Source organism: Pyrus communis, chromosome 3 (assembly GCF_041283825.1).
Source record: "Pyrus communis isolate YQ-2024b chromosome 3, ASM4128382v1, whole genome shotgun sequence".
Lineage (NCBI taxonomy): Eukaryota > Viridiplantae > Streptophyta > Magnoliopsida > Rosales > Rosaceae > Pyrus > Pyrus communis.
This window is the reverse complement of record NC_142567.1, coordinates 6,695,838-6,767,451: the sequence shown is the minus strand read 5'-3', so window position 1 is coordinate 6,767,451 and position 71,614 is coordinate 6,695,838. Positions and strand designations below refer to the sequence as shown.

The following is a 71,614-nucleotide window of genomic DNA, read 5'->3' as shown; positions in this document are numbered from 1 at the left end:
CGACAAGGTGAAATCTTGCTCAACTCTCTTTGTTTTGTCTTTAAGTTAATAGATCTGGTGTTATGATGTATTCCCCATTATATATTCAAGTCATTTCCAGTTTTTTGATGAACCAAAGTTCCATTAGTTCTCAGATCTGGTTCACTTAGCAGTTTTACTGTCATAAGAAGACTAAATGTAAATTAAACTGATGACTTGATTAGGTATGGACCTCCACCCTTTAAGCATACAAGATAACCAACTAAAAGTCCTTGATCTCAAGGCATAGAAAAGAACTTAATGTAGACTTAACCCATTTATGACAATCCTTTGATAACAATAAGTCATAATAACTTGAGGTGTAAGTATCAACTTAAACACACTTGTTCTACATCTGCCATATTGAGATGGCAGTGGCACGCCTAAGCACTTAGTTAGTTTTGATTGTGAGTCTCAAGGCCTACACCTAAGGCCCCACAAAGGCACTTTTCAAAACTAATTTTGTCCTCCTTTTGCAGAATCTCAACAAGCGGGAGCCCGACAACCAACCAAAATGCCAACTCCTCGAGGAGCTGTGTGCTCGAGCCAGGGATCCCTCCTAGTGAGATTTCCTACCCGAACATAGTTTTGGCACACCTGGTGGGATCACGAGTCTTGTATGTCAAGAAGACGAAGGAAAGGACAAACCTTTAAGAGGAAAACAGAGCAGAAACCACCCCAATATACACCAAGATCTAGCATGGCAAATCTCCCTAAAGACTTGCAAGGGCCTGTCTTGATGGAAAACCCGACTCCTTCTGAGAAATCAAGAGGGAAGGTCATAAATGAAGACCTGCATGCTACCATGACAGCTGTCTTGAAAAGTATGGAGAAAAACTCTCTAAAAACGAAAGAGGAAATAAGCAGACTCTGTTCCTTAACAGGAAATCTGCAAAGAAGGCTAGATCTCGAATATTTTACCTCTGAAAATGACCGTATTAGAGAAATGATGAGAGAAGCCAGTCCTGTGGAGGAGCCAATTATTCCTTTGTTTCGTTTGCTTGGGGAAAAAAGGAATAAAGGAAAAAACAAGGAAGAATCTGGAGTTGATTAACCAGTGTTGAAGAAAATAAGGGAACTAGAATTGTCCGACCCCTTGTTATTTTTATTAGATGACCAGGGGCAGTGCGAGTTAGAAATAAAGCAGTCACTGAAAGAACCACAAGCTAATACAATGATTGATATTAATCCTTTTCTACAAGCCTCAGTAAACACAATCAACCTAACATGGGTAGAGAAAGGAAAATGAAAGGCCACGTGGGAGGTAAAAGCGGAAATGAGGCCAATCGATAGACCAATTGAGGGAGTTATCAAGCAGCCCGAGAAGCCTAAGGCCTCCATAATCAAAGGAGTAGTGCTATACAGCAAGTGTCAGTGTGAATGCAAACTGAAGGTTCCAGCAGCTGGAGCCGTCATTGATCAAGAATTGATCAAAAGAAAGAAGGAGGAAGAACATGAAAACCGCATGAGCATCATGCGGGCAACCGAGAGGGAAACTTCTAGGAACGTCTTTCAAAGGTTGGGAAAAGACTCTAAGCCTAAAAACTTGTTAGAAGTATTTAGAAACTATGAAGCTTTAGAAGAAGTGGAAGACAAGGAGGCCAAGATACTAAAGTGGGTGGATGTAAGCCCATCCCAGTTAGGTTATGCCGGAGGAGATGTTAGAATGAAATGAAGGATAGTAAATCCGGTCATAAAGAAGAATCTTGCCCGACTTGGGCGAAATTGGTATATAATCGGGAGGGATGAAAGACCTGTTAAAGAGATGGGAGCCTTAATGATCAGGAGGGTCCAAATGCAGCATAAGGCCTACATGAACTTGTTGAAAGTTCCCACTACTTCAGAAACCTCGGAGAATGTAAAGTTCGAAAATGTACCTCAAGGGGGAAAAATCAACCTCATTAGAGGAGTAAGAAGGAGGTGACGAAGGCAAATAGCAAAAACGAAGGGGAAAAAGACTATGCGCCACCGAGCCCTATCTTGGGAAATACAGAAATTTTGAGGAGAGCTCAAGAAGATATGGTGATGATACCTACCCTAAGATGGAGCCCATGACCAATTTGCTTGGGAACTATCTTACCCGAGAGAGGGTTACTCGCACCATTGTTGGTAGATACCATCTGCAAGGTTCCAGAACAGATGCCAAACTTTGTCATAACCTAGGAAGAAAGGTTGCCTAAGTTAATGTTGCCCGAAGAAGCACATGTTTGGTTGGATGAGTTTATGAACCACATTGGGGGCAAAGAGAAAGATTTACCTGGACCCAGCAACTTCCACATAAACATTACATATGTTTTATTAGCCATGTTTTGCGTCGAGCATAATCAGCCTCCCAAGATGGAAGGTGATTACTTGGCAACATAACCTATGATGGCGCATGTTAGTGTTGAATAAATGGGACAAAGAGAACCCAACCAGATAGGCTTGCCAGAGGAATCAGGAAAGAAGCCTGAGAGAATATACTCGGACAAAATGGTCTTCGTTCACCCAAGTTTGGCCCTGGCGAACCATCTCAAACCCATATATGTAACTGCTCACCTGGAAGGAGTACCTTTCGAAAAGGTCTTGATTGATGAAGGGGCAACAGTCAATGGGCTGCCATAATCAGATGAGGATGTGCAGAAGTGAGAAGGATCTTATCCCCACAGATCTTACAGTTTCTAGTTTCTCGGGAGCTATCACCAGGACACAAGAGATACTGCTATTAGAGGTTGATTTGGGTTCGAAACAAATCATGTTGGCCTTTTTTATGGGGCTTTATTGGGCAGAGATTGGATTCATCAGAGTCTCTTTGTTCTATTTACCTTACACCAACAAGTGGCTATCTACCATGAAGAAGAAAAAACAAGACATGGGTTCTGGGAGATGGTAGAGGCCGAATCACAGTCATTCCTCCTTACAGCTAACATCGCAAAAGCCAACTTCTACGACCCCAGTGTTAGGATTCTTCAATGTTCAAGAGTTGATAAAAATGGCCACCTAACTAAGGTGACAACTCAAAAGCTTCTAGAGCAAGGGTTATCTCTTGCAAAGGAAGAATGGGATCGACCCTATATCATCCCAACTCCCTAATACTATTAATGTCAGAACATGAAAAGGAATGACCAAATGGTTGCAGTCAGGTCTTTAATAAAAAGACTGTTGGTATATAAGAGAGAGGAAAAACAAGAAAGGGAGAACTCAGCCAAGGAAGAAGAAAAGTGGAGCACAGAGGCTTCAAGCAGGCAAGTGAATAAAGAAGAATCTTTTAGGGAAGAGTTAGAAACAGTCATCCAAATGGCTGAGTGTATATATGACTTAGATAGACCAGAGGATTTGCCTCAGAATCCAGAACTAGTTGAGTTTTTGTGTGCAGAACCGGACAAACCAGCCCCAGAAGTGCAAGACCCCTTGGAGACCATTGATTTGGGAACTAAGGAGGATTTAAGACCTAAACAGATTAGTGGTTTATTGGAAACCAAGGATCGGGCAAGGGTTATTGATCTTCTGCATGAATTTAAAGATTGTTTTGCTTGGCACTACATTGAGATGCCAGGTTTAGATCCAACCTTGGTATAACATAGAATGCCTATTAAGGAGGGGTTTAAACCTGTCAAGCAAGCGCCATGGAGGATGTCAAAAGAAATTAAAGAAAACATCAAAGAAGAGATCGAAAGGTTGGTGAAAGTCGGATTTATTAGGCCTGCCAAATATGTTGAGGGGTTGGCCAACATTGTACCTGTTTTAAAAGCTATAACTAAAGCAGTTAGATGTTGTGTTGACTATAGAAACATTAATGAAGTCACGCCTAAAGACGAATGCCGCATGCCCATGGCAAACCTATCCATAGATACAGTTGCCTAACACAAAATTTTATCTTTTATGGATATGAATGCTAGATACTATTAGATAAAAATGGCTAAAGAAGATATACATAAAACAACCTTCAGATGTTGAGGTCATGTCGGAGCTTATGAATATTTGGTAATGCCATTTGGGCTAAAAATGCCGGCGCAACTTATCAAAGAGCAATGAATGCCATTTTTCATGACTTAATCAGCCATAGCATGGAAGTATATGTTGATGACATCGTGGTAAAATCCAAAACTGAAGAGCAGCATTTAATAGACCTTAGGCAAGCTTTAACAAGAATGAGGATTTATAAGCTAAAAATGAATCCAAAGAAGTGTGCGTTTGGGGTAAGATCAGGCAACTTCTTGGGGTTCATTGTTTATAAAAGAGGAATGGAGGTTGACAAAAACAAAACTCGGGTAATAAAACTCAGGTAATAATGGAGTCACTTCCCCTACCAATAAGGTACGACTACAAAGACTACTAGGAAAAATCAACTTCTTGAGGAGATTCATTGCTAATTTAGCGGGCAAGATTCAACCGTTAACTCCTCTGCCGATACTAAAAGACAAAGAAGAGTTTGAATGGAGCCCACCACACCAAGAGGCTTTCGATAACATAAAGGCTTGCTTAGCCTCTCCACCAATGCTCATGCCACCTTAGAGAGGGAAGCCGTTGAAGCTTTATATCTATACTCAAAGAGGTCAATTGGAAGTCTGCTAGCCCAAAACAATGATAGTGGGAAGGAACAAGCCATATATTACCTCAGTAGAATCCTTACTGAGGTAGAAACAAGGTATACTCTAGTGGAAAAATTTTGTTTGGCTTTGTACTTTACTGCTTGCAAGCTAAGGCATTACATGTTGCCCTACCACATCCACATCATTGCCAAGATTGACGTCATCAAATATATGTTGTCAAAACCAATGTTGACAGGAAGGATTGGAAAATGGATTCTCGCATTGTCATAATTCAGTTTTCAGTATGTACCACTAAGGGCAATAAAGGGGTAGGCAATAACGGACTTCTTAGTCAAACATCAAGAAACAGGAAATGAGCTTATCAACATCCCTAGAACTCTGAAAGTGCTTAACCTTTGGATCCCACCAAGCAAAGCCCTCTCGGGTAGGGAATAATGGACTCAACATGAAGTAAAGAGGATATCGAGCCTTTGGATTACCCCATAGAGGCTGTATTTTGATGGATCTTGTACCCAAAATGCTGCGGGAACGGGGATTGCCACCATCGATCCTAGAGGAACTCATCATTGTTATTCCTTCCTCCTAGATTATCAAGAAACTACCATCAATCGGGCAGAATATAAGGCATTGATAATTGGCATAGAGATCTTGATAAAGTTAGGGGCAACTGAAGTTGAGGTATTCGGTGATTCAGAGTTGGTGATCAATCAGTTGAATAAAGAGTACAAGTGTAGACATATCACCATGGCCGGTTATTACTTAGCGGCTGCTCAATTGTTAAGTTATTGGGGCACTGAAATATTAGCCAGCTACATCCCTAGAAAATCAAATGCAATTGCCAATGAGATGGCACAATTGGCCTCTAAAGTACTGATCAAGGAAAGGAAGTTTGAAGGGGACATAAAGGTTGAGAGAAGAAATCTCCCTTCTATCTTGGAAATGAGATTTAGCCTAGATGTGATGACCAAAGATGTGGAGATTGAAGATTGGAAGACATCTATTATTCGGTATTTAAAAGATCCATCATTCCCCACAAGTAAGAGGAATAAACAACAAGCAACTAAGTAAGTTTTTTAGGGAGAAAATCTACTAAAGAAGACCCCAGATGGACTAATGTTAAAATTCTTGGGCCAAGAAGAATCAATGAGAGTAATGGTTGAAGTACATGAAGGGATCTATGGAGCACATCATGCGGGAATCAAGTTAAGGTGGCTACTTAGGAGATACGGTTATTTCTGGCCTCAAATGGAGAAAGATTACAAAGCTTATGCCCAAGGGTGTGAAGAATGCCAAAGGCATGGACCTCTCCAACATATGCCCTCAATGCCCTTAAACCTCGTGGTCAAACCTTAGCCCTTCAGAGGATGGGCAATGGACTTCATCGGGCAAATTCATCCATCTTCTAGCAAATGACACACTTTCATAATCGTGGCAACGGACTACTTCACCAAGTGGGTAGAAGCGTCTACAGTAAAGACTATCACTTCAACTGCAGCCAAGAAATTTATTGAAACCAAGATTTTACATAGATTTGGGGTGCCCAAGACAATTGTCACAGATCGTGGGCCATCTTTTATTTCAAAAGAAGTATAAGAGTTTGCCAGTAAGTTCAAGATAAAGACGGTTCAGTCTAGTCCTTATTATCCCCAGTCAAATGGTCAAGCAGAAGCCAGGAACAAGATCTTGGTAAACATTATTAAAAGAATGGTAGTCGGGAATCCAGAGAAATGGCATGAGAAGTTGAGAGATACTTTATAGGCATATATGACTTTTAAAATGGCAGCAACTAGAACTACTCCTTATGCTCTGACTTTTGGGCAAGATGTTGTGATTCTTATGGAAATTAATGTGAGTTCGGTCAGAATTCAAAATGAATTCGGGCTACACAATGAAGAATACCTTCAGGCTATGTGTCAAGGAATTAATGACCTTGATATAGCCTGAATTGAAGCACTAGATAAAATTGAAGAAGGAAAGAGAGCTGTTGCCTGAGCATACAACAAAAAGGTGAAGTTGAAGAACTTTAAAGAAGGAGAATTAATATGGAAGGCAATTCTCCCTTTGGGAGCTCGAATCAGAGGCTTTGGAAAATAAAGCCCAACTTGGGAAAGTCATTTCATTGTTAATCAAGTATTGGACAAGGGTGGATATTACTTAGCAGATATGGAAGGGAGCTTACAAAAGCATCCAACCAATGTTAAATTCTTGAAGAAATATCACCTAACCTTGTGGGATGTTAGGGACTGTCATATAGAAGAAAAAGTATAAGCATCGCTTGAAATCTAAAGGCAATTTTGTGCTTATCATATATGGATCTCAAGAAAATGCAAGACAAAGTGAGTTAAAGAAATCTTGTTCATTTCAGCAAATGTTGGAAGTTACATCAGATTTAGCTTAAAAGTGGGTCTACATTTTGCCTCACTCCTCCTAAAACATTGCTACTATTGGCTAAATATGTTTCAGCATATCCAACTTCCATTTGCTATCTCAACCCCTTCGAATCTTCTGCGCCTTCGCCCATAAGCTCGACCAAGTTGTCTGGCCAATAAAGTCGTGGTAGTTGATCCTGAAGCATACCTTTATGATGATGAAGTGATCAAGAAAACAGAATCTATGGGGAAGTATGGGCTTGTGAATATCAGCACGAGTGGAATCGATCGGTGCGATTAAGGTTGCTCGGTTACTTTTCAATGCCATAGAAGTCCTGAAACGGAAACAGGGAGTAGTGCGCCTTTCTAAAGATATTATAAGAGCTGATTTCTCCTTAGGCATGCTATCTCCAACAATAATTGAGACATGAGTAGTCCATGCAGGTTCCAAGGGATGCACTCATCCCTCTTTGAAGGAGAGCCCAGTATAAAGACCTACCCAAGAACGATAAAGGCCATTGAGAATGCGATGCATGGTGGAAATCCTTTCACTAGTCTCAAAGGAAAATTGGATTCATGCAGCTTTGGGTACCTTTGAGAAGAAGATGGGAAGAAAAGTTAGAATTAGAAGGGTCTAAAAGCATCTAAGGGCTCTAAGAGATTCTGGGAAGAAAATTCAGAAGGACTCGAATTGGTTAAAGTATTTAGCCAAAGAATGGAATTGAATGAAGTTTTATAGCGAAGGATCAAGTGATGGTTAGAATTCATGGGATAGTGTGAAGGTCTCAAAAAGACAACAGCTGCATTAACATCAGAAGTTTCGAGTGAAGGCATGTGACAATGGTTATTGGGAAGCGGTTGTTCAATCATTATTAGCGCCTTAGTTTGCAGGCTTAACAATGATTGAAGGAGGAACCGTTTGCGTTAATATTTGAACTTTGGACTTGAAGGAATGGAAGCCAAAAGAGCTAAAGTGAATAAACCCACTCAAGACCCAATACCAAGCCCAACCATCCATCTCAAGACAATATAGCGGCTCCTTGTTAATGAAAAGGCTAGGTGCTTATAAAAGAAGTGACAACCGATGGAAATACACCTATTCTCGGCCCAAGAGCACTTTCTGAATAGCAGAACATGTAAAAATACTGATGACTCACTACCTTTCAGTTGCTTTCGGGCAAGAGCAGAAACTGTACAGTCGAGTTAATTCGCCTATAAAAGGAGGAAGAAGGCCCAGAGATAAGGACACCTAACCAATCAAACAAACAAACATACAACTTGCCTCTCAGTCAAGCAAATATCCAGAAAGCTGTGATTTGTCTAGATTATGCACCATTTTAGCCTTAGACTCCCCTTAAAAAGACATCTTTTGTCTAGTGTAAAAGCTCTGCTACCTTTTCTAAATGATGTAGTATCGATTCTCTTGTGTAAACTTGTTCACCACTCATCTTGCTTTAGTACTCAACCCCTGTAACTACAAAGAGAAGAGACCACAAGACGTTTAAACCTTGCCCGACTCTTTTTGTTTTGTCTTTAAGTTAATAGATCTGGTGTTATGATGTATTCCCCAATATATATTCAAGTCATTTACAGTCTTTTGATGAACCAAAGTTCCATCAGTTCTCAGATATGGTTCACTTAGTGGTTTTACTAACATAAATGTGAATTAAACTGATGACTTGATTGGATCTGGACCTTTACCTTTTAAGCATACATGATAACTAACTTAAAGTCCTTGATCTCAAGGCATAGAAAAGAACTCAATGTAGACTTAACCCATCTACGACAATCATTTGATAACAAGAAGTCAGAATAACTTGAGGCGTAAGTAATCGACTTAAACACACTTGTTCTACATCTGTCATACTGAGATGGCAGTGGCACGCTTAAACACTTAGTCAGTTTTGATTATGAGCCTCAAGGCCTACACCTAAGGCCCTCAAAGGCACCTTTTAGAACAAGTAAGATGTGAGGATCCCTAGGATCCCCACAATTTGGATCCAGATGGGATTCAAATTCCTAAAATATAGACGATTTTGATTTGAATGCCTCACTTTGTTTCTACAATTTTTTTTATTAAACATTTATGTCTTTTAAATATTTAATTAAGACTCTTTGACTAGTGGCCACCTAAGTATTTTTAAATTTATTTTAATTACTTTGTTTCTAAATGAAAAATATTATATGTTGATTTCCCACTTAATCTTTTTAGTTAATAGAGGTTTTTCGACGTGTCAGAATCTATGCCCATTTTTAAGGGATGTTGGTTAATTAATAGATATTAACTATTAAATCATCAATATTATCTCTTAATTTTTGAATATTTAGCATTTATTTTTCTATAATAAAAAAAAACTTCATTGATCACGGAAAAAGCTTACATCAGCAGAAAAAATGGAGATAGCCAATCCAACATGATGAAAACACCATGGATGCTACATTTATCTTGTTGAGTTCAACTCTGATTGCATGGTTGTGTAGTATGCAACAGAAAACAAATGATTTTAAAATATTGTAGCACAATATAATTTGCATAAAAGTTGTTGACAAAAGGAATTAGTTAGAATGAGATTAATGTCATTTGGCATGAGATATATGAGTATGAATTTTAAATTGAAACCAAATTTAAATATGTCACACCCTGATCCCAATATACGTCCAAGATTGACACGCGACGTCACCAATTACATGTATATCTAACATACCCCGCCTCCAGTATATGTGCAAAGCACAACTCACGATCCAATTGCGTAGTAATTTTTCGTACACTTTATAGCTGCATCTAACCTCATTCTTAGACTACCTACGTACCCTAAATAAGGATCTAGCCATTCGTAGTTCGTCATTCGTCAAACTCTAATCTTTTTGTAAAATACTTCTAGCAAAAATCATAGAGTACCACATTATACATCAACCTTACACCAAACAACAATTATCACCCTATCATGCACGCAGGTATGCCATTCTCACACATATGCTTTCCAATTCATCAATCATATAAATCACTATGTTTCACATAAGACCGCAATTCATAGTATGCAACATCTCAGAGAACAGTCAACGAAGCACGATGTTATTCTCTAGCCACATCAATCAACAAGTCTAATCATAATGACAACAATCACTACCAACATCATTCCAAAATCACATCAATCAATAACGCATATCATAGACCAAAATGCAGAGCTAGAGTGACACAGTTTGACCGAAGCCTACATCTCTGAAATTGAAATCAAATCCAAGGAAGCAACAAGTCAAATGATGCGATTTCATACTACTCAACGAAATCCATCAACATCGGGTTCCGGACCACTCAACGAACTCGCGGAGTAGACGGGATTTCGGACCTCTCAACGGAATCCGAGTGGATACGATTCCGAGCCATCACTCAATGAAATAGTAGAGTAGAAGGAATTGCGAACCTCTCAACGGAATCCGAGTGGGGATTCTGGACCATCACTTAACGGAATCGCGGAGTAGAAGGGATTTTGAACCATTACTCAACGAAATCCAAATGGATACAATTCTGAACCATCACTCAATAGAATCGTGGAGTAGAAGGGATTCCGAACCATCACTCAATGAAATCCAAGTGGATACGATTCTGGACCATCACTCAACGGAATTACGAAGTAGAAGGGATTCCGGACCATCACTCAACGGAATCGCGGAGTAGAAGAGATTTCGGACCCTCACTCAACTTAATCCAAGTGGATACGATTTCATACCATCACTCAATGGAATTGATGAGTAGAAAAGATTCCAGACCATCACTCAATGGAACCCAGTTCCGGACCACTTAACAAAACTGAGCGGAAGTCCAAGAAATATAACAACGGCTCAAAGAAATAAGACATGAATCAAGTACTCAATTTATAATGGCTCAACGAAACGAGGAGTGAAACAATAAAACGATATGTGAAACAATTCTCGAAGTAACAATCCCCATGACAATGGGTTCATGGTTCACTACTAGCCCTCATATTTCATCACATCAAGCCAAACATACAAATCAAATCACATTGCAAATATGCACGTCAAATTACTTTCCATCAAACAATTCAACAAACTTCAAATCACATTTCAATGATATCATCAGTACACGAGTCAAATCATGGTTAATAAACATAGATCAATGAGTAATCACATATCAGTAGATTCACATTATAAAATCAAGTAATATCCACAAATGACTGAATACGAAATTAGGGTAACAATCATATCCCATATCTTAAGTCACTCTTTATCCAATATAGGCCCACTTGACTTCACTGAGTCTCTAGTAGTACTAATTTTAGTATTTCAAATGTTTCGAGACATGTTGACCAAAAGTCAACCTTCAGCCAACGGTAGGGTCCACAACCTTACGTAATTCGATCAAGAAGATTCTTGATCCGCACATTGGATTTTGGATATGTAACTTGCTAAAGTCCTCATTATGCTCATATAATGACATACTAAATTCTCACCGCGATCCGACGGTCGAATATCTGCCAATTGTTAGAATTAGATGGCAGTCAACAATTAGTTTTACAAACTTAGAAATCCAATTTGGGAAGATCCGTACGTTGGATTCCTGATCCGTAAGATCCTAATGTCCTCAAATATTATGTACCATCACGTATTAAAGTTTGGTAAAATTCAATGGTTGGATCGTCAATTTATATATTGACCAAGTGGTGGTCTCTATCAAAACTATAGTCATACGACGAGATTTTGTCAATCGGGCGTCACATATGGAAACAGGTTATCCAAATTAGTCTAGGAAGGGCAAGTGGGGTCTCGGCTCACGCGCCACCCTGGCTCGCTGGAAAAATCCAACCAATTCCAAAAACTACCAAATTTTGCAGGAATGTAGAGCACAATAAATGAAAGAACTTTAATTCATGAGCCAAAGTCCAATTCGACCGGGAAGTGCCTGAATTTTCCCACGAATTGCTGGAACCCTAGGTTTAGATGTGCTTCGATTCAACCTCCATACACGCTCTAACGCCTCCACCATTGCTTGGGCTTTGTTCCTGTCCTCTAGAAGAGTGTCCGTCGCACCCATCGGTGCGGTTCTTCTCAAAACTGGGGTTAATCCAGTTGGGTTTGGATAAAATTGGTAGCAGGGACGGCGCTGAGATATTTGGTGGTGGTGGTTTGTCGATTTTCACTGAAGAAATCGATGAAAATCTCGTCGAAAACCATGCAACCCATCGGGTTGCAATCGTGTCACAAGGAGAAACGAGCGGGGATGGAGAATTCGGTGCTTCTCCCCCTTTCCCTTCCCCTAATTTCCTTCTCTTCCCATTGGGCAACCTTCTTCCTCTCTCCTTTTCCTTCCTTTCCTTCCTTTCCCCCTATTTGTCATTCTTCTTTTTTTTTTCTTCCCTTTTTCCTCCCCATTCTCCGATTGGTCTCTCCCTTCTTTCGTTTTTTTTTATTTTTTATTTTTTAAATTCTTCTTCTTCCTAGCCACTCACGTGGCTTCCTTTTTAGCAAGACAAGGCTCCCACAAATCTGGAGTCTTCTCAATTCATAGCAAAATGACTATTTGCCCCTACTTTCGTTCATTTATAACTCTTTCGTTATAACTCCAAATTCCATTCCGTTTGGGCTTATGCACTCATATCAATGAGTACTATCCAAATATGTAAAGATATCTAGAAAATCCTGAAAGGATCAAATACGTGAATCCTATTTAATACAATAGGGCAATTTCGTTCTTTTACCTATTGAATAAAAATTGTATACGCTGTGAATACAAACGCGTTGAAACTACCAAAATGAATACTACATGTGAGATACGTAATTTTAAATAGTGAAATCCGAGGACGAAATTTCACAAAATATATTAATTTCTAATTTGAATTGTACTCATGCCATGTTGAAATTTACTAATATGACTTGAAACGTATCGATGTCAAATTGAAACGTACCAATGCTGATAGGATATGTACCCATGCCAACATGAAAACATACCAACATATCGTCTAGAAATGTACCCATGCCAAATTGAAACATACTGATGCTGATATGAAATGTACCCATGCCAACTTAAAACGTACCAACATATTGGCTAGAAACGTACCAATACTAAATGGAAACATATCCCATATCATCTACCATTGGAATCTATTTTCCAAATGTACCATGATACAAATACTCAAATCAAGAGGTTTGCATAAAATGAAAATAAAAAGGGAATGAACATGATTCACAAAGGAGGACGGAAGAGTATCAACTCACAAAAAAATAAATGGCATGAAAAATTGTAGAATGGTCGTGAAAGAAGAACATAAATATATATCATGTTAGAAGCATAAATAAATCAAATTTGATATGTTTCTAGATTTTTAAAACATATGTCTACTAGATTCTAAAAGGTACGAATGTTTAATCTAACAAATAGAACAACGAGGCATTTAAATCTAAACGCTCCCATAAATACGGAGTGAATCCTAAAAAGGTGTTGTTCAAACAAGATTTCTCAGTTGAAGCTATCCTTCAAGTTTCTTTTTGTTTTCAAAACAACAATTTTAGCTGAAGAAGTAAATCATGTCAATTGGTTAGAGTAGTGTGTCCACCCAACTACAATTGAGTTCCATCCATTTTCCTATAGATTTTAGTAGTTGAAAATATGTTCTCAACCTCTTTCGAAAACAAATTCAAACCTGAAGGGTGCAGAATCCTACGATGTATTTAGATCAAAAGAAAAATAAGAGGAAATTGTTTTGACCCTCGTTTTTTTCTTCGTAATCTGGTGGGGCCACAAAAGTCAACAAATTTAGTATTCCAAAAGAACGGCTACGATCGCTTCTCTACGAGAACCGTGAAAGATGAAGGCACGGTTTATCTTCTCCACCTTTAGACATGAGTGGATAGGAGGGAGTGATCGAACTGAGAACTCCCACAGTTTCACAGAAACTCAGCAATGGCTTTAATTCCTTGTACTACAGCTGCCACCCACTTATTCTTCAGCAACAACTCCTTCAATTCTCCAACCAAATTCAGTACCCGGTTTCTGGGTACTCGGAATAGGCTCGGGTGGGTCCGACCCGTTGGTATTGGAGCCTCCAACGGGTCCAGAGCCAAGTGCTGGTTCAAATTTGGTAAAAACGGTGTGGGTGCTGAAGATGCTGGCATATATGGAAGCCAATCCCGTGATGATTATGATAAAGATGACGTTGAACAGGTTCTTTTACTTTCTCTCCTCTCTCTCTCTCTCTCTGCAACAATTTTAATTTTCTGTTTAATATTCTGTTGAGCATATATGATGATGTTTCATGACTAGCTAAATATTACACTTATATTTTGGATTTTTAGTGGATGAGGTGAATTCTATATCGATATTAGTACTCTAAGCTAGACTAAGAGGACAGAGGGAGAGTTTGGACGCAGTGTGTGTAAGGGAAAGGCTCTATCCACCAAGATGAACGAGATCGAGAAATTTGTTCATCAAAAGCACATGGTCCTAGTAAGTAAGAATGGTTTTGTTCTGCGAATATTTTAGGAAAAGTATCGAATTCTTTGGTTCGCGTTAGTTCCAAATATTCAAGAGGGAAGGATGAATGTAAGACTCTATTTGTGCACGTTGGCAAATGCTCTTCGAATTTTCTTTCTTCGTAAGTTTTGAGTTCTAGTTGTCTACCAAAAGGGAATTTGCTCAAGTAAATCTTAGGGCAGCAACGATATTTTGCTGACATATAAACGAAACAAAAACTTGCTCGGGACTGTTAAAAGCTTGAATTGATCTATCAACACTATAGCATTGGAGGCAATCTTTGAACTTGGTGCTAGCATCAATTGGATCCGAAATCTCAGACCTGAGTTCCAAATGTATCACATCTGTATGGAAGCCTAAGTTCTTGATGTCGGGAACAAGTTATATAGTATTCCCCTGTATATGTGCATCTATTGCACTACTTAGTAAATGGAAAATTGCAGGACAAGGATTTTCTTGCGGTCATGTTGTCGTTGATGACTCTTTAATTGTGTATAATTCCCAGGAGAATCTTATTTTTTAATCAGCGTCGCGATAGTATCTTGGTTGTGTAATGTACTTATTTGGTTTTTGAAAAACAAGTAAATCTAGACGAGGGGGAGAGGTAAGACCGGGTTACAAAGGGTTCATTTTATTGTTTATATGTTATTTCTGCAACCAGAGACATGAAATTGTTGCATACATGGACATGCTTATGGTTATATGTTACTTCTCAAATACGACCGCAGTGAAAAACTTATGGTTATGTCTTTTGATGACAGTATTTCAACTACATGGGCATGCTTGCTGTGGAAGGTACATATGACAAGATGAATGCTCTTCTAAGCCAAAACATCCACCCAGTAGACATTTTGTTGTTGATGGCTGCCTCCGAAGGTGACCAGCCAAAAATTGAAGAACTTTTAAGAGCCGGTGCTAGTTACTCCGTCAAAGACGCTGATGGGCGAACAGCTCTTGATAGGGCTGCCAGTGACGAAATCAAAAACTTGATTCTAGGTTTTTCAGTTCAGAAAGCATGATTTCGATAATTCCATTAGCTCATGTTTCCTTTTTTGGTTGAGTTTCTCATCGTGTAATATTTTCAATAGATGATTTACTGCATCAATAGCTAGAGGATTTGTCAATATATCCACTTGCTTTGATTTATTAGTTCTTTGTCATTGCGGATGTCGAGGCTCCAGGGTATCTATCTACTTTGAAGAACAAATGAATTGTTTATGAGAGACTATTAATTGAACTAAAATGTTTACCATATGAGTAAAATGGCTTTATAAGTTATAACTACGAATTTAGGGCTCGTCTGTCTGGAAGTGTTTTTTAAATGATTAAAAATGATTTTGGTAAAAATATTTTTGAAATCAATCTTTATTAAAATCGTACTACAGTCTGGTGGTATTCCTCTTCATTTGTAAGTGAAAGGTTTTAGGTTCAAATCTTGTGGATGGCGAATTCGGTACCAAATTAGGTTGCCCATTGTGTGGTTTAATTGAACTGCCCCTCCCCCCCCCCCCTCTTCTTTCTTAATGTAAAATATATCATTGTAATAAAAAAAATTAAAAAAAACACGGAAAAACACTTTAAGTGCTTCCTGCAAAAATCACATATCTGATGCTTCTTCTAAAAATCACTTAAAAGGTCTTTTAGAATCCAAAATCCATTTCACCAGAAGCACTTTCATTTATTTTAAAAGCACTTTGACACGTGAGGAAGACAATCAAAGGACATGGATGAAGTTATTGACTCAAAGGAGCCCAACAATGATTTTATTGTTACAATTTCGTTTCCTTGGTAACCTGATGATTAAGGATTGTTGCTCACTCACCCTTAGATTTGATATCAATGGTTGAGATTAAGACATAATCGTACCATTTAAACTTCACCCTTTGTCCAAGGGTGGGTGACCATGTTTTTCTTAGTCACTTGTGACCAAGAAAACATCCTTGATTAGGATAATCGGGTAAACATATTTGCATCACCTCTCTATTAGAGATATGGCTTACCTGGTCCACAATAATTAGAAAAATAGCATAAATGTGGTCTACCAATAGGGTTGTTTTGTGCTTTGCCTGACTTTTTATTAATGAAAAACTACAATATTTAATGCGATAATGAAATTTTGAAATTTGATTTAGAATAATACCATGTTATCTCTCCGTCTCACCCCCTTCCCTCCGCCTTTGTACATGTGTGTATGTGGCTTTTCCGTCTGTATCATATATACTAATTTCTGATATTTATGCTGGTGTTTGTCCTCCGAACAAAGACTGCTAAAGCAACTACTTTAGACTTCAGGTGGACAAAACGCTGGCGGATTACATATTCCATTTTTTGTATTCCCGCTTCTGCAGCATCTCGAATAGCAGTTGGAAGACTCTGGAGGGTAGGCATGCTAGCTATATTCAAATATTGTTTCTCGGCAGGGTGTTGGAGTTGTGGACTGTGTCTGAGAAAAAAATTTGGGAGGTGCGCCTCGTAGAGGTTTGTTGCATTTTCTTTGAAGGCATTGATATAAGCGTATGATGCTTTGATAAGATGTTGTTGTGGTGAGTTTACACGGGTAACCTTTTACTGTACTCCAATATCTTAATTCACTTTGTTGAAATATGGCAACTTCAGTTAGGTATCATGTTGATGATGCTTTACCACAGTGACAAAAAACAATTATACCTATATCCATAGCATAGAGTCATTGATATATTTTATATCACACGTTTGGCATTGAACTAGAGTGATTGGTATGTTGTGAGGAGGGGTTCAGCATGGCTGCTTCATTTTGTTACTTGGATAGCCTGATAGGCTACAATGAAGTGGACTGCGGTCTCGGGTGTCTATAGTTGTAATTGCGCGTCTCGTATCAAATGAGTGACAATGGTGGCGGCGGTGGTGCAGGGTTGCTGGTGGGTGGGGCATCAACCAGGTGGGCCATTTTTGGTGATGGTGGTTGTGGTTGTGGTCGTTTTGGTGCAGGCTAACTAATGGATTCTATCTCAGTTCTCTAATAACTCAAAAAAAGCGAACAATTTCATCGAATATTTCTTATTTATAGCAGTAATTTCTAAATTTCTGAACTATGATTATTGTCTTAGTAGCCAACTTTAATATCGGTAAACGCTTTGCACAAATGTTGCCACAGCGGCACAAAAGTTGCCGCTGTTTCTAGGTATGTGGGTGTTTCTTTCAGTTCTGGTGGTCTTCCGATTCCTCGCGAAAAGATAAGACTTTGTGGCTGATCACCAATTCATGTATCTTTCATCAAAGATGAAAGGACTGGAACGATATAGTTTATTGGTCCCGTTTTCAATCTGCTCGAAATTAGTAATTGTCCGTCTCTCTCCGTAAATGAATTGTTCGTCCAGTTGATTTAAAAAAATTAATAAAAAGATGGCCCACGTGACTCTCTCTCACGCTTCATCACATGCAATCTCTGTCTCTCTCTCCAATCTCCCCTTCTTTTCCAACTTAAAAAACCTGCACCTCCCAGCAACCCACCACCATACCTCCAGGCTCCAACTCCTCCGCCTACACCCCCTTCTTCTTCTCCACCCCTCCCAACCCCTCTCCTACGATACCCGCTGCCATACAGAGACCCACACTACGGCGGCTCGCCTTCGATATTATCAAACACTATGCACACTGAGTGATCCAAAACTAAACAAACATAGCTAAATTTTGATCATGTTTTCCTCCTTTTTTTACTCCTATTAGTCACTAAACTCCAGAATGCAATTGAAGTTCGTCTGAATTCCACAAAAACCCCAACCAATTACAGAAATTAGGCTTCGAACTAAGTATGCAAACAAGGCGAATCAAACCCAAAAGGGAAAACAGAGGAGGGTGTACCTGAGAGAGTTCTCGGAGAACAGAGTCGGAGTTGTTGAAAACTGAAGCAGAAAGGAACGACGTTACCGAAAAATGTAGAAGCCTTGAATGGTGAATGATTCTTGGAATGAGTCGCGGACTAAGTCGCTCTTTTTAAGACGTTTCGCGGCTCTGCCCAAAGTGTGCAAGCAGTTCATAAACACCACGTTGTTCCTCGGATAAAACAACCCAGACGCTTCTTCTTTTGATAAGATTCTTCCTTGCACACCGGAAGAACCTTTGAACTCACATCTTTTCGAAATGTTGCTTTTTAAATCAATATATGTAAAATTTTTTCTTCTTCTTTTAACCCTCTACTGTCGCATCACTTATATGTTTACATATATATATATATATATATTATATATATAAATAAAGAGACGTTGAGGGGGTAATTGGGGTTGCAAAACCGTAGCAAATCAAAATGGACAAATCATAAAAGCCACAACGGGAAAGAATATATATATATATATATTATATATATATAAATAAAGAGACGTTGAGGGGGTAATTGGGGTTGCAAAACCGTAGCAAATCAAAATGGACAAATCATAAAAGCCACAACGGGAAAGAATCAAAACATAAGTAAATTCAAATTGAAACAGAAAAAAAACGGTTCGATTGCATGTTTCATATTCAGGGGAGATAACTCCTTAGGCCAAAATTAATTGACTTTTAATATTGGTAATAAAACAAAACATAAATATATTTAAATAAAAACATAACTGCTCTAACAATCCCCCACTTGTTTTTATTTAAAATATATATCAAGCAACATATCATAAAGCCAGCACATTACGGCCATGTGCTTGTATCCCAGTATAGTGAACGCTCTAGAAACTTGCCCAAGATTTCATAGGAAGCGGCCTCACTTCCACATTCACATAGGTAAGACTATCAAGGATATTCCTGTAGCTATATATCCCACTCAACATAGAGTATAGACCTTACTAAGAGAAAAAAAATCTTAACCTAAAAAACGTTTCAGGATGTCATGCTTCTTAGGGATGGACATGGAATGAATTTCCAAATTAAAATTAGTAAGACTTCACTCATTACCCTTTGAACCTATTTCTTGGGATCTCCAGTCTATAGGTTGGGTTGCTATCACAAATGACTCAATTTTCTACAGACTTTAGTCCCATCCCTTTCGAGGTTTTCCAAACCTTTTCTCGTGCTAGTCATTTCGTCAAAGGATCAGCCAAGTTTTCTTCAGACTGTATATGATCCACTCTTACAGCTCCATAAGAGATTACGATGTGCTATCACAATGGATCAAAATTGCTGGATCGGTTTCTCCCATAAAGGGGTATCTAAAAGTAGGTTTAGAAATTTTAGAAGAATTAGAACCCCCACTATTTCTAAGATTAAAAGGAAATTTATTTTCATAAGAATCAGCATCAAGTGACTCAATTATGACATGATTTTTCAAATCATAAAATCTGTATGCTTTGCTATTACATGCATAACCAATAAAAACACATTCATATGCTCTACTAGCCAATTTCGATCTTTTTGGATCAGGTTTACGAACATAAGCTAAACAACCCCAAGTTTTGAAATACAACACATTTGGTTTCTCATTTTTCCAAATTTCATAAGGAGAAATATTCATTTTTGAATTAGAAATTCTATTGAACACATAACATACAGTCAACACAATTTCACCCCACCAATAAGAAGCAGCTCCAGAACTAAGCAAAGTAGCAACAGTCAATTCACAAAGAGTTCGATTTTTTCTTTCCGCTTTACCATTCATTTCAGGAGAATAAGGAGCAGTAGTTTCATGAATAATTCCATGAGACTTAAACAAATTAACAAATTCAATGGATTCATATTCTTGTCCTCTATCATTACGAAATCTTTTAATCTTACGATTAAATTGATTTTCAACTTCAGTCAGGAAAGTTTTGAACATGTCAATAGCTTCACTTTTATTTTTCATAAGATAGACGAAATAGTAATTTGAACAATCATCAATAAAGGTAATAAAATAATGTTTTCCATTTCTAGTTAACACTCTATCAAATTTACATATATCGGAATGAATTAAGTCAAGTGGTTTAGATTCTCTATTGACACATTTAAGTGAAGTTCTAGTGATTTTAGCTTGACTACAATATTCACATTTTTCAAAATCATTCAATGATAAGTTAGGTAAAAAGCCTAAGTTACTCATGTTCTTAACCAAGTGTTTGTTAACATGACAAAGTCTAGTATGCCAAGTATTAAAGGAAGACAACATGTAAGCAGAAGTAATCATTTTATCAGTATTCAATTTAAACATTCCATCAGTAGCATATCCCTTTCCCACAAAACCCCATTTTTAGTAAGAGTATACGTATCTGATCCAAACGTTTGAGTGAATCCAGCCTTGTTGAGAAGAAAGCTCGAGACAAGATTCTTCCTTATCACCGGAGCATGCATCACATCCTTCAGTATCATGGTTCTTCCAGAGGTGAACTTCAATTCCACCTCTCCAGTACCAGCAATATCAGTTGAGTGCAAATCACCCAACAAGACCTTCCTTCCCTCAGTCACATAATAGGTCTTGAAAAGGGAACGATTGTAGCAAACATGGCAAGAAGCGCCAGTTTTCACCCACCATCCCTCGGATCCATCAACTACGTTGATTTCTGATATCATTACAATCAGTTGCTCTTCAAAAAGATTTACCTGAGAAGCAGAGTTTTCCTTATAATGCATGGCAGATTGAATACGTCTTAAAATTGTTGAGAACTGAAATAGAAAGGAAAGAAGTTACCCGAAAAATGTAGAAGCCTTGAATGGTGAATGATTCTTGGGATGAGTCGCAGACTAAATCACTCTCTTTAAGACGTTTCGCAGCTCTGTCCAAAATGTGCAAGCAGTTCACAAACACCATGTTGTCCCTAGGATAAAACAGCCCAGAACCTTCTTCTTCTGATAAGATTCTTCCTTACACACTGGAAGAACTGTCGAACTCACACCTTTTCGAAATGTTGCTTTTTAAATCAATATATGTAAAACTTTTTTTTTCTTCTTTTATCCCTCTACTGTCGCATCACTTATATGTTTATATATATATATATATATATATATATATATATATATATATATATATATATATATATATATATAAAGAGACGTTGAGGGGGGTAATTGGGGTTGCAAAACCGTTGCAAATCAAAACGGACAAATCATAAAAGCCACAACGGGAAAGAATCAAAACATTAGTAAATTCAAATTGAAAAAGAAAAAAAACGGTTCGATTGCATGTTTCATATTTAGGGGAGATAACTCCTTAGGCCAATATTAATTGACTTTTAATATTGGTAATAAAACAAAACATAAATATATTTAAATAAAAACATAACTGCTCTAACATTGTCGTAGTTGAGCGTCTGGAGGAGGGAGTGAATCTGGCTCGGGGAGTTGGCATTGTTGAGAGTGCAAAAATTGCCAACGTCATCATGATGTCAGATCCAACTCAGGCACAAGGTCAGGCAAGGATTGCCTGAAAAAGTAAAGTTTTGTGAAGTAGCTGAATGAAAATGTGGTTTTCATATATCCCTCTTCACTTATAATTAAAAGGTCTTAAATTTGAATAATGTGGATGACGAATTCGATGTTAATTTATTTTCTCACTCGTTAACGTATCAAAAATGAAAAATTATTAAACACCCCAATAAGATGAAAGCATTGCTAAACGTTTTGAACTTCATAAACCTTTTTTTTTTTTTTTTTTTTTTAATTCAATGTCTTTCTTCTATGTCCAACCTTTTGCGTTTTGTTCTTTAATTTTTTTTCCCCACAACTATAAATGCATGACAAGCGGTGAGGGATGGTTGCTGGAGTTAGAGCCGAAAAGACACTATTTGGACGGTTCGGGTGTGGGGCCTGTGGGCTGTGTTAGTAGGGCAACAAAATTTGTATACAAGGAGCAACTCTACCCGAGGCTACAGCCCGGTGGACAGGCAATCCAAAAAACCCAATAGCCTCCCTCCCTTGCTCCAGCCCATGCGGATGATTGGGCTTGGGGGAGGCCCAGTGAACAGGCCAGGCGGGAACCCACAGCCTGAGGGCCAACTGATGCAAGGCTGACATTAACCATGTTATAAAATTAATAAAACATGTAAAAAATTAATTAAAAAAATGTAAAAAAATTAATTAAAAAATCAGAAAAAATTAAAAAAAAAAAAAAAGATTTAATTTTTCTATAAATATGTTATCATTATCTTCCAACTTACACCACAATTTTATATTTTCTCAAATACTTTGGATTGTAATTTCTTATTTAATGACACGTGGTACAACGAGACCGATTAAAAATTTTATCCGAAATTACAAATAAAATTATTTTTTATTATTTTATAAAATAAAAATACTAATATTTTATTGCTTATTGTCATGACTATTCAGTTGAGGGCTTTGATATGCTGGAGTTGCTCTAAGACCATGCAAAGTTGTCAAGCCATGCTAAAGTAGAATCTCCGTCTTCGGAATCTCCACCTCAGTTTAGGTTTCTTGCATATCAAGTTTATTATAATTGTGATTGTAAACACAAATTTCCTGTGACAAATGAGACAAGAACATGTGTACAAAATAGATTTGTATTAATGAATTTGTAGGGTTACAATCTTCTTACAACTTGATCCTCTAATTCGATCTCCGAAATGTGTAGATACGTAGTGTTGTTGATCCAAGGGTCGTGATGATTTGATCTTAGATAAACGAATGCCACAAGGTTTTGACTCTTGGCAATAGAGGAATAGGCACGTGTAAGGGTGCTTCATGGTTCTTCACGGGATTTGATGAAAAACACGAAGGGTTTTCCAAGTCTTCTCAAGTGTTTGAGTGTTTAGGTGCTTGAGAGCTTCAAAGTTTCAAAGCTTCAGCGTCTAGGTATGAAATGATTTCTAGACCTCTTTCTTTGTCTTAGAGCTTCATACTTATAGACTTTCCAAGCCTTGACTATGGATGGATTTGGCCTTGATTGTGAGCTTGATTAATTGATGAAAGAACTAAGCCTTGACTCCATCAATTAACATTTGATATAATTAAATTAAAATCAAATAATTCCTTTCCGCCAAGTGTTGACACGTGTCCTTCTTGATGACTCGTCCAATTTTGTTGAGTCACACGCCATGTGTACAATTTGGGTGACACGTGGCGCATGCTATGTATGCCCTGGCCTGTCAAAACTTTAATGCATTGGTGAGCATTTATTTCATCGAAATTTCAATGTCTACTGTGATTAATATAGAATTCCTGCCCATAATAAATAAATAAACCAAATTTTACCCCGTCTTGATATGAGATTTAGAACTTATTAAACTTTTAAACCCTAGAGTGGCTGGCAAGGAGTCCAACAGTACAGCTACACCAGCATTCAACAGAAAGAGACAATGTTTGGAGATCAATCTTCGTTGTTCCCCTTTGGAGCGCCGTTATTGACCCTGGCCTTCAGTAAGCTGTCTTCAACACTAACCTTGGGGATCTGTCTTCAACCCTAATCTTTGGGACCCTGTCGTCGACCCCTGCCTTCGGGCTGCCATCGTCGAACCCAGCCTTCAAGCCGCTGTCTTGGAAAGCAGGCTTCAGGCCGCCATCTTAGAACGCAGGCTTCATGCCGCTGTCATAAAACCCAGCCTTCAGCTCGCTGTCTTGGAACTTAGCATTCGGGACACCATATTGGAACCTGGCCTTTGGAAATTGGAACTCAATCAACTTTCCGGCAGCAACAACACCAGGCGCTATCGTTTCACTTTCAGCAGCCTCAGTCTGCTGACGCCTTTGAATTTCAGAGTCTGTTTTGTATGCCTTTGGGTTAAGGAGTCTCTCCCTATCAAACCTTCTGTCAAAGAGGTTGTGGACACTACTTACAAGGCGGATATAAAGCATGTTAGTTTCCATAACCCTTAACAACTGAGACGTCAAGTGAATTTATAAGCCAAAAAGGTGAGGAAAGGCCTTATCACTGAGGCTCTTCCTCCTAAGTCAGTTAACAAGAAAACCATGGTTATATTTTCAAATGCCTTATACTTCAAAGGCCTTTAGAGCAACAAGTTCGATACATGGAAAACAAAAAGACGACTACTCCCACATTCTCAACAGTATTTCTATTAAAGTGCCGTTCATGAGAAGCTCTGAGAACCAATTTGTAGAAGCCTTTGATGGTTTCAAAGTCTTGAAGCTTTGTTATGCATGAGGTTAAGACAAGAAGCGACATTTTTTGATGTACTTGTTGCTTGCAAATGCAAGATATGGGCTACCAACTTTGGTCGAAAGAGTTTGTTTCGAGCCTGGATTCTTAGATCACCACCATCCGTTAAGGCGAGTGGAAGTTGGTGACTTCAAAATCCTAAGGTTTAAGTTTAGCTTTGCGTTTAAAGCATCCGACATCCTCAAGGATTTAGAACTGGTGTTGCCTTTCAATGCTAAATGTGATTTAATAGAAATGCTGGATTCATCTCCAATTAGTACCAAAATTTATCATAAATCCTTGATTAAAGTTGATGAACAAGGCACAAAGGCTGCTGTAGCTCCAAGGATTAAAGAAAGCCAAAGTTAATAGCCAAGTGGTCATGCGGGCTCGTCTACCTTTGTAAGTAAGGCGTCTGGCTGCTGATTCTATGGCTAACAACTTTGCAAAAGTTCTACACAAAAACCTACAGCTATTTAGGCTATGTGGGTTTGTCTACTTATAGTAAAGTAGCACACCTGCAATTGGTCTAAAAGTCAAAGGTTAGGCGTAAACAAAAGAAGCGAAGATGAAGAAAAACAGAGGAGGCAAGTTTATTAAATTTTCTAGCAAAATTGATAAACAAAAAGCAAAGGCTGATGGAGTTCAAGCAAAGCAAAGGCAATAAGGAAAAGAAAGAAAATCCTAAAGGCTACCTTAAAGACTACTCTTCAGCAGATTGGACATCCCACAACTACTCGACCGCCATACCTTCAACAGTCACCACATTTTTAACAACGGCATCATACAGCGCTTCATTCTCGGTTGCCCCAGCCTAGGCACCAACTTCTCTGACTACTTCACCAATGAAAGCCTTGAAAGTTAAGGCAATCAAGTCTCCAGAGAAATAGAGGTCTTGAAGTCATTCCTAGTAAACTCAAAGTCAGATAGCCTACCAAAGAGATGATCTACATAACCCAGCTTGTAGAAATCAGCCTGACACTGGACAAGTGAAACCTCGAGTCCAACCTTCTCACCCTTCAGCTGCTTGTTCTCCTTGAGAAGACCAACATGGACGCGCTGCAGCTCATCCACTTCCTTCTTCAGAATTTCGTTGGTCTTTAACACACCTTGGAGTTCCAACACTTGACGTTCAAGACTACTAATGATCTTCTAGAAGTGGATCACTTGATTATAAGCAGCAATCAACTCTTATTATTTACATAAGCAGCAAAACGAAGCTTAGAAACGACACGCTCAAGATCTTGAATCTGAGGTATGTAACGCCCAATCTCCTTCTGCACTTTCATACTTAACTTGGATCGTGTGAAGCCTAGCCTTTAAGTCAACGATCTTCTGCCTAAGAGTCTCAAGCAGCAGAGAAGTGGAGGGCAAAGATATTGGACATTTTCAAAGCAACGAGCTCAGACTCCAACTTTTTGATCTTCTCGACAGAAGAATAAGCCTCAGCTGCCATAATCGTTGCCATCTCCTTGGCAGCCTTGGTATCATCTTGGTCAAGGATCATAGATTCAGCTGGGGGCACGATAGAACCTCTACGCTAAGCAATCATATCAGCAATCGTACTAGCTATCTTGGGCATGGCATGTGCAAACTCAGATCTAGCAGCCTCATCTTTCTTCCCTTTAGAAGAAGTCAAGTTAATCACACACTTCTCAACAGCGGGTGGATCTTCACGAGCAACAGAGGAAGTCTTCAGTTTTATTCTCAACCGTTGTCTCTTAAGCAAGCGGGGAAGATCTTTTTTTTTTTTTCCACCTTCATTCACGGAAGGCTCCATGATAGTGATCGGATGAGCCAATGCATCCACCTTGATCTGTTTTATCTCCTATCTAGAAGCAGCCCACCTTTCTTCTGGCCAAAATGACTAAGCAGCCAACGCCATTCATGGTACTCAGTAAGGATACCTAAAACAGTGTGCATTTTCTTCATATCTGGAGAAATCTTGTGAATTGAGCCAAATTTTGAATTTATATAAACAGAGGAAGACAATCAATACATTAGAGAGCAGCTCAGCAAAAGCACAAAGCGGCGTAAAGACCAAGCAGTCTACTTACTAGTGATGAAAATTGTCGGAACATGTAGCTGAGAGGAAGAATAAGGCTGACACTCTCCACTTATCTCCAAAGTCTCATTGGCCCAATCATGATCTCCCTTGCTCGAATGATCAAAGAGCCTATGGAGGGATCCCAGTTGCCCAACTCCATCATTGTGGCCTATGTCAAAGAAGTACCAAAATTCATTGACAGTTAGATCCAAGTCAAAGAATTGGCTCAGATTGAGGAATCCCATCATCACATAAACTGAATTTGGAGAACACTGAGTAGGGGCACACTTCATGGAGTAAATCACTTCTTGGAAGAAACGCAGCATATGAAAAATAAATCTCAATGCGAAGTCGTAGTGGTGAAACTTGATAACTCTTGGAGCCCCACTACATAGCTCACAGCTGCTCCCCTCCTTGACACAATTAACACACACCCCAGATGGGATGACATGGATTTCGCCATTTTTTCCATCGAATCATCACCATCCATCACCTAAAACCTCCTCCACAACTTCCCATCTACCATCTCCACTTAAATTCGAAGGGTTTAAGGTCCATTTCCGTGTAGAACTCCATCTGAGCACATGAGGTGCTCGACGGTGATTCCTCCGATCTGGCGAGTTTCACCACCCACCACCACCCTTAATCAACTCCTCTTGGACCCAAAAACAAGACCCAACTAGTTGTAGGGGCGTCAGAGAACCGAGGAAGGAGAATCGAAGCTCACCCATTCTAGGGTTTCCAACGGGCTTGAGTGAAATTGGAGCATTTCCTCGCCAAATTGGACTTGGCCACAGGTATAAAGTTTGCTCTACTCATTAAGGATCTTCATTCTTGTAAAATTTAAGAATTTTTGGAAATAGTTAAATTTTCCGACAAGCCAGGGTGGCGGGCAACCGTGTGCAATGGTGCGTGGGCCGAGACTCCCTGAACCATCCTAGGCTAATTTTGATACCTCAATTCCATATTTGACATCTGTTTAGTGAAATTCTGATGTTATAATATAGTTTCGTAGTTGATCACCTAGTTGGCCGCCATGGGGTTGTTATATGAATTGACGATCCGACCGTTATATCGGCACCAAACTTCCCGAAATGGATTTTTTAAGTTTGTAAAACTAATTGTTGACCGCCACTTGTATTTGAGATTAGCGAAGATCTGACTGTCAGATCACGATGAACTTTTAGTATGTTATTCTAGAAGCATAATGTGGACCCTAGGAAGTTACGGGTCCGAAATATGATGTGAGGTTCTTCCGAATTAAATTACTAGGGTGTGGACCCCACTGTTGACTGAGAGTTGACTTTTGGTCAATAGTTCTTAAACCTTTTGAATTACTAAAATTAGTATTACTAGAGACTCAGTGAGGTTTGCTGACTTGTCTCAGTGAGTGACTTTAATATATGTGATATGGTTGTTACCCTATTTTTCTTATATTAGTATCCTTTGTGGATATGACTTGGTTTTATAAAAGTGTTTTTTGTAAAAATGTGATTTTATAGTTGTCCATCAATCTATTTTTATTAAATGTGATTTGATTCATGGACAAGAAATATTTGTGAAAAGGTGATTTGAAGTGCCTATTGAAATGTTTGTTAAACTGAGGGCTAGTAGGGGACCGTTACCCTAGTGTCACGGGGTTAGGTAACACCGAGTATGCACCATGTAGCAGTGGTACATGGATGGTCCTGCTTGGTTAATCCGCAATAGGGGATCATATTATTTATGGATCACGCTTGGTTAACCGCGATGGGCGATCACTGCCTAACAGTTTTGTAGGTGTGACTCTACTTGGTTAATCTGCGATGGGGGGTCACTACTTACTTGATTATCTTGACCCTGCTTGGTTAATTCATAATGGAAAACCATATTATTTATGGATCGTGCTTGGTTAATCCGCGATGGGCGATCCTTATGGCCATACATACTTAGGGGTAATCATGCTTGGTTAATCCATGATGAGTGATCACTGCCTAGCAAATTCGTAGAAGTGACTATGCTTGGTTAATCTGCAATGGGGGGTCGCTACCTACATGGTTACTCAGGGGTGGCTTTGCTTAGTTAATCCACTATGAGGGGTCACTTCCTGTTTGGTTACTTATGTAGGCTTCTGTCAAACTGTGTCCCTCTAGCCCTAGATTTTAGTGTATTTATGAACGATCGTTTTTGAGAATCTTTGGGGCTTGAGTTGGAAAAGCCATTGGATGTCTGGATGACTTTTTCGGAGTTTTTAGAGACTTGACTATGTTTTCATAATTACGAACTTATATTTGAGGTTTATAAATTGTGATCGATGGTCTTTCTTTTTATTGATTATCACATACTTGTATTATTGTCACTCACCTGAGCTTCTCAACTTATCCAAGTTCTAGTTTGTCAGTGCACCATTCCCATGATGTAGGCACTGATTTTACATGCGACAGATCTGGGTAGATTACGAGAAACCGCTTGATATTTTGGTTCCATTAAGTGGTTCAAAACCCGATGTGGTCGGATTCAGTTGAGTGGTCTGGAATCCTTACTCTTGCATAGTCTAGAACCCTAGTTTCGAGTGAATGAGAATTATCCACAATAGACCTTGTGAAAATAAATTAGATTTACCATGTTGTTACTCATAATCCAAGTAGGAAATTATATAGAGTTCTTTAATTAAATTCGTGAAATGATATGTTATCACATTGGTTGATTAAAATAGTTAAATGCTAAGATCATGCATCTTTGATTCATGAATAGATTAATTGACGGGATTGTGGAATAATGTTGGATGTGATTGTTATTATTATGATTATATTAGTTGATCAATGTGGCTTGAGAATAATACTGTGCTTCGTTGGTTATTTGATATGATACATGCTGTGGTTGGAGATATCACGTTGAAAACATAGTGATTTATATGATGGATGGATGGAAACCTTGAATATCATGTGGGTTTGTTATGTAGCCCTAAACCTAGTAATTTCATGCTTGTTAAGTTCTAATAATTGATTGAGGAATGCTTTGCTTTTCGTTTTGAACGTACTATGATAAACGTTGAAGTGTAATGAATGGTGACTACGAATGGCTTGATCCCTATTGAGGGTACGCAGGTAGTCTAATGAGGAGATTAGATGCAGCCATAAAGTGTACGAAAAATTACTACGTAGTTGGATCGTGAGTTGTGCTTTACTCATATCTCGGAGTCGGGGTATGTTAGATATATATGTAATTGATGACATTACGTGTCAATCCTAGACGTATGTCAGGATCGGGCGTGACAACCTAAGACCGCAAAAAACCAGACGCCATTCTAGGCCTCACAGCCTGGTTCTTTTCTTCTTAGCCCAACAAGCCTCTGGGCCCAGTTCAAATGGAAGAGGGACACACGCCCCCGCGCCTTCCTTAATCTCTCTCTTGCACAGGCCAACCTAGTGGCCCTTAGGCCCAAGGCCTCTCATGCCTTTTTCTCCCCCAGCATCTTGGATCAAGCCTAGCTTATTGAGGCCATCACCCATGTGCCAAGTCACAGCCTATGCCATCAACACCTCAACCCGAGCCGAACCGCACCTGGCCCAACCAACCGTTGCCACACTAAGCTAACAGAAGAAACCCCATGGAAATAGCCATGCCGTGGCTTTCTAGCCACCTCCTTGACCTCAGTTGAGCCAAATTTCAAGCCCCGATACTCCAAAAATTAAGAAGACAAGGAAAATTAATTTTTTTCTTACCTTGGTACGGCGTTATGATGAAGAAAGCAATGAAAGATGGTCATTTGCACAGGCAAGTGAAGAAGATTGCTAGGGGCGGAGGAACAAATATCCTCTAGCTTTCCCTCTCTTGTAAGGTTGAATAAATTGCTCTCTGAAGTTAATTTAATCATCTACTTAAGGTAGACTTAAATAAACTTTGGAAGTGATTTATTTCCATTTCCTAGAAGGATCTAATTTTCAAATAAAGTACGAATCTACATCAAAATAGGAAACAATCTTTTGTTTCCAAAAGCAAGGGAAGATTTTTACACCTGTTTCCCTTTCCTACGAGTAACCCAACAAGTGTGGGGGCATTTGTGGAGCCAAATATAATCAAGAAAATTATGGAGGTGACACGTGAACTTTTGGGTTAAAAGAACAAAACTACCCTTTAGGCACACTGGGATTCCCACACGCATACAACGGACAATAACGGCTCAATCAAGAAAGAGTCAAAGGTGATCAAAATGGTATTTATTCAAATCTCTCTTATCATTCCTCATCAAATCCTTATTCAAAAGGTAGCTCCAAAATTTTTCCTATTTGATTTAGGATTAATTGTCATGTTAATTGCAATTATTCACCCAATTACACCATATATGGCTGGCCACTATTCTCCAAATAGGGTCAGCCACTCCACTATAAATAGCCCTATTATCCTACTAAAAAGCTAAGCCATTTGCAACCCACAAACCCCTCAACACATTTTTTTATGAATTTGAACTTTGGCATCGGAGATTCTTATGCCAAAGACCCCACCCCCCCCCCCCCCCCCCAAAAAAAAAAATCATCGTGGGTGTGATGCAGTGTATTAAGGAGGTTGATTAAGTAGGAATCTTGATATTCGGGATGGTCCTTTAAGTTTTCAAATCTAGTTAATATCCCTAGTAATCAAATATTTAGAATATTGTGTTTTTTAGTTATGTGGTTTGGTTGGAACTTGGTGATTATTATTTCTTATGTTGTAGTGGACTAGGAATTTGTGCTAGTGTTTCATTAGGTTGTTGCTAGGCCTATTAAAAGGCTAGAATTGTTAAGGAAGGGGGAATTATGTATTTTGAATGATTTTATGTAAACAGAGATTAGTTCTCTATATGTTCCTTAGGTCTAGTTGTGCTTGAAATTTCAACAATCCTCTCTTTGTTTTCCTCCCTACATCAGGGTGTGTGAGGCTTTTGGCCTTCATCTTAGGTGTTATTATTTTGCAGGACCATTTTCGTCAAAAGAGAAGGTCGCGGAAATTTGCATCCACACAAAATGAACACACTTTTACAAAGTGTAGCATATGCATAACAACTTGAATAAAAAAGGTCAATATGAGTCGATCCAGAGTCTTTCATAAGCCTACTTCAACGTCGTTTTTAAAGAATTTTGGGCAATACGCAATGGCGAAGTTTTCATCTTTCTCAACTTAGACTCGAAAAAAATAAAGAAGACACGTATGATTGTTACCAAGGAGATCGCGATCATACGATTAGCCATATAGCGGACAATAGTTCCGTACAAGCTTGAAATGGGACGAGCAAAACAAGTTTCTAGAAAAATAAGCATTACACATCAATATGCTGTGTAGCTGCAACAACCAATCGTAATGCACAGGTAAAGGCCAAACAAATGTAAAACTGATCTCTATTATTTACGATGTTTCACGAAGTTTTTTAAATTGGTGGGGTAGTTGCTTTATTAGTATTGTTTATTCCCGAATCATTTAGAAAATGCTTTACAACTCAAAGTAACAAAGTGAAGTCGTAACAAGGCATTAAAGCAAATACATCAAAATTTTATTCTAACTCATGAAACATCCCACAAATTTGTTAGACCTAGAGAAGTTCAATTCTTTATTTGAGATAGTGAAGAAGGAGGTGGCATGGAATATGTAATTATACAATGATTAAATACTCGGTCAGCCCTGGCTTGAATGACAGTTCTATTCCCAAAGTGTTCATAAGTAAAGGTGTTGTTCACGAAAACATTATGGCACGGTCTTCCCAACGCCACAAGGGCCCGGCAACTAAAGTCATCAATTTTCTTCCCCTTGAAAATATAGTTGTACACGTCGAATGCATACTTTATGCTGAAATGTTTTCTGCACTCAACCACGGCTGGCGAGTCATCCAAATGCGCCAGCATGCGCCAGCGTTGAAAGTGTGCAACTCACCAAAAGCAAAATGACCACAATTGGAAACATGTTTTGTCTGCCCATATTGGTGGAAAGAATTAGGAACTTTTGATTTTCTAAGAAAATGATCCCTTAGATGCAGTTGAACTTTACGCACGGAGTTCTACAGTTATAAGGGATGAGGCAAAGGTGCGAGTCATTCGTAAAATAAAAAACGTATTTTCCTTTAAAACTACTTTAGCAACGTATTTACTGATGTGAGGTATCAAATACGAGGGTTTCTAATTTGGTATTTATTTTGGTACGATAAACGCAACTTAAAAGTTCCCATAAATTGTTTAATTAGTCTCAACAATCACATAGCTATTTATTATTTCACACAAAAATTACTTGTTTTTAAATTAATACACTGACTAGTTTATTACAATAGAGTTGCGAAAACCGTGAACTGAACTTGCATGTCGTGTTAGTGACCATCGTTACGTGAAAAAGAGACGACAAGCAGGAAAAAGAACGCAACAAGCCTTAATTGTTCTACAGTAAATGGACAGATATATTTCTCGGCATTATTATTCCCACTATATCAATAGTTCCAATGGGACAAGCACCATAAGTTTCTAGAAAAATAAGCATAACACATCAATATGTTGTGTAGCTGCAATAACCAAACGTAATGCACGAGTAAAGGCCGAACAAATGTAAAATTGATCTCTATTACTTACGATGTTTCACGAAGTTTTTTAAATTGGCGGAGTAGTTGTTTTATCAGTATTGTTTATTCCCGAATCATTTTGAAAATGCTTTACAACTCAAAGCAACAAAGTGAAGTCTTAACAAGGCATTAAAGCAAATACATCGAAATTTTATTCTAACTCATGAAACATCCCACAAATTTGTTAGCCTTAGAGAAGTTCAATTCTCTATTTAAGATAGTGAAGAAGGAGGTGGCACAGAATTTGCAATTATACAATGATTAAATACTCGGTCAGCCCTGGCTTGAATGACAGTTTTGTTCCCAGTGTGTTCATAAGTAAAGGTGTTGTTCACAAAAACATTATGGCATGGTCTTCCCAACATCACAAGGGCCCGGCAACTAAAGTCATCAATTTTCTTCCCTTTGAAAATATAGTTGTACACGTCAAATGCATACTTTATGCTGAAATGTTTTTTGCACTCAACCACAGCTGGTGAGTCATCTAAATGTGCCAACGTTGGAAGTGCGCAACTCGCCAAAAGTAAAATGACCACAATTGGAAACATGTTTAGTCCACCCAAATTGGTGGAAAGAATTAGTAACTTATGATTTTCTTAGAAAATGATCCCTTAGATGCAGTTGAACTTTGACGTACGGAGTTGTATACTTATAAGGGATGAGGCAAACGTGCTAGTCATTCGTATAATGAAAAACGCATTTTCCTTTAATACTACTTTAGCAACGTATTTACCAATGTGAGTTATCAAATACGAGAGTTTCTAATTTGGTTTTTATTTTGGTACCATAAATGCAACTTACAAGTTCCCATAAATTGTTTAATTAATCTCAAGAATCACATAGCTATTTATTATTTCGCATAACTATAACTTTTTTGCACATTAATACACTGAATAGTTTATTACAATAGAGTTGCGAAAACCATGAACTAAACTTGCATATCATGTTAGTGATTGTCATTGCGTGAAAAAGAGTCAACAAGCAGGAAAAAGAACATGACTAGCCTCAATTGTTCTGCAGTAAATGGACAAACGAATTTCTCAAGCATTATTATTCATACTATATCAAAATGAAAATGTGACATAAGAGATTAAATTTATGAAGAAGTGAAGAATTGTTGAAGTACAATAGATTAAGTAAAAGAGCACCCATTTCTTGATAAACTCATCTTAGCACAAATTTTATATCACACCCTACTGCGTATGGTACAATACTCATGCCTGACACACCCAAATATAACGTTAACAAGCTACGGTTGCATCAATGATAAGTTTCAAATCATTCAACAAATATTTTAGTTTTTGTTATTCAAACCTACGACAAAAAGATTTAAAAAATATATATATATGGAGGTGTGCAAAATGAACACACTTTTACAAAGTGTAGCATGTGCATACCAACTTGAACCAAAAGGCCAACAGGAGTCGATCAAGAGTCTTTCATAAGCTTATTTGAACGTCATTTTGTAAGAATTTTGGGAGATATGCCATGGTGAAGTTTTCATCTTTCTTAACTTTGACCCGAAAACAATGAAGAAGACACGTATGACTGTTACAAGGATTTATTGTGGATATTAAGTGGATATTATTTATTTATGTTTGCCAAGTTCATTTGGTCCCTATGTTTAATATGCCAGCTACGATGACACGTGGTACTTGAGTGGGGTGATAGGTTGAGGTGGCAGAATATAGGGGTAAGGTGGCATAAATATTACATGCATATAGGAGCTGTGGTTGATTCAGTGGTTAGACAAAGGCTTGAGGATTTGATTTGTGGGGGACAAATATCTAAAACTTAGAGATAAGGCTACCAGGTGGAACTAGCAGCGCTAATCATCCAATCAGAGGCATTTAGTTACCGTCCTTTTTAACTATAAATATGAGCCTCGCTCCATTGTTTTTGGAAAGGAGGCAGTATGCAGCATGTGAGCTCTCGTTGGAGAGAGAGATGGAGATAGCATGCAATGCATGCATTACGTAGAGATTGGTGTGTGTGTGTGTCTATATATATATATATATATATATATATATATATATATATAGTGCGTGTATATATGAAAGATATGGTGTATAGAGCAATTAAGAAGCATCCTTAAATATGTGGAACTTAGCTATTTTGATAGTGACATGGATAAGTACGTGAAACTTAGCTATTCCAGTAGTGACGTGGATCTTCATTTTAGTTTAGGAATCCAAGTAGGGGAAATAAGGCAGACCTTTATGGAAATTGATCTTATTAAATTTTGTGAAGTATTATAATATTCTTCATCTTTTTTGGTTGATTAATGTGGTTGGATATTAATTGGCTAATTACTTCAGTTAAGTGTTTACTTACTTGTTATTAGTTATGGACTTATTGCTGGAACGCAATTCATTGAGAAGATATTGTGATATATGCAAAAGATGAAATGACATTATTTGTGCATCACTCATGTTGTGGGTGATGTGGTTGGAACTTCAGTGTTGAGATTTGAATTCGGGAAATGAAGGTAGTTGGAAAGGATCTTTTGTGTAGTTGAATCTATTTATTGTGAAACCAGTTCCAGGTAAGCCCGGTGTGCACATTAGAATAGGATATCAACGGGAATTGTCAGTGTGGGTGATTTGGGCTGGAGATCAATGAATTAGATAAAATGACTAGCAAAAGTGGTTTATGAACTTGGGATATCGTGTGGGGGTTAGTTTTGATGCGAAAATAGTTAAGCACACAAATTAACCCTCTTGTTGTCAAATTGTAGTAAGGATGCAAGTAGGGATCGTTCAGGACCGGGGATTAGAAGGGCTTGCTAAAACCTCTAAACTGACTTAAAAACATAAAAACAAAGTTAAAAACATTCACGAAGATTCAAAGGACTCAAAACAAGTTCAAAAGACTCAAAACTGCCTAAAAACACTAACTAGGCAGTTTCTGACCTTAAACACAATTTTGGACGAATTTAAGGTTATGGTTTGACTCAAAACACTTTAAAACACAAACTAAACAGATTCTAAACACTCTAGAACAAGAAAGTAAAGGGGGGTTTTGATTTGACGAAAATTGAAATAACAAAACAAGTTATAAAACTAAGCAGATTGTAAAACGAATTTTGAAAACAAGATGATGGATGGATTAGTTAGAGGTCCATTCTCCACACATGACATATTTGTATATGAATCGACTTTCCAATTGCTTTTCATTAACTATGACGCTCAACACCCCAAGTTAACCGTGATGCACTAATTAACCCTCAGATTTCCTTATGTCATTGAATTGGATGATGCATGCGACAATTCAAATTATTCTCCAACGGTCCTCAACATGAATGCATAGAAGAGATACAGTGAGAGATCATTATGCTCTATGACAATCATAAGTGTTGACGAGGCAATTGTAACTATGAATGCATGATACTCTTGCCAAGAATTCAATTAACGCGGTTGTGACTAGCAACCTTCACTACTCATGTTTATAAACTTGTGACGATTAGGTGAAACTCGTTTATAAACTAGCATCGAGTTCATGCATGAAAACTAAGTATGCATCCTTAATCAACATACAAGAACAAGTTTTTAATAAACAGATAATTGAATTGCAATCACAACTTAACAAATCACAATTGGAAGAAATCAATTCATAACTCAAACATGTTCATGGCTTCAAACTTTCCCCTAACTAATTAGGGGTTTAGCCACTCATGATTACAGCAACCTCAGAGAGTAATAACAAAGTAAACATTGAGAACAAGAACGAAGTACACCTAAGAACACTCCAATCTGCGAGCATGAAACGTTCAAGGCCTCCTTCCTCTCCTAATTGATGTGGCACAAGGGTTTTTTGTGAGTTTTGGGGGTTATAGATGATGTAGAACGATGGAATTAGGTTTGGGATGGATGTAGGGGACGGCAAGGGAAGTTTTTGGGCAGAAAATATGGAGAATGGTGAAGTATGGATGTGTTAGAGGGAAGGGATGAATTTCTGGCGTGAATGGTGAATGAATGAATGTTTTGTGGCTGCAACAAGGAGGTTTATTAATAGGATTTCAGGAATTAAAACCCTAGGTTATTTAGGTAATCAGAAATTAAGTCAAAAGCTTTTAAAAATAGGAAATCAAATCAGAAAAGTGAAGGAAACTACCTAAAAGTTGCAGCAAAGGAATTAAACACAAGAGGAATGTGTTTAAATGCAATGAAATAAGAAAGAATCATCTCCCTTGCACGGCAAGGAAGAGGAAAGGTTAATGGAGGTGAACGGCAAGGCTTTTAAGAAATAGGTAAGTGTTTAATTCCCTAAATCAATTCTAAGAATCAGGAATTAAGTTAAATCCCTTTGGAATAGGTAATTGAAATCAGGAATTAGGGGAAAAAGGCTAAGTCTTGCGGCACAAGGGAGGAGAAGAAAGGGGAAGTCAATTAAACTTGCAGATTTTGGGAGAAAAGGAATGTATCTCACAGCAAGAAAAGAGAAAGGATTTAAAGTCAGAAATTTGGAGAGAAAAGGAAGGTAAGGTGCGGCACAATTTAGGACATGTCTAGGGCTTCTAGAACATGTGATTTAGGCAACCAACATTATTTGGAAACTTGCACAATTGGAAACCTTTCAAGAATAGAAACTCCCCATAATGGAAACTGGTTTCCAAATCTTGATCCCTCCTTCTTCCTTCGATTCTAGGCTCACTTGGTCTTCAATTTCGTCCAACACTTTGGCTCCAAGCACAAGCTATCCATCCTTAGCCCAAAAATGCTCCAAAAGGCTCCAAAATGCACTTCTTTGCTCCTTTAGCCCTTAAAACGGCACAATCTAGGACATGTCTAGGGCTTCTAGAACATGTGATTTAGGCAACCAACATTATTTGGAAACTTGCACAATTGGAAACCTTTCAAGAATAGAAACTGGTTTCCAAATCTTGATTCCTCCTTCTTCCTTCGATTCTAGGCTCACTTGGTCTTCAATTTCGTCCAACACTTTGGCTCCAAGCACAAGCTATCCATCCTTAGCCCAAAAATGCTCCAAAAGGCTCCAAAATGCACTTCTTTGCTCCTTTAGCCCTTAGAACCTGAAAACATACGAAAATGGCTTAAAAGACTTAAATAACTAAGAAATAACAACGTAAATGCACAAGAACAAGCCAACTAAGTCGCCTAAATATGCTCCTATCAACTTTCTATAATAGAACATCTGAACCACCACTGCAATGGTAAAATGCATGGTATGGAACGTGCAGGTCCGCGTGTTTTATTATATAAATCAACGGGTGTAGCTGAAGAGTTTGGATTGCATACATGCATTATTATCTATAATGATTTGATATTTGGCTATATGATTTCATGACACTTAATTTAATATTGTCAATTTACTGTAATAAGGTTATGCCCCTACTGAGCTGTTGAAGCTCATCCCTCTATTATTATGCAGGTTTACAAACTAGACATTTAAGATGGTAGGCAGGATGAGATTAGATTAGATCGGAGTAGAGAAAGTTTATTTATCTATTTACTGTAGGTTGTAAAGAATTCTTGATTTATTTAAGAATCATGAATTATTTTTATAAAAAGAATTTATTTTCCAACTCGTGCCAATTTCCTTTTATTTATTGAGCTTTTAACTCAAATTTCAGATTCAAGTTTGAGCTTTTATTACCGACCCCGAGTCCAGGCGTGACACTCTATTACTTACGATGCATCACAAAGTTTTTTAAATTGGCATGGTAGTTGTTTTATTACTATTGTTCATTCCTCAATCATTTAGAAAATGCTTTACAACTCAAAGCAACAAAGTGAAGTCGTAACAACACATCAAAGCAAATACATCGAAATTTTATTCTAACTCATGAAACATCCCACAAATTTGTTCGCCCTAGAGAAGTTCAATTCTCTATTTAAGATAGTGAAGAAGGAGGTGGGACGGAAGTTGCAATTATACAATGATTAAATACTCGGTCAGCCCTAGCTTGAATGGTAGTTCTATTCCCAGTGTGTTCATAAGTAAAGGTGTTGTTCACGAAAACATTATGGCACGGTCTTCCCAACGCCACAAGGGCCCGGCAACTAAAGTCACCAATTTTCTTCCCTTTGAAAATATAGTTGTACACGTCAAATGCATACTTTATGCTGAAATGTTTTTTGCACTCAACCACGGCCGACGAGTCATCCAAATGCGCCAATGTTGGAAGTGTGCAATTCGCCAAAAGAAAAATGACCACAATTGGAAACATTTTTAGTCCATGCATAATGGTGGAAAGAATGAGTAACTTTTGATTTTCTTAGAAATCTGATCCCTTAGATGCAGTTGAACTTCGACGCAAGGAGTTCTACACTTATAAGGGATGAGGCAAAGGTACGAGTCATTCGTAAAATGAAAAACGCATTTTCCTTTAAAACTACTTCAGCAACGTATTTATTGATGTGAGGTATTAAATACGAGAGTTTCTAATTTGGTATTATTTTGGTACCATAAACACAACTTACAAGTTCCCATAAATTGTTTAATTAATCTCAACAATCACATATCTATGTATTATTTCGCACAAATGTTATTTGTTTGCAAATTAATTCACTGACTAGTTTATTACAATAGAATTGCGAAAAACGTGAACTGAACTTGCATGTCGTGTTAGTGACTATCATTGCGTGAAAAAGATATGACAAGCAGGAAAAAGAACGCGACTAGCTTTAATTGTTCTGCAGTACATGGACAAACGTATTTCTCGAGCATTATTATTCCTACTATATCAAAATGAAAATGTGACGTAAGAGATTAAATTTGTTAAGAAGTGAAGAATTTTTGGAGTACAATAGAATAAGTAAATGAGCACCCCTTTCTTGGTAAACTCATTTTAGCACAAATATTATATCACACCCTCTTAGTAAACTCATTTTAGTAAATACGTTAATGGCGAAGTTTTCAGCTTTCTCAACTTTAGCAACGTATTTACTAATATGAGGTATTAAATATGAGAGTTTCTAAATTTGGTGTTTATTGGGTATGATAAAAGCAACTTACAAATTGCCATAAATTGTTTAAACCTCAACAAGCACCTAACTTTTTATTATTTCGCACAAATATTACTTCTTTGCAAATTATTTGATTGACTAGTTTATTACAATAGAGCTGCAAAAACCGTGAACTAAACTTGTATGTCGTGCTTGTGACTCTCATAAATGTCCAAATATCATTGTGTGAAAAAAAAGGCGACAAGCGGAAAAAAATCACGACTAGCCTTAATCGTTCTGTAGTAAATAGACAAACATATTTATCGAGCATTATTATTCTTATTATAACAAAATGAAAAATGAAAATATCGTATTGTCTAATAATCAGAGTATAAAGTTTTGAGGTGTTTGAGAGAGAGTAGATTTGTTGGTCAATCTAAAAGAACGTCACTGTTTGAATAATTTCTACTGTACAAGGTACATCAACCATGTACTGAGATTATAAGATATTTGGATCAACATCTATCTGACTATATGCTGCTAATTTCTTCAACCCCATCTGTCTCATTTTATCACGAACCTTATTAGCCTCATCCCACCGTTCGTGAGTAGCGTATGTATTCGATACAAGAGCATAAGTTCCGATGCTTACTCCCCTACTCTTGAGGAGACCATTTCTGATCCTCTCAAACATCTTCTCATTCCCATGAATTTTGCATGCGTTAAGCAACGCTCCCCAAACAGTGCCGTCTGCTTCTGTTGGCATGTCCTTCATGAAACTCTCTGCTTCCTCCAAGAACCCCGCTTGACCATACATATCAACTAGGCAGGCGTAAAGCTGTGTTTGAGGGGCAATCCGATAAACATTTTTCATAGCATTGAAAAACATTAACCCTTGATCGACTAGACCTGCGTGACTGCATGCTGATAACAAGCCAAGGAAGGTTACTTCATCAGGAAGAATCCCATGTATACCATAACCATTCATGGCCATGCCGCTTATGATGGTACTCCATGAAATGTTATCCTTGCAAACCAGGGTTTTAAAAACTGAAACTGCCATACCTACTCCACCACACTTTACATACATGTTTATTAATGCATTTCCCACAATGCCATTCAACAAGAGATCTGGCCGCGCACTTCTGTATGAATTCACCCGCTGGCCTAAACTCAATGCCCCAATCGAAGAACACGCTGACAAGACATTTACAATGGTAGCCTCATTAGGCTCAACTTCCTCTCCCTGAACCATCTCCTGAAAAAGCCTCACTGCCTCATTACAAAATCCTCTTTGTGCATAACCACCCACCATGCTAGTCCAAGAATACACATCACTCTTGGGCATATTTACAAACAGGTACCGTGCACTCACCAAAGACCCACATCTCATGTAAAAATCCAACACTGCATTCTCCAAAATAACATTCCTTACAGATAACTTCCTCATACAATATCCATGAACAGACTTACCAAACTTTAAAGCTCCTAAACTCGAACAAGCGGACATAACAATGACAAGAGTAGTAGAATTAGGCTGCACATCCATGGACATAAACTTAACAATTGCTCCCTCTACAAATCCACACTCGTTAAGACCCGAAATCGTCGAAGTCCACGAAACAACATCAGGGTTTGGTATGGAATCGAAAACCCGGGTAGCAGATACAATGTCAGCTAGAGTTACGTAGAAGTGGCAACGAGTTTTGGATGAAGGTATCGGAAAAGTGCCCGGTTTTTACGACGCGGGCGTGGGCTTCCCCGGCCCTTGTTGTCATCATGGAGGAAGCAACATGCCTTGAGAGCGTAAGTGAAGGTGTAGTGGTTGTGGGAGGATGGGTAGTGGAGCATTTGGTTGTAGAGGAAAAGGGCAGTTTGTGGGGCGGGGGAGTTTGTGAGATGTCCCAGTAGAGGGTTTAAGAGTTGGGGTTTAGGGTTTTTGAAGTAGTTTTGTGTAATTTTCCTAATAATCACTCTCTTTGCAGCATAATCACGACCAACCGGTAAGGCAAAGGCTTTTGGACCATCACACAAGACAAGAATTGGACTTGTTAACCCACTGAGTACCAGACTAGCAGTAGCACCATTGTCATGGATACACAAAGGCTCATCATACAATGAAGACCATGGCGGTGGAATTCGAACAATTAAGATTTAACAGCCAACACTTAATCAAGAAATATTCATCTGAATGAAATAATTAAATTCACAACACTGGAAATTTCATACATGGAAATAATGAGGAGCCAATAGACTCCCAAGTAGAAGCAGCATGGCTTGGCAAACGAAGATATCAAATTTAGTTGATAGGAATGTCAGCTTACAAACACAGTATACAGAGAATAAAATTGTGATTCAAAGTACCTATGAATCAATATCCAAGGTCGTTGGGATCACCAGTAAACTCGGCAATCTGCTCAAGACCCACATTTAGCAAGGCATGGGTATCAGAATCCTTGACAACACCGGTCTCTCTGTCAGAATCCTTCTCCACAAGACTACCATAGACCCCCTTATGCTTCCCAGATAACACAAGAACCGGTCCGCCGCGCCTTGGCAGGGCTGTCTCAAGAAAATCCTGAGAAACCCCCTGCACAAGCTCCCTACTTCCATCCATAGATATATCGCAAGTGTAGGGTCCAACAACATCCATCACCTCCCCTTTTCTCGAATACAATTTCCCACCTTTCAAGTCCTTGCTAATAACCCTGACCCGAATGTTCCTCGCAAGCCACGTCGAATGAGCCCTTCGCTCTTCTCGTCTCCGCCTGCTATCACTACCTACTTTCCTTTGTGTCTCATTCAATCTCCTCAAGCACTTGTCCTCTTCTTTTGAACCCAATTCCGCAACTTCATCCGCATTCACTTTTACTACCTCTTCATCTTGCTGTTTGCTCTTACTCAACAGCTTCAAAACCAGTTTCCCATTGCCCAATTTCTCCACAATCCTACCTCTCAAACCCACATAGTCTTGACCCGAAACGATCCTCACTTCCTTCCCCACATCCCCATCTTTCCTCTTCTCTTTCTCTTTTTCTTTTGAATTCTTTCTATCCTTCTCTTTCGAATTCGCAAGAAACCCTAATCCGTGCCTATCAGTACTCCTAGTATACTCCACAATCTTCACATCTTCCTTCGCATTCTTCCCAATTCCTCTACCCGGGTACCACCCGTACCCGGTTAGCAACGCCTCGCCGTAACCCTCCACCGGCATCTCTTCAAACTCCTCCAACCCCCTATGATCCGACAAGCGCTCCAAATCGTCTTTAAACTTCTGCAGCAGAGTATCCTCAACGCCTCTCAATCTCGGCCGCTCACCATTCCCCAACCCCTCCCGATTCTCCAATTCCGATTTCTCCCGGAGATTGAGACCGTACGAAATCTTGGCGTCGGGGTCGTCGGTGACGGAGAGCGTCTCGACCTCGAACTGGAGCTCGTGGCCGCCGGACTCGGTGATGGGGAGCTCGATGTTCTTCATCTTCTTGTGGGGCCGCCATTCGTTGGGGATCGGAGCGATCACGCGGGCTTTGGGATCGGCGGAGAGAGGCTTCGAGGCGTCGAATTCGCTAACGAAGTGTTTGGAAACGGCGTCGTTAGGGTGGTTTCCGGTGCCGTCGTTGAAGGTGGCGGTGGCGGAGGAGGGGTTGCGTTTAGGGTTTGATTTGGAGGAGGATTTGGGAGGGAGGGAGAAGGAGAGTTTCATGGTTTGGTTTTGGATTTTGCAGAGGGGAAGAATTTTCGGAAGGCTGCTGCCACTAGCCACGTTTAAGTTTGCGTGGGTTTTTAGTGTGGGCTTTATTTTGACCCGAGGGCCTTAATTTCACCCATTCCAATTGGGATTGGGCAAAATTCCCACCCCTAATGCCCATTCCGAGGTGTCCCCCCTTCCTATGGCTTACATGCGGATGCGTTGCGCATCAACGTATTTGATCAAATGTCGGCCGTTCATTTTCATTTAAAAAAAAATAGTGTGTTGAGATTTAATTAAATATGCGGATGGGTTGCGCATCAACATATTTGATCAAGAGAGGGGATCTTCGGCGGATCTTTCAATTACATTCGTTCATCGTATATCGTACGGTCAGTTTTCATCAGGTAATTTTTATATTTAATTTTAAATAAAAAAATTTACAATGATTTCTAACCTGATAATTTCTTGCACGATCCGTTAACCTAAACGAAAGTAACAGTTTTCGGATCAATGGAATATACCCTACACTAAAGGTGGGGAATAAATTATTTTCGAATTCGACATTTACAATATTCGAATCTTAGACATCTCGCTTACAAGTAAAGAAGAATTTCTCTAGACCGCAGTACTAAGTGACTAAAAACATTAGACCAGTATTAGAATTCCCCATACTGTTTCCAATATGCACGATGACAGGTATATAGGAGGCATTAAGATCACAAAGAAGAATCATGAAAGGCATAAACGAATAATCATAGTCATAGTTCATGTAGATTTACATCAAAGTAACAAAACGTGCACATCAACTTAAATCTCTCTTTTGACAGATTAGTAAGAACATAACCAACAAGAAGAGCAAAAACTAACCAGCTCAGGACTATTTAAAATAGAGCTGAACAAGCTTCTTCAGAGTGTCGAATACGCTCGTAAAGGGGTCAAATTGAACAGATTTCTTCAGTTCGAGATCAGGAAATTCATTTGTTAAGGCCTGTTGCATACCGGGCATTGACATCATTGCAGATAACCGCGTGTCCGTCATTTGCTCACAGTCTTGTGGTGTGTCCGTGATTTTGCTTGGGTTGTATCCGAAGTTGGCCAAGTAAGATTTGTACTTCTCTATGAACTCAGGACCGGGATTAGGCGTTCTCGAGTAAATCTGTAATATTAATGCCACAGATCGATTCCCACGTAATATTATCCGTCCTCAAATTGTAGGGATGCGAGTAAAAACTCGCGCAACGCCAAACAAGAGTATAAAATGTTCAAAGTAGTAAACACGAATACTTCTATCTAACATTCCTATGAATTAAAGGGCAGTTTATGAGTGAGTACCTGTATAAAACCAGTGTCCTTCGCTCCCGAAACTAGAGCGTAATTGTCATAATCAGTTGCAATCACATCATATGGCAGCTTAGGGATGAATGGCAATGATGGAAAACGGAGGAAACACTTCTCTTTGATCATCTCCTGCTTTTCTAGATCTGTTTCTTTTTTCTCCAAATCTTGGTCCGAAAGGCATTGAACATTTCCCCGTATTCCAGTGATATATCCATCAGGGCTCCCGTGAACACAGAAGGTATCAACCTGGATGGCCCGTTTCGCCAAGTCAAATGTATACACACCCTGCAATTTAATAAGGTGATATATGGTTTTGCAGTCAGAAAATAGGTGGTGAACATGTGACAGAAAGAGCCTGTTATCCATAAGCAATGAGAAGCAAATCATCACAAGAAAGCTGATCTTCCTTTCAGGATGATTTCGACCACCTGCTACTTGGAAGGGCTATTGATAAACAACTAGGTAGCTCAACAACGATTGATGAGTAGGTTCAACAGTTCAGATCTGCACTCTTGTCAAATACAACAGAAAGGGGAGAATATATTTTCCTCTCAAATCTACACTATTTCCCGAACCAAGAGTCAAACTAAACGTCGCAGTTTTTTACAACTACACGTACCCTTTGTGTTTACCTGGGTGCAGTGGCAGTCTTCCTGACCTTGCCCAGCAAATCCACGTTTAAGCGAAGCAACTTCAAACCACCTTCCAGAATATCTAACAGGGTCAAAGTTATTTGCTGTCATGCCTCTCATCATCATTAGCCTCTCATCTCCTTCATCGGATCCCTTATCAAGCGGAAGAGTAACTGTCTCCTCCGTAGCATCTGCAGACTCATATATATTTCTTTGATGGGAAACATCTGATGCAACCGCCTGCCCAAAAGCAGTAAAAGGCATCATGTATCCTCCACCTCCTGCAATAACATAAGAATACCTAAATCTTTTTTTGCTATTACAACCTCAAGGCAACCTAGTTTCGGACTAAATTCCCTATTAAACTTTCAAACACATAAAAGTCCGGCTAAGTCTATTCGAAATCCTAATCTTATTTAAACCGGTTATATAGAGTGAAGCACTAAAGGAAGTGAAACTGAAAACTCAGTGTTTAACGAGGTCTCAAATACAACATCAAGAACACCAAGCTCAAACATCTCAGCCAGAAATGCTCTGACAATCCCGATATATGAAAGAACTCGAACAAATATTGATCTAAAGGGTTTAACTTCTGTCCATTAGCTTAGACAACGTCGAGCAAGGAAATGATTGGTCCAAAATCTATGTTCTTTTATGTAATCTGATGAGTCAGTTTAGCAACTAGCAATATAAATCTTCTGCTAGTATTCAATTCCAGCATCCTATAACAATACAAAAGACTAAATCTGCTAACCTGGTTTATTTGAGAGATAAACACTAATGTTGCGGCAAACCCAGATAAAACATGACGGGATAGTTGCTTGCTGCCGCTGATCGATTGCTCCAAACAGAAATTCATCATGATTTTACCAGGCATTCCCCTGTAAATCAGGAGAACAAAAATGTCACTCTTTGCAGTCAGCAAAGACCAGAAAAACAACAACACTAGCTTGGAAAATGTGGTTGAAATTGAAAATAAAAAACCGTATATAATTGGTATAGTTTCTTATGAAATCCAAGAACATAGAGGCATATAAGCATTTGCAATTACTCAATTTTACATTACTTTCCACCGCATTTTGAGCACAACAATTAGAAACACAAAAAATCCAAGAAAACCAAACCGTCTTTTTTTTTTTTTTTTTTTTTTTTTTTTACAAGCGATATTTCTACTCTAACAGGAGGAGGGAGAGGGTTTGAACCGGGATGCAGTGGAAGGCCCTAACCTCAGGGCAATCCACCACATGCAAAAACAAACCATTTATGAGTAATTACAGCAAGATTATGAGCAAAAATACAAAACAAATGGGAAAATGTAAGCAAATAAAGCAAAAAAAGGCCCCATAATAATAAGATGATAGACTGGGAAGTGGAAGTGAGTGAGATTTTTGTACCTGCAGGGAGAGACATTTCGAGGAGGAGGAGGAGGAGGAAGAAGAAGAGAGCATTGGAGCACAAGTACCATTTCTATGCTTTTCCTCTCAAAAGCTTCAAGAGTACTCCACTAGTAAAATCTCTCCTCCCTCCTATAATCCCATCTAAACGTAGGGGTGGTTCGGTATGGGATACCATACCGAAACTAGTACCCGAATCCCAAACCAAAATTTTTTGGGACGGGAATTTGAAGACCAATCCCAAACCAAATTTTCGGGAATCCCAAATTTCGGGAATCCCGAAATATTTTTGGGATTTTGGGACAAATCGGGAATCCCAAATTGAAATATGAAATTATGAATTGTTCTTCAAATATATAATTCAAGAACACATGCATGAACTAGGAATTTCATTTCATTCACACTACCATTTAATTGAACACTGGCATGTCTGACTGTTTTTATCATAGTCAAAATTCAAATTAATTAAACCATTTTTGCAATTTGTTGAGAGACAAAAGAATCAAGTCTTCTGAAATCATCAGCCATGGCAGCAGCAATAATAAAATCCACATGAATATCAAACAGAACATGAAAAATATGCAAGGTGTAGGGCATTCCAGGTTGCAGAGCATGAATTAGAAACTACTAGCATCAATTATAAAAGAATAATATATATATATATGTATAAATATATATATAATAATTAACATTATATATTTTCGGTTCGGTATGGGATTCCCGAAATATTGAGAAACCAATCCCGAATCCCATACCGAAATTTTGGGATCGGTTCGGGATAGCATCCCGAAAATTTCGGGAATTTCGGTTTGGGAAATTTTTGGTTTGGGATTGGGATTTTTTCGGTTCGGTTCGGGATTTTTGGGAATTTTTTCCACCCCTATCTAAACGTCACCGTCTTGATGTCTTGAGTGAAACCGTTAGGCCCCCCAAATAATCCAAAACAAACCTCAACCAAGACCTTGTCATGCAAGTCTCGTCCTTTTATGGAAACTGAACACAATATGTACTGCATTTGTTTATAAAAATAAAAATCAAAAAGAGAAAGAAGAAAAAGAAATTTAGAAAGTTAAATAAAAATTGGCTGTTATAATGATTCTACAATATCCGAGTGCTGGACTAACTAATCTAAAAAAAAGTTATAAACTTATAAGAGTGATATAATAAGTCTATAAGAGCGTCTGATCAATTTAAATATTAAAATTTCTAATCATTTTACTTATGATGAGACGCTCTTATATATGTTGAGCAGGTCGTTTGATTTAACGGGTAAGATCAAAGTCACCATGTACTTGGGAGTTGGGAGTAAAATATAGAGTACTGACAGTTGGATTCAAAGTTGCTCGCATTATTGTCCTCGCTTCGACCAAAAATTAGCTAACGTGGATATGATTGGATTTTATTTGTTGAATGAAGTGGAGCCATTGAAGTGAAGAAAGAAAAATATCGACTTTGGGCACAATGTGTGGATGAGAAAGCCCTGCAACTATTCAAGACTTCCACATGACCAAAGTCCTTTGCATTTTTGTTCAATTTTGTCGGCTATATAAAACAAAAATCGGCTTTCAGTGAATCATATTTAACACATTTTTCAATTTTTCAACTTTTTACTCCGACTTAAAAAAGAGTTAAGACATCACAATTGTCAGCAAGTACCTTGTATTCAGTTAGTTAAGAACATTTATTTTTGCACTTGATATCCCGTTTTTGACACCCCCTCTCCGTAGATTAATGTAGATACTCTATCCTTTGTTAAATAAATAAAAAACACCACAGTTGTCTTATGTACTCATAGACACAAAGGAAAATGTCAAGAGAGAAACCCTTGTTAATACGTACGACAATATTATTGGAGCAAAGAGGAGATAAACTGACCGTCTTGCATTGTAAACCTAATAGAATAGGTTCTTAATAATTCTGTTTAATTAGGGTAATCATGATTTCACTCATGATCTATGAGACTACTCTCCACATTTCCACTAGAAAGCAAACTGAATGATGTATCTTCCTTGGTATTGCTATTGATTTCAGTTTATTTAAAAGGGATTTCAGTTGTATTCGACTGTGAAGGTGTTTTGACTTGTATAAATGCCACTTTAACCGGTCCAGACTTCAGTTTTGATGCATCGGAACTTGAAGACGAGCTCGTGCCTGTTAGCAAGCAACCTCCTTCGGAAAACTTCATGCTCGGAGTCTCTCCAACGGTTGAACCATCTTCGCAATGCTCAACCAGCTGCCTGTTATCACCGTCATTGGACAGACCTGACGTCAAATTGATCTTATCCTCCTTGACCTCGACTGGACCTTTTTCAGCGCTGTGGTTTGCATCCGCCGTTTCGCAAATAGTTTCATCATCTGGCACAAACCAAAGTTTAAGAAGACTCAACAAGTAAATTGTATTTCCATAATCACATTAAACTACAGGAAACCAAGGTTTAAACGAAGAACAAACTTTTCGACGAGGAGAAAACAAAACTTAGACAAAGCTACTATGAACGACTTTAATCCTTGGATATAAACCAAGTAGATAATTGTAAAACTCAGTTCAACAAAGTTCGCTAGGACTTCATGTAGACTTTTCAAACACTTAAACGGTTGAACCTGAATGAACCTTAGGAGAAAATTAGTTACTCGTACAGCTAGAATTACATCATACTGGAAGATGTGTTCGGAAACATGTGATGTATTTCAAAAGAACAGTAGTGTGATGGAATTGTATATGTTGTTTATTCACAGAACTAGGGTTACAACTTTATACACATACTGCAAATCCACGATCCTATTCTACTGCCTACAATCAAGGCTAACTGGGAGCCAAATAAGAAAGTAAATAACTAATATTATTTTACAATATTTTGACCGAATCAATCCTTATCAATCAGAGATCTCTTTCTTAACACTCCCCCTCAAGTTGGAGTGTATGTTGATGACACCCAACTTGCCAAGTAAGGTCTCAAACTGTGTTGAACCCAGTGGTTTGGTGAACAAATCTGCTGGTTGATTTGTTGTTCGTATATATGCTGTTCGCACCATCCCTTCTTGAATTTTCTCGCGTACTAGATGGCAGTCTATTTCTATATGCTTCGTTCGTTCATGAAATACTGGATTTGAAGCAATGTGCATGGCGGCTTGATTGTCACAAAACAATGTAACAGGTTGTGTATGATTCACTCGCAAGTCCTTCAAAATATTCTTGAGCCATGTGACTTCGCAACAGGTAGTGGCCATGGATCGATATTCTGCCTCTGCACTAGAACGAGATACAGTGCTTTGTTTCTTTGTCTTCCAAGAGATAGGTGCTTTTCCAAGAAAGATACAATAACCAGTTACCGACCTTCTTGTGTCTTTACAACGAGCCCAATCAGCATCACAAAAAGCTTGCAATTGCAATGAACCTGTAGTGGGTAAGAAAATTCCCTGTCCAGGAGCCTGTTTAATGTATCTGAGGACTTTATGTGCTGCTTCAAGGTGTGGTTGTCGTGGCTTACCCATGAATTGACTCAATACATGAACCACATAGGTTAGGTCCGGCCTTGTAATTGTTAAATAAATTAACCTGCCCACGAGCCGTCTATATGAAGATGGATTACTCAACAGTGTCCCATTTGTTTGCGTGAGAGACAAATTTTGTTCCATAGGAAACCGTGAGGGTTTTGATCCAAGGAAACCAGCATCGTCTAAGATTTCTAACGCATACTTGCGTTGACATAAAGTAATTCCCTTGCTGGATCTTGCAACTTCTATTCCCAGAAAATATTTGAGCTGTCCCAAATCCTTCAGTTTAAATTGTTGGGAAAGAAAGTGTTTAGTCTCTTCAATCTCTTGTAGGTTATTTCCTGCAAGTATTACATCATCAACGTAGACTAGTAATGCCATAAAACTACCTTGACGACTTCGGACGAACAACGAGTAATCAGACCACGATTGATGAAAACCAGCGGCTTTGAGGGCATTAGATAACTTAATAAACCATTGTCTCGAGGCCTGTTTTAAACCATAAAGTGATTTGTTGAGTTTGCATACACGAGTCTCCCCCTTTCGTCCGAACCCAGGAGGCAAAGTCATGTAGACATCTTCGTACAAATCACCATTCAGAAATGCATTGTTCACGTCTAGTTGGTGGAGATGCCAACCACGGAGTGCAGCAACGCTCAGAAGGACACGGACAGTGGTGAGCTTGGCAACGGGCGCAAATGTTTCCCGATAGTCAACCCCCTCTATCTGACTATAACCTTTCGCAACAAGGCGAGCTTTGTAGCGTTCGACACTCCCATCAGGTGTGAGCTTCACTTTGTACACCCATTTACAGCCAATGGGACGCTTGTGAGATGGCAAGGGTACAAGAGTCCAGGTATGATTTGCCTGGAGTGCTGCGATCTCAAGTTGCATGGCATCACGCCATTTGGAGTCCTGAACGGCCTGTGAAAAACTAGTGGGTTCCTTGATAAGGGTGAGATTAGTGGTAAAGGTTTTGTGTTTAGGAGAGAGATGGTCATAAGATAAATAATGGGAGAGGGAATAGGAAGTACCTGACGATTGAACCATGCTCGTGGAAGAGTTGGGAACAACGCGGGAGGGGAGGGTTGCTTCCACGTGAAAATCCTGCAAAAAAATGGAAGGTTTGGTGGGACGCATGCTGCGTCGAGGTGGAGTGGGGACACGGGAAGGAGAGGACGGTAAGGTGGATGTGATGGATGAAGGAGGTGAGGGGAGGGCTGGTATTGGGAGTGGGGAAGTGGGTGATGGGAAGTCTAGTATTGGGGTTGGTGAAATAGGAGTCAAAGTGGGAGAATCGGGTGCACGTGAGGAGGATGAGTGAATATCATTAATGGGAGGAGTAAAATCTGGAGATAGAGGGGTAAAATCAGGAGGGTTGTCCCCTGATGTGTCTTGGAAAGGTGGGGTAGGTGCAGAAAAAGAAGCCAGGTGTGATGGTAGCATGGAAGTGGGAGTAGGTGACAAGGTGAGGTGTTGGTCAGCGGAAGTTTCAAGATTTTGATAGGGAAATTGATCTTCAAAGAACAGGACATCCCGTGAAACAAAGACTTTCCTCAGAGTGAGATCAAACAGTCGATAACCTTTTTGTCCATAAGGATATCCAAGAAAGATACAACGTGTGGCACGGGGGTCAAATTTAGAAGGTCGTTGTGCGTGTGTGGAAGCAAAACACAAGCTGCCAAAAACTCTTAAATGAGAATAGTTAGGTTCCTTATGAAATAATTTTTCATAAGGTGTTTTACCTTGGAGAAGTGGAGTGGGGGTACGATTGATGAGGTAAGCTGAAGCAAGTATTGCATCCCCCCAAAAATATTTTGGCAGACAAGCTTGAAAAAGTAAGGCCCTAGCTACATTGAGCAAGTGTCGATGCTTGCGTTCAGCGACACCATTTTGTTGTGGTGTGTTGACACAACTAGACTGATGAATAATCCCTTTGAGAGCATAAAATCTCTCAAGTTTAAATTCAGGACCATTGTCACTTCTAATTATTTTGACTTTAGTATTGAATTGAGTTTCCACCATGTGGATAAATTTGACTAAAAGATCTTTGGTGTCAGATTTATGCTTCATCAAATAGACCCATGTGGTCCGAGTATGATCATCGACAATAGTAAGGAAATATTTGGCACCTGAAATAGAAGCAACCTGATAACCACCCCAAATATCAATATGAAGTAATTCGAAACATGATTGACTAGAAATGGAACTTAATGGAAATGGTAATCTTGTTTGTTTAGCCAAAGGACAAATTGAACAATTGTTGGTAACACAAGACTTATTAGTGAAAAAGGGAAATAACGAAGACACTTTATGAGATGGATGTCCAAGACGTTGGTGCCAAAGGTTTGGAGAAACGGTGTGGACAGTGTTGCATATTCTTTTCTTTGGTGGATCAAGGTAGTAGAGTCCCTCCCGTTCAATTCCCGTCCCAATCATCTTCCCCGAGCGTAGGTCCTGTATGACACAAAAATGTTTTAGAAAAATTGTGACATATAGGGAATCATAGGCTAGTTTACTGATAGATATCAAATTCAACCTAAAAGGTGGCACACACAAGACATTGTCAAGGAATAGATTGGGAGAGAACATTATTCGGCCAATATGAGTGACTTTGGCAAATGACCCGTTTGGTAGCTCAACAGTGTGGTTTTCAACAAGCTTTGAATTTGTAAGAAGATTGGGATTACAAACAATGTGATCCGTAGCACCACTGTCCAAGATCCAGATATTTTTCGTGCCATTATGTGTGAATGAGAAGGCTTTACCTGAAAGTTCTTCATGAGTAGAAGAATTACCAACGTGATTGACAAGAGATGACTTGTTCTTGTTGAGCATTTGAAGGATTTGCTTGCAATCCTCTTGGGAAAATGGGAAACTGGGCGTGTCCATCCTTGCATTTGTTGTGACTTGGTTTCCTTTTGAAAGGAAGGAACGGTTTGACTCGACCTCAGCAGCAGCCTTTCTTTTTCTACAAAACTCGAAGGTATGACCTTTCCACCCACAAAAGGTGCACTTGAAATGCGCACGGCAGTTCTTGGTGGTGTGATTATTTCTGTTACATTTTCCACATCGAGTCCCATTATCTTCTGATTCAGGTTCTCGACTCGAGTTCTTCACCGCAAAAACAGCAGCTTCTGGTTGGGTGTTCTTCCCACTGGAGACTTCTGCCTGCCGTTCATGTCGAAGGACTAAGGCATAGGCCTTATTCACCGTGGGCAGTGGGTCAAGGAGAAGGGTGTTGCTTCGAACAGTAGTATATGAATCATTCAGTCCCATAAGGAACTTCATTGTTTTCTGAGTTTCAACATATGATGTGATTTCTTTCTTTGTTTCACAATGGCATGCTGGGATTGAACACAAGACATCACGTTCATCCCACAAGCTTTTAAGTTTTGTGAAATAAGAACTTACACTCATGTTTCCTTGTATGCAATCATGGATTTCATTCTCTATATGAAATAGTTGAACGATATTTACGTGTGAAAATCTCTCCTGTAAGTCAAGCCACATCCGTCGAGCATCCTTGCAGTTGATGACACTTGCTGAAATTTCTTTCGACATGGACCCTAGTAACCATGTCTTGACCAAGTTGTTGCAGCGGTTCCATTGTTGTAATTCTTCAGGATTGTTTGCACTCGGTTCCTTGATTGTTCCATCAACAAGTCCAAGTTTGTTCTTGACTGTTAAAGCCATGCTCATGGACTGAACCCATGTGCTATAATTATCTTCCATCAATGGCTGTGGTACAAGAATTGCACCAGGTTGGTCCGAGTGATGGAGGAAAAGTGGATGGTTGGGATTTTCCCATTGTGAATGAGAAGTCATGCCTGTATTGGTTGACTTTGATTCTGGCTTGTCACCCATGCCGTGTCTGCTAGGGTTAAGTTTGCGTTGTGTGTTTTCCCAGATCAGTGCTCTGGTACCATCAAAAGAACAGTAGTGTGATGGAATTGTATATGTTGTTTATTCACAGAACTAGGGTTACAACTTTATACACATACTGCAAATCCACGATCCTATTCTACTGCCTACAATCAAGGCTAACTGGGAGCCAAATAAGAAAGTAAATAACTAATATTATTTTACAATATTTTGACCGAATCAATCCTTATCAATCAGAGATCTCTTTCTTAACAGTATTCGTATCGCTCAACGACAGATGCATAAGCACAACTGATGAAATGTTGACTCTGCTCTACCTCCCCCCAAAAAAATGATACATAGGATGCAAATTGAAATTTCATGTTTTACCTTTGTAATAGATGCAACTTTTGCTTAGGTTTGTTCCCAGTAATACTTTGAAAACAGCAACCAAAAAGTTCCTCCAGTTTAGTTGATTGTAAAAGCCTCAAGTCCCTCCTTACCTGACATAAACAAAAGTGAGGCAAACTACGTAAACCATTCTTTCTAGAATGGCAGCCTCTGCTTGGAGCTGACCAAGCAAAGATACCAACTTCTCCTCCAGAGCTTCTGCGTCCGAATCCATTGAGTCACCGCAGATTATCATTGTTGGAGAAATTAGGATTGAAAATATATATCATACTTATAAGCATTTAAGCAAATAGTTTGTATGCAATGGGAACTGAATTTTTGTAGAGTGATTCTGTAAGGATTTGGACCTCAATCTCTGAACACCAATTTCTCTGAATACCTTTAAAGGGGAGCTCAGGCCGCGGGCCACGGTGAAGGAGGTAGGTTGAAGGATTGCAGCGGCAACTTCCTCTTCTTCTTCTTTATTATTATTATTCAATTTTTATTTAAATTTCTCTTAAATTGGAGTGGGTTTAAATGTATCTGGGATGGGATATTGGGTCTGGTTCTTTGGGCCAAACATCAAACATGGGTTCGAAGACGAGCTTCTTCATTCTCTGCCCTGTTGCATAATAAGCTCCACAAAATTTGGGAAGGAATTTTTCCTCAAAAGTCAAAACATTTTGTGGTTCATTTACGAAACGTTATCTTTATAATTAAAATCATTTATATTATAGGGTAAATATCAGTTTACTACTCTCATATTTCGTGGTTTTCAACATTTAATACATCAAGTTTTTTTCGTCCTTGAGTCATAACTAAAGTGTTAATTTTGGGACAGTCTCGTACATCCGTTAATCCAACTGTTAAGTCTGCTGTTAACTGATGACGTGGTACCTATGTGGACAATGATTGGACGCCACGTGTCATTAAAAATATTAAAATAATTAATTATACAAATTAAAAATTTTAAAAATTAAAAAACAAGAAAAAAAACCTAGAACCCCATTCGTCTTCCCCACCCGACATCCCTCCACCCCTCCACCCCTTACCCACCGACACCCTTCCTCGTCCCTCATACCCACCCCTACCACCAAGCCTTTTCTCCTTCCCCAAAAACCCAGTCACTTCCCTTCCCCCAAAATTCCCTCCCTCCCTTCTCTTATCTGCAAATCAAAACAACAAAACAGCCATTGGCGTGGAAATTGAGGATCGGCATAATGCAGCCGGTCAGATCTCGACAGAAAGCATCGGCGGACGGCGGATACGAGGTCGAGAATGGAGAGGGAGTGGCCGGTGGTGACGGCGACTTGCTTGAACCCAAAACCTCCATCTTCGTCTTTTACCAGAAAACCCTAACAGCTACATCCTCCATTTCGCAAAAAACCCAAACAACACCTCTAATTTCCCTGATTTCTTCAAAACCAACGGAACCCCTCAATCTTGGATCTCACAAGTCACAACCATCTTTGAGTCTCTACCTTTTTGATAAAATCAGAGATGTATGAGCGTCCATTCCTTAAATTCCCAGTCCACATGTCCAACGGAGCCTTGGATCTGCAATCAAGGCGAGCCACCGTCATCTGACCCAAATCGAGGTTGCTGCCATGCACGATTGACGGGGTTCCCTTCGTCTACTCGAAACGCCGCTACCACCAGTGGAATCAGGGGACCTAAACTGGCATCCCCACTCAACCGGAGAGACGTTGGCGCTGAAAACTGGCTGGAGGCATTTCTCTAAAACTACCGCATATCATCCATTGCCTAGAAAAAACCCACGAAGAAGATAAGACCTTTATATTTTTCTCAAATTGAGGATGGTGGAGTAAGGGGTTCACAGTGGTGGTTATGAGGGTTTCACAAGGATGGAGGGGTGGAGGGCATGGAGGGATGTCGGGTGGGGAAGACGAAGGGGGAGTAAGGGAGACGGGGGTTGTGGTGGTTTGAGTTCAACATCGTCTTTCAGTTTGAATTTTACTGAAACTTTGAAACTAATTGAAGTGGGGTTTTCCTTTTGATCTGAAAGAAGTGAACTTTAGGGTTTGAGAATGGGGGATTGAATTGAAAGATTGGGTTTTGGGGATGATTTGATCGGAATATTTTGTTGTTTTGATTTGCAGAGAAAGGGGTTCTGGGTTTTTTTTCTTGTTCTTTTATATATATATATATATATATATATATATATATATATATAGTTTTTTAATTAATTATTTTAATATTTTAATACTTTTAATGAGACATGGCGTCTAGTCATTGTCTACATAGGCGCCACGTCATCAGTTAAGGTAGACTTAACAGTTTGACTAACGGATGTATGAGACTGTCCCAAAATTAACACTTTAGGTATGACTCTGGGACAAAAAAAACTTGATATATTAAATGTTGAAAACCACGAAACATGAGGGTAGTAAACTGATATTTTCCCTATATTATAATTACTATATAATGGGAGAGGGCAATTTTGGGGTTATGAATGTTTCATATATAGATTATGCATTATGTAAACTTTAGATTTAGTGTAGGATGTACACTTCGGTCTTACTTTGAGGCTTTCTATCTTTTGATATATATTTATATGTACACTTTCTATTTTTCAGTAACAATCTTGTAGATCTAGTAGCGGGAGCTAGATTTGCTTGAATTTGTAGTTGAAATATGCGTTTGGTATTAGAAGTAGAAGATTCGAAAAAAATATATATAATTTTGGATAGAACCGTAAACCAGCATGAATCGAATCGGAACTGACGTGAACTAAATTGTACAATTTTCGTAATAATAAATTTTTGCGAAATTGCATTGAAACGAACTGTTAATATTTTCAGGTTCCGAAATCGATTTTGGGTTCGTGGAATCGGGCCGAACCGGACCGTGCCTACCTCTAATTTTGATCATAAGCATGAAATTATGTGAATCAACAAAAAAGTATTTTGGGGGAGAATTGCTTTATAGTTTGTGGAGCCAAGCATTGTTCTCTTTTGATGCACTACTACAATATTAGCTTTAGGTGTTGGATGATGGTTGCGGTTTAATAAGCCATTATGTCAGATAAAATATATCCGACACATCATTCAGTTAGTGTCAGATAACAATGAAATCCTGTCGGTTATATCCGACGTAAATTCTTGGCGGATATTTAGTGTCGGATGCAACCGCCATAAAATTATTATAACCGCAAGTATTTTTGAATTCTTTTTTTTAAAAAATATTTTTAACATATTCCGGCAGTTTTTAAGTTAATGGTGGCGGTTTTAACAGACAGAAATTATGTATTTTATTATTTTAGTTTATGGCGGTTATTATTTTAGTACTCTGGCGGTTATAACCGACACGAACAAAGCAAAACCTTAGCAGCTACACCCATTCTCATTTTAGCTTTTGATGACCTCGAGCCTACAACCCACACGGCTCTCTCCTTCTGTGAATGTTCACAGTGTCCTCGGTAAGCCCAGAAGCTTAGGATGCGCACACGTGTCGTGCATCAGGAAAAGGATCTCCCTAGGATTCCAAATGAAAAGCCATAGGTTTCTCTCACTGCTTTCATTTCTTAGTGTAATTAGAAACCTTAGGTCATTCTCTCTCTAGAAACCGAAAGAGGTCTTCTCATTTCTCTCAGCCCTTTCTCAAATCAACACAAACCCTAGGTAGAAGCCATACCCACTCCTCTATCAACCATGAGAAATGTCTTCATAACTCTCGACCTACACAAAATCTAGTCTTTATTGTTGTTCAACATAAACCCTTCGCCTCCATTTCTCTCGATCTGAGACTGTAATCCATGCCTCCATGACTCTTGGTCCGGTTCATGGAAGCCATCATCTGCACTAGATCTCGGTAGTGAAACCCCTAAGTCAAAGGTAAAAATCTCATTTTGCTGCCATGGAGTTCCATTGAGTTTATTGTCATGGAAAAATCAAAGAATTAACACATCCATGTAACATTTTGTTTTCTTTTTTGTGAGAGTACATGGATCTACAACAAGGGAGGTGCACCAACGCCCAAAAGTTCCAGATCCATGGTGGATCGTCCAAGACTCCCCCATCTTTAGGTAAAAACGCAATCACCCCCAAACTTCTCTTTTGATGTTATTTTAAAAGTTTTTTTGTGCTATGATTTTTACACCCATCTATGTTCTGATGTATGCACAAGAGCGGACTCCAAAGCTTGGATACGGCATTACACAAGAGAGACAAAACACGGATCAACATCCAAATTAAAGATTCATGCCCTCAGTTAACTGTGTTGGTTTTGCATGTCGAAGATCTGTTGATTTGCAAGAATGATAAAGTTTGGGGGTAGTTTGCGTAGGGTTCTCACGGATCCGTTCACTAGTTGTTTTGTTGCAGGAATAATGGAGATTTGTTCGCTGGAAAATGCAATGAATGCAAGGGAAGCCAACTTGAAAGGGAAAGAAATGATTCAAAAGGTGGTTTATATTTTTTTTATTATTAATATATTTTCTATCGATTTTATCCGATAGATAATACTTTTATTTATTCATTATTAATAAAATCTTTGTCGGTTATATCCGACACAATTTCTATCGGTTTTAGAGTATTTTCTGTCGGATTTTCTTAAAATTCGAAAGTAATATATTTTTCTTGTCGGTTATCATAGCGATACTAATAAATAGTTTCGTAGTAGTGAAGTCCTTTCTCTTTTTTTGCGAGCTGATTCTTCTTCTTTGTTGCAAGGTAATTTCCTCTTTCTACAATCACAAGTGAATGGTATTGTTATTTTTTTTTATCATTCCCTACATTCACAAACACCCTTACTTTCCACTAATCACAAGTGAAGGAGACGTTACAGTAAGAATTTTCAAATGATTTTTCTTTTCTAGAACACGTGTTGATCTGTAGTAGTAGAAACCACTGTTATTTGGGTCCCATAAACCCAACAGGATCATCTCCAGAATTTTTTGGTGAGGATCATGAGGATCTGTAAATTATGTCTGTTCATCGTATATAGTGCGATCAGTTTTGTTAGGTACCGTTTGTATTTAATTTTAAATAAAAATATTTAAAATAATTTCTGACCATACGATGTACGATAAACATATATAATTCACGAATTTTTGGAATCCTCACAAAGAGGATCTGGATTCCCCATAAACTAATGACTCAATTTAAAAAATTATTTTGAAAATTCAATTTAAAGAATAAGCACCATCATTCAGCTCATCTTTTTCATTCTCTTGTAATGTGCCACCACGTGTGTTGATCGAGCATGGCACGGAAATTCGAGTGTACCTAATCATTACTTCTTTTCTAGTTTTGCTTTTTCCTCTTTATATTTTCCTGTGTTTGGTTTGGTGGTGTTAGATCTTATCATATCCAGTTTGTTGAATACGATGTTGAATTGTAAACAACATTTGCACAATGATTTTATTCCAGAAAGCTGATATCCTTTGTTGTCAGTAATCGTTTTAGTCCAACAGATCATCATGATTGATATAACAACTGAAATATCATGATTTATATTCCGAAAGTTTTATCGACCTACCACAATTTGTTAAGCATACCTCCAACGCCTCTCTCAAATTTTTTGCTCTGACATGGAGATGGTGTTCTGAAGTTTAGAAGTTCAAATGATAATTTGATGAATAATGCAAGTGATAATTTGCGTTGTTAGTTTAGGACTTTTTTTCTTTAATTTACTGTGTTTCTAGTTCAAATCCTTATCATTCCCTCAGTGTACAGTATTACTTGTAATCAAGGATAATTTTATGAATATTATATGAAAAACGGTACAACATGACACGTTAACATTATTTAGCATGTGAATTACAATAGAGGAAAATATTACATTATAATCATCAAAGTTTACAATTCAATAATAGTGGTAATTAAGGTTATATTTAATAATTAACCTTAATAACACATAATGACACCCACCATGAGGTGGCTATGTGGTTGGGAACAAATTTCAGGCCCGTATTCCACATGACTTGAGTTTGATTCTTGACGCTGGAGAATTGCACAATGGTGGTCAAGTGAAGGCTGAAATGCCTCTGTGAGCCTTCCTGGCCCTTGAAATGGTAGAATATCGTGGCGAAGCCACCAGCTGATCTTTTTTTTTTTTTTTTTTATAAAGAAAAATAACACATAATGACATTGTTATTACTAGAACAAAATTGGTGTTTACATTGTAAACGTACCATTATACTATCAATATAGAATGCTATGTGCGAACCTAATTGCGTTACAAAATTATCGTTCAAACTAAATAGTACCAATAACTTTTTTTCATTAAAAGATAGCGTAGGCTATCCCATAAAAATATAAATTATACATTCGCCGAAAGAGTAAAGAATATTTCATTTAAAAGAAAAATGAAGAAAGAGTAAAGAAGAAGGACCACTACCATTATACCAACCACTGAAATGAGAAAAAAAAAACACTTATTTTTATTTACTTTCACCACTGAAATGGAAAAAGCATTTATTTATTTATTTTAATTCTGAAATTAAGAGAAATGCTAAGAAGACTTTTAAAGTGAAACTTTTTATGGACTATCCGACACCTTTTAGCGCAATATTTTATATTATTAGCACGAGAATTGTACAAAAAAAGCATTATATGACGGAAAATCTATAAAAAGTTCTATTTTTAAGAAAATTTCCTTAGCATTTCTCTTAAAATTAATGGTGAAAAAAAAAAGAATGAGCAAAGAGTTGGGGGCTGAAGTGGGGTTTTGTTTGTGTGCATCGCGGTGGGGTTCAAAGTTTTCTCCTTTATTCGGAAAAGTCTGAAATTCCCTTTGATCGATCTATAGATCCACAAACCCAAACAACACAGATGCCTAGTTCTCTTTGTTTATGTCAGGAAGGAATCATGCCATCTAAGTTACGATCTATCATTTAATTAATTAATTAGCTTTAAGGAGGAAAATGTTACAGTACAACACCGTTACTCTTAACTAATTAAGCTATAAATTCTTTGCATAAAAATAAAAAATAAAAAATAAAAAAGTTGCAAGAACGCTTCTGATTTGAAGTCAGGTTTAAGATACTTCTCAAAAGAGGGTCAGGTTTTGACTTGTATGCAAATGTTTTTAACAATTATATGGAGACAGATTATTAGTCATTGATGTATGTAAATGTATTTTACTAATTTACTAAAAACATCAATAATTAACAAGGGTGGTGTTATCCACCCACCTTTTTTTTACCTTTTACACACTCTCTTTTAATTTTTGAACGTCGGATCGAATGAATTTCAAATGATAAAAATTAACAAGAAATGTGTAAAAAGTAAAATGAGTGTGTAAATAACACCGCCGCTTAACAATTCGTAGTAACATGCTTGACCAATTGTTTGAAAACACACACATGCTCCAAAGAGTAGTTTCAAAGAATATATTGAAACGGCTTACCATATGTTTGCACTCCATTTTCGATTTCTCATTTTGGTTTTTTATTTTTTGGGAGAACGGAAAATTTTGGACTTTCCAATAAGCATGTTAAATTGTATCACATCAATCAAACAAATTAATCGTTTGTCACGAAGATATTATTTATAGCCATAATATCCGATTTGTTTGAACATATATGAATGACTAAATAGTTGCCAAATTGAACGAGTTTTTGTTTAGAAGATAATAAAAAAAATGATCGAATGAGTTTTCTTAGAAATAATCTTTAATCAAGAATAAAAAATAACGATTTTGATAATAACGTTTATACAATAAAATAATATCATGTCGTAAGCAAAGTATTGTCCTTTTTGTGGAGTACTAACTTCAAACCCAAGACTAGTTAAACAAAAAACATTATTTAATATTAAAAGGTAGCGTTCTTCATTTGAGAAGTACGAAATAGACTCTCTCAAAAGTGGAACTCTCATATTTTTTGCACAAAAATATTAACATAAGAATTGACGTTAAACTGTAATACGACAAAAAATTCAAAATCTCACTTTAAAAGAGTTCATTTTCTTATCCAGACTACATTACAATAAGCTTGCTTGTGCTGTGTGCATGTCCACGAAGTTTTATTCCTATTATAAAAACGTTTAATTTAATTTATCTTCCCCACCCAAAACACTTTGTCCTTTCCCACGGATATGACTATAACACCCATCGCAACCGCACACAATATTTTATACCGTAGACCCAAATTTACCAAAACACAAACAAAAACCCGTCAAGAAGCCGGCAATTTGGACCGTTTTGAGAATCCACGATAAAATACCCGTCAACTGTCCATCATCGCCCTCCGTAGGCTGCTACTCAGTCGCCTTCCGACCTTCCTACCATTTGTATTTGTTTGTCAAAAAGATCATAACGTACGTTTTATACTTTCTACCAAATTACCAAACACAAAAAATCATGACAAATTCCAAATTCCATGGTCACAGTTATTCGTGAAGATTACCACAAAAGATGACACAGCTTTGTCGAAAAATTGTTCACGTTAATTTTAGGTGGTGCATAGTCGACCGGGTTCCGGTTATCCGGGAGTTTTTCAGATTCATCTGGGACAGGTTTCTTGTTTGTTCCATAGGGAAACCGGCGGTCAGGTACCGGAGATTGCCCCTCAGAGCTTTCTCGCCGCCACCGGAAGTTTTGGAGGGTGTTTTGGCGGTGGACAACCCCACAAGTAGTAGTCTTAACGTGTATGAGACAGATGCGGATTTGGTGAGCTTGAAGATCAGTTTGCTGGGTGATTGCCAGATTGGAAAGACAAGTTTTATGGTAAAGTATATAAGTAATTTATGGTTTAATGACTTGTTAATTTGGTTGTTGGGTAGATTGTTATGCTACTAATGATGAATTATATTAATTTTTTCTCCTTTTTCTTTTTGTTCTTGAAGAGCAAATATGTTGGGCATGAGCAAGAACATAGCTATCTGCAGATGGCTGGAGTAAATTTAATGGATAAAACATTGATTGTTCAAGGCGCTCGGATTTCGTTTAGCATGTGGGATGTGGGAGGTATGCACATAAACACGCGAAAAATGTTCTATTACCAGACAGTTCGACGGTATGATGTATTCAATTTGTTGTTATACGTTCTTTGTAGGCAACCAGAGTTCGATAGATCATGTTCCAATCGCCTGTAAAGATGCAGTAGCAATTTTGTTCATGTTTGATCTTACTAGTCGGCGCACGCTAAACAGGTCAGCTCATAATCTTCTGATATGTAACATTTTAACCCAAATTGTTTACCAATTAGCACTATGGTTAATAATACTAATAGAAACTGGTGCTTTTTGTGTTCTTGTAGTGTTATTGGATGGTACAGTCTAGCAAGAAAATGGAACCAGGTACTATTTACAGTTTATCTTTTACATATTATAATTGAGTAATTAAAATTAGAGACATCCATAGTTAATTAGCCAATAATTATATTTATTTATGTAATTAATTAATCAAATTCCTACTGTGTGTTTTTTAACGTGCAGACAGCAATTCCCATACTAATTGGGACTAAATTTGATGATTTTGTGAGACTTCCCCCAGATCTGCAATGGACAATTGTAACCCAGGTATACAAATTTCCTGCAAATTTTGACTAAAACTAATACTACCTAGAGGGAAAGACAAAACTGATATAGTGAATGGGTTAGTCTTAATAATTAGAGAGTTTTAACGAAAAGTCCACGGTACTGTTCACTTTAACGAAAAATCATATTTTTACACTAAAAAGTCAATCATGGTACTATTCACTTTATCCTTTATTTTGTCATTATCATTAAAACTCAAAGTTTTCAAACATTTTTCATTAATTTTCTTTAATAATTACTAATCTGCGGTTAGAGGCGGAGCCATCTTTGGATTAGGATGAACTGTGATACGATGTAAATATTTAGGATTTTCATCACATCAAGTAGAAATGAGCCGATCTCACCCAATTACGTCTCGGTGTCGGGGCCCACTTCTTTTAAAATTTCTGGTTCTGCTTACAGAGTTTACTTATCATCTTGACTAGATTTTTTTTTTTTTTTTTTTTTTTGAACTGTGTATGAGTGTATCTCTTTCTAACGTTTGAAAAGGTCCAAGTTCGAATCCTTCATTTCAGTCCAATTATATAAAACATCATCTCACCGAAAATGAAAACATCACAATTGGCCGTATCCCAAAGAAAGGAACCCAAGTCCTAGATATTGCCTTGACGATTACGGTAGCTGAAAATTTAGTTTTCAAAGTGTGTCATGTGAAGCAGAAGAATGCTTTGGATAATAAATAGTAACGAAGACTTGGGGGGTCTTCTCCTGTAACTTCCGAGACTCGACATCTGTCGAAGTCATGCTTTTCTTTCCGCGTCGAGATCGAATTCTGTTTGCTCACTTTATTGAGTATCCGTTTTCCTTCTAACAAGAAATCCTATATTTTACAAATCCATACAGGGAAGGATTTTTCGATATTAAGATAAAAGGGTAGGTATATTTTTTTTGCAGGCCAGGGCTTATGCAAAGGCTATAAAGGCGACCCTTTTCTTCTCAAGTGCAACCCACAACATCAATGTGAACAAGGTCTTCAAATTTATCTTGGCCAAGCTTTTTAACTTGCCTTGGAAAATACAGAGAAATTTGAATATTGGCGAGCCAATCATCGATTATTAAATTTTCGAAATGTATTCTTTTACTTCACTCATTTTGTGTACATATTTTTTGGGGAAAAAGAAAAAAATGGGGAATGATAACTAATCATTTTTCTCTTTTTACACAACTTGGTTTGATTTTGTTTGTTGTTTTCGATTTGATTAATTCACTATGGTGGATCAAAATAAAAAGAGGTGTATTTGGTGATTAGTCACATAATGATATTTGGTTTACCTTCCGCACTCATTGTTTACCACGTGGATTTTGTCTTCACGTAAAAATGAGTGTTAAATGTGTTTAAAATTATACTCTGTTTGTGGATAATCAAGCCTAGTGTGGCTGAGTTGATTGTAATTTTGGGAATAATTGACGTTTGTATTCTTTTGTGTAGAACATTCTTTTTTCTTTAGATCGAGTTGAAATCCCCGGTAAGGATTTTATCGAGACCTATTATGCATATCGTATCTTTTCCTCAAAAATTTTACAGTTTCCTTTCCACTTGTACACCTAATTAATCGAATCTAGCCCGTTATTTACTCTTTCTCATTTATTTATTTTTTTTGTCAAAGGTTACTTTATTAACAAGTTACAACATAATTACAAAATAGAGGTGTAGACATCGAAATTTCAGTAAAACAAATGTTCACCAACGCATTAAAGTTTTGACATGTCAGGGCATACATGGCATACGCCACGTGTCGTACAAATTGTACACATGGCATGTGACTCAACAAAATAGGAAGAAATACCCTTGGATGATTAAACAAGTTTTTTCTTCTCAATTTGGGCAATGACAAGGTAAGCACATTTCAATCCATTGAGGATCAAAACAAGTTTTTCTTCTCATGTTGGGCAATGACAAGGCAAGCACACTTCAATCCATTACGGATCAAAGCAAGTTTTTCTCATTTGGGCAATGACAAAGCATACACATTTCAAGTTTAAATGGTGTTAAGTGGGAAATTAGGCCATAAGTTAGACCACTTCAAGTTTAAAATGGTATTAAGTGGGAAATTAGGCCATAAGTTACACCACTTCAATTTCAATATTGCATTAAGTGGGAAAATTAGGCAATGGTGCTTGGAAAGGAAAAAAATATTTTGTGGTGGTGATTCATTCTCAAAGCCTATAAATAGGCTTCTCCATCAAGGTATCAAGCATCAAGGAATTCACAAATACATTTCTTTACTCCAAAATTAGAAGAGAATTCCCCAAATCCTTGAAGCTTTGAAACTCCAAAGCTTCCAACCATCCAAATTCCCAAGAATTCCGAAGGATCAAGAAAGCTCTCTTCGTTCTTCGTTAAATCCTCTTTCAAGATCAAGCCCCGACGGCCCTTGAAGAAAGTGTTCATCCGTTCATCCTAAGCATAAGCCCCCAACGGCCCTTTGGATCAACAACCTCAACAAATCCACACATCCAATCGTTCTTCAAGATTAAGCCCAAAAGCCCTTGAAGATCCGCTCATTCATCAACCTTCAAGATCAAGCCCAAAAGCCCTTGAAGAAATCCACACAACCATTATTCAAGATCAAGCCCCGACGGCCCTTGAAGAAAGTGTTCATCCGTTCATCCTAAGCATAAGCCCCCAACGGCCCTTTGGATCAACAACCTCAACAAATCCACACATCCAATCGTTCTTCAAGATTAAGCCCAAAAGCCCTTGAAGATCCGCTCATCCATCAACCTTCAAGATCAAGCCCAAAAGCCCTTGAAGAAATCCACACAACCATTATTCAAGATCAAACCCCGACGGCCCTTGAAGAAAGTGTTCATCGTTCATCCTAAGATCAAGCCCCAACGGCCCCTTGGATCAACAGCACAAACAAATCCACACATCCAATCGTTCTTCAAGACTAAGCCCAAAAGCCCTTGAAGATCTGCTCATCCATCAACCTTCAAGATCAAGCCCAAAAGCCCCTTGAAGAAATCCATACACCCATTCTTCAAGATCAAGCCCAACGCCCCTTGAAGATCCGTTCATCAACTGTTCATCCTTAGATCAAGCCCCGACGGCCCTTTGGATCAACAACTCATCCACAAACCTACACCCTACGAAGATAGAATCAGAGGACCAAATTTGAGAGAGATCGTAACCCCAAAATCATAAACACAAAAATATTATTTTGTACACGTTATTCTGGTTTCTTGTTTCAAAGAAACTTTCGTGTTCACAAATTTGGCACGCCCGGTGGGATATCTCTACCTCTCATCTCTATCCTCAAATCATCGAAAAAACGCAAATGGCATCAAGAAAGGATCAAGCTGTTCCTGCAATCAAAGCAAAGAATAAGAACATCATCGCCGCAAGTGGTGATATTTCGGGCACCATAACCCGAAGTAAGGCAAGAGCTCTTTTTGCCGCGGTTTCCGCCCCTGCATTAACTTTGTCAAAGGAACAAGAGCACCTGAGGCACGAGCCTGTGATCACCCTAGCCTCGCTAAGGGCATCAAGAGGGGAAAGCTTGAGGAAATACTCAGAGTCCTTACTCTCCGACGCTGATTCGAGCGGCAGTACAACCATGCAAGTCATGACCACTAGAGTAACTTCAATCGAGGAGCAGCTAGCTCAGATGAATGAAGCAATCGCAAAGCTCACACGGACTGCAGAGGAGAAAAACTTGCAAACCGCCGGACTCATTAACCGTCTGGAGGCACAACATGGCCTCAAAATGAAACCAAGCTCTCTTCCAACTAAGAAGACCGAAGAAGGCTTTAACCTAAATGCCTACGAACTCATGTCAAAGGCTAGGCATGACTTTGCTTCCTCTTCAAATCTTGGAAAGAAGGTTTCAAACACCGTCAATGACAAAGATCGTGACCTCACCGAGACTCAAAAGAAGTTGAAGGAGCATGATTACGGAGTTGACAACAACAAAGCTGGACTTGGCTTCACACCAAATACACCCGTGAAGATTTCAAGCAAAGTGAAGAAAGCTAGCGCTCAACACATCAGCGTGAGCATTGAACAAGACCAAAAAGAGCCTAAACCCGCCCCTCGGACGTCGGTCTTCGATAGGATGAGCCATTCAAGCTCCAGAATTTCAGTGCTTAATCGCATTGGTAGTCAAGGCCGAACCTCTGTCTTCAAGAGGCTTAACGCGCCAACATCCCAAAGCTTTGTTTTTGAAAGGTTGTTAAAGCCTAAGAAACAAAGCAACACAGCTATCTCTCCTCTGCGACGATCAGCTTCGGAAAGATTTGAAGATAATGAGAAGCCTTTTGGAAAGAGGAAGACAACACCAAAGGAAGAAAAGTTCGATGGGTTAGCAGAAAAAGGCGACGTTCGAAGCTTGATTCCTTCAAGGATGAAGTGCCAAGCAATCCTAGAGGTCGACACAAAAGGACCACTGAAAGTAAGGAGGCGCATCATCGTCCACACTGGCAAATCTTCATGCCAACAAACCCAAGAGGACGGCACTGAAGATGAAATCCCTAAGAAAGATGTCACTTCTGGCTCTTTCGACTCAAAGTCTTCACCTCGACTGTTGGGGGCATGCTCCAAGTCAAGTGAAATTGAAGGATGGACTCATGTCACTCCGAAGAAACTGCACGAGAAACATATGTCTTCTCCACAAGTGCACCAATCAGAAAGGAGGGAAAGCAGCTTTCACCAACCTCCAAAGCAATGTGAAAGTGTTGAAGATAAGAAAATTTCAACACAAAGATCGTTCATGCGCGATCTCTTCTTCATCGAAGACTTATTCAATTTCTCGATCAAGGCTCCTTGCTATGAAGATTGTGAGGAATGCCTTTCGAAGATCGCTTCGAAGAAATTGGACAAGCAGCAACCATCTTGTCCACAAGCTCCTTGTCTGCACGAGTTGAAACTGCAAACGACACCACAAGCTCCTCGTTCGCACGAGCCTAAAAGGTGACACCAAACGCTCATTGCCTGCACGAGCTGAAACTGCAAACGGCACCAAAACGCTCCTTGCCTGCACGAGCTGAAACTGCAAATGGCACCAGATGCTCATTGCCTGCACAAGCTGAAACTGCAAACGGCACCAAAACGCTCCTTGCCTGCACGAGCTGAAACTGCAAACGGCACCAAACGCTCATTGCCTGCACGAGCTGAAACTGCAAACAGCACCAAACACTACTTGCCTGACGATGAGGTGTTCTACATCGACATCTTCCCAACATGGACGATGTTTTTCGACGGATCCGCACGAGCAGACGGAGCGGGGGCAGGAGTAGTATTCATGTCGCCACAAAGGCAAATACTACCTTACTCCTTCCAACTGAATGAGCTATGCTCCAACAATGTTGCTGAGTACCAAGCATTGATCATCGGGCTCCAAATGGCGATCAACATGGAAATCACAGCTCTTGAGGTATATGGCGATTCCAAGCTCATAATCAATCAACTCTTAACTGAATATGAGGTGAGGAAAGATGATCTCGTCCCATACTTCCGACTAGCGACCCAACTGCTACAAAAGTTCGAAGCTGTGACACTAGAACATATGCCAAGAAAGGAAAATCAAATGGCAGACGCTCTCGCCAATCTAGCCTCGAGTATGACACTAGGAAAAGATGAAGTTGCAGACGTGCCAGTTTGCCAAAGATGGGTGATTCCGCTCGTTAATGAAATGTCAATAGATGATACAAATGTCATCTCAGTACTTCCAGTCGATGCTGAAGAGTGGAGACAGCCGTTGATCGACTACTTAGAGCACGGAAAGCTTCCAAATGATCTCAAACACCGTTCCGAAATACATCGACGAGCACCTCGCTTCGTTACTACAAAGGAACACTCTATCGACGCTCTCTTGAAGGAGTGCTCCTGAGATGCCTAGGTGAGGAAAAAGTTAATCTAGCCATGGAAGAAGCACATTCAGGTGTGTGTGGGGCACATCAGTCTGGACCAAAGCTACATTTCCGGCTTAAAAGAATGGGTTACTACTGGCCGAGCATGGTGAAGGACTGCCTGGAACACGCCAAAAGGTGCCAAGCCTGCCAATTCCACGCCAACTTCATACATCAACCGCCTGAACCATTACACCCTACAGTTGCTTCATGGCCGTTCGACGCATGGGGATTGGACGTTGTAGGACCAATTACGCCAAAGTCATCTGCAGGGGAAGCTTACATCCTAGCTGCAACAGATTACTTCTCCAAGTGGGCTGAAGCCATCCCTTTAAGGGAAGTAAAAAAGGAAACTGTTGTTCGTTTCATCAAGGAGCATATCATCCACCGATATGGGGTGCCTCGCTACATTATCACTGACAACGGAAAGCAGTTCTCCAACCGACTCGTGGACGAGCTTTGCGACAAATACAAGTTCAAGCAGCACAAGTCTTCCATGTATCATGCTCCGGCCAACGGCCTCGCGGAAGCATTCAACAAGACGCTGTGCAACCTCCTGAAAAAGGTAATCGGCCAAACAAAGAGAGATTGGCATGAAAGAATAAGTGAAGCACTTTGGGCATATAGGACTACACATAGGACTCCTACCCAAGCTACACCTTATTCTCTCGTATATGGCGTAGAAGCTGTTCTACCGCTCGAAAGTCAAATTCCCTCACTAAGGATGGCTATACAAGAAGGCTTGACTGATGAAGAAAATGCAAAGTTGCACCTTCAGGAGTTGGAAGCGCTGGATGAGAGAAGGCTCGAAGCTCAACAACACTTGGAATGCTACCAAGCACGGTTATCCAAGGCATTCAACAAGAAAGTCCGCCCAAGGTCTTTCCAAGCCGGAGATCTCGTGCTGGCATTGCGTAGGCCTATCATTACAACTCATAAGACAAAAAGCAAGTTCACATCAAAGTGGGATGGACCCTACGTAATACAAGAGATCTACACCAATGGCGCCTACTTAATCATGGCAGAAGACGGGTTGAAGATCGGCCCCATCAACGGCAGATTTTTGAAGCGCTACTACCCCTAAATTAAACGCACCACGCTCCTGGCCCGCAAGAGCATAAACTGTGTACGGCAAAATCATCAAAAAAAAAAAAAATCATCAAAAAAAAAAAAAAAAAAAAAAAAACCATCACTCATTTGAACTACGTCATGACTTGATCCCTCCTCAACCAAGGGTACGTAGGCAACTTGAAACTTCAAAACTTCAAGTACAGTCACATCATCAAAAAAAAAAAAAAAAAAAAAAAAAAAAAAAAAGGAAATAACACATCTTGGTGATGTATATGTTTTATCTGTATTTAGCACAATACACTAAATAAAGTAAAGCATGTTCATTGATCTCCGAGAAATTACAAGTGCGTACAAAAAAAAAAAAAAAAAAAAAAAAAAAAAAAAAAGAGAGATGGAGCTTTCATAAAGGTTGTTCACGTGAAGCCCCA

The 71,614-nt window shown here is 38.7% G+C and overlaps 5 protein-coding genes, 1 long non-coding RNA gene and 2 pseudogenes across 8 annotated transcripts; 3 read left to right on the top strand and 5 right to left on the bottom strand.

Annotated features, from left to right (window-relative positions):
- The first annotated feature begins 13,760 nt into the window (after positions 1-13,760).
- LOC137715386 (protein LHCP TRANSLOCATION DEFECT) lies at positions 13,761-15,551 on the top strand. Its single transcript, XM_068454695.2, has 2 exons — positions 13,761-14,096; positions 15,167-15,551. The coding sequence occupies exons 1-2, from the start codon at positions 13,836-13,838 to the stop codon at positions 15,422-15,424; spliced, it is 519 nt and encodes a 172-aa protein (XP_068310796.2). The 5' UTR covers positions 13,761-13,835; the 3' UTR covers positions 15,425-15,551.
- Positions 15,552-23,650: 8,099 nt separating this feature from the next.
- On the top strand, positions 23,651-24,816 carry LOC148697823 (serpin-ZX-like; annotated as a pseudogene).
- Positions 24,817-40,381: 15,565 nt separating this feature from the next.
- On the bottom strand, positions 40,382-42,112 carry LOC137714513 (putative pentatricopeptide repeat-containing protein At3g05240; annotated as a pseudogene).
- A 14-nt stretch (positions 42,113-42,126) lies between these two features.
- LOC137715832 (protein MOS2) lies at positions 42,127-43,825 on the bottom strand. The gene has a single exon (XM_068455179.2). It carries the CDS (start codon positions 43,659-43,661, stop codon positions 42,330-42,332), a length of 1,332 nt encoding a protein of 443 aa, XP_068311280.1. The 5' UTR covers positions 43,662-43,825; the 3' UTR covers positions 42,127-42,329.
- A 556-nt stretch (positions 43,826-44,381) lies between these two features.
- LOC137715738 (chloroplastic lipocalin) lies at positions 44,382-48,037 on the bottom strand. 2 transcript variants are annotated; one of them, XM_068455080.2, is made up of 6 exons: positions 47,906-48,037; positions 47,014-47,165; positions 46,374-46,500; positions 45,620-45,859; positions 44,982-45,272; positions 44,382-44,805 (listed from the first exon to the last, which is right to left on the bottom strand). In XM_068455080.2, the coding sequence occupies exons 2-6, from the start codon at positions 47,082-47,084 to the stop codon at positions 44,527-44,529; spliced, it is 1,008 nt and encodes a 335-aa protein (XP_068311181.2). In that variant the 5' UTR covers positions 47,085-47,165; positions 47,906-48,037; the 3' UTR covers positions 44,382-44,526. The 2 variants fall into 2 exon arrangements, with proteins under 2 accessions (XP_068311181.2, XP_088546928.1); XM_088690802.1 differs by lacking the exon at positions 47,906-48,037 and having other exon boundaries at positions 45,620-45,900; positions 47,014-47,117.
- Positions 48,038-48,875: 838 nt separating this feature from the next.
- LOC148697821 (uncharacterized) lies at positions 48,876-54,904 on the bottom strand. Its single transcript, XR_015960304.1, has 2 exons — positions 54,763-54,904; positions 48,876-49,368 (listed from the first exon to the last, which is right to left on the bottom strand). It is a non-coding gene; the product is annotated as an uncharacterized LOC148697821 (long non-coding RNA).
- LOC148697822 (uncharacterized) lies at positions 52,928-54,425 on the bottom strand. The gene is made up of 2 exons (XM_088690229.1): positions 53,277-54,425; positions 52,928-52,965 (listed from the first exon to the last, which is right to left on the bottom strand). The coding sequence occupies exons 1-2, from the start codon at positions 54,373-54,375 to the stop codon at positions 52,928-52,930; spliced, it is 1,137 nt and encodes a 378-aa protein (XP_088546355.1). The 5' UTR covers positions 54,376-54,425.
- A 7,905-nt stretch (positions 54,905-62,809) lies between the features above and the next one.
- LOC137715941 (septum-promoting GTP-binding protein 1) lies at positions 62,810-66,120 on the top strand. 2 transcript variants are annotated; one of them, XM_088690801.1, is made up of 6 exons: positions 62,810-63,453; positions 63,573-63,693; positions 63,782-63,878; positions 63,986-64,025; positions 64,164-64,247; positions 65,143-65,430. In XM_088690801.1, exons 1-6 carry the CDS (start codon positions 63,142-63,144, stop codon positions 65,182-65,184), a joined length of 696 nt encoding a protein of 231 aa, XP_088546927.1. In that variant the 5' UTR covers positions 62,810-63,141; the 3' UTR covers positions 65,185-65,430. The 2 variants fall into 2 exon arrangements, with proteins under 2 accessions (XP_088546927.1, XP_068311408.2); XM_068455307.2 differs by having other exon boundaries at positions 62,814-63,453; positions 65,160-66,120.
- Positions 66,121-71,614: the final 5,494 nt, after the last annotated feature.

Coding starts and splice junctions, on each gene's coding strand:
- LOC137715941 (XM_068455307.2), top strand. CDS start 63,142: ATGACACAGCTTTGTCGAAAAATTGTTCACGTTAATTTTAGGTGGTGC. Junction 63,694..63,781: donor TAGCATGTGGGATGTGGGAG/GTATGCACATAA, acceptor CGTTCTTTGTAG/GCAACCAGAGTTCGATAGAT. Junction 64,026..64,163: donor TAGCAAGAAAATGGAACCAG/GTACTATTTACA, acceptor TTTAACGTGCAG/ACAGCAATTCCCATACTAAT.
- LOC148697822 (XM_088690229.1), bottom strand. CDS start 54,375: ATGGGTGACAAGCCAGAATCAAAGTCAACCAATACAGGCATGACTTCT. Junction 52,966..53,276: donor TACTCATGAAGAACTTTCAG/GTAAAGCCTTCT, acceptor TGTGTCATACAG/GACCTACGCTCGGGGAAGAT.
- LOC137715832 (XM_068455179.2), bottom strand. CDS start 43,661: ATGAAACTCTCCTTCTCCCTCCCTCCCAAATCCTCCTCCAAATCAAAC.
- LOC137715386 (XM_068454695.2), top strand. CDS start 13,836: ATGGCTTTAATTCCTTGTACTACAGCTGCCACCCACTTATTCTTCAGC. Junction 14,097..15,166: donor ATAAAGATGACGTTGAACAG/GTTCTTTTACTT, acceptor TTTTGATGACAG/TATTTCAACTACATGGGCAT.
- LOC137715738 (XM_068455080.2), bottom strand. CDS start 47,084: ATGGTACTTGTGCTCCAATGCTCTCTTCTTCTTCCTCCTCCTCCTCCT. Junction 46,501..47,013: donor CGAAATGTCTCTCCCTGCAG/GTACAAAAATCT, acceptor CCTGATTTACAG/GGGAATGCCTGGTAAAATCA. Junction 44,806..44,981: donor AGGACACTGGTTTTATACAG/GTACTCACTCAT, acceptor TTAATATTACAG/ATTTACTCGAGAACGCCTAA.